Here is a 72,089-nt window from a genome sequence, read left to right as displayed (position 1 = left end):
TTGCCACCACTGTTAGAATGAAATAGAAAAAAATGGAATGATACTTTGAAAGAGGATGCTGTAGGAAGGGTGCAAAAGTCTTGAAACAAGATATAGTGCTATACTAAAATCACAATATTTTGTGGTGCCTGTATACCTGTTTTTTTTTCCCTCAAATATATTTGTGTGGGTTGCAACTTTACCAACTGTGTACTAAAGCATACTCTGTGCTAGGGATGTGAATCGGGCTTCGGATGATTGAAAATATCGTCGATATTTTCAAAATCGTCAGAAATTGGGGGCTCCCCCAAAACGATAGGAAACCCCATGATATTGTTCAAGGGGGTTCTCTTATCGTTTTGGGGGAGGGCGGGAAAAACAGCACACAAAAATAACCCCTAAACCCACCCGACCCTTTAAAACTAATCCCTTAGCTTCCCCCACCCTCCTGACCCCCCAAAAAACTTTTTACAGGTACCTGGTGGTCCAGTGGGGGTCCCGGGAGCGATCTCCTGCTCCCGGGCCGTCGGCTGCCACTAATCAAAATGGCGCCGATGGCCCTTTGCCCTTACCATGTGACAGGGTATCCGTGCCATTGGCCGGCCCCTGTCACATGGTAGGAGCACTGGATGGCCCGCGCCATTTTTAAAGATTGCGCCGGCCATCCAGTGCTTCCTCCATGTGACAGGGGCCGGCCAATGGCACGGATACCCTGTCACATGATAAGGGCAAAGGCCATCGGCGCCATTTTTATTAGTGGCAGCCGACGGCCCGAGAGTGGGAGATCACTCCCGGGACCCCCACTGGACCACCAGGTACCTGTAAAATGTTTTTGGGGTGGTCGGGAGGGTGAGGGAAGCTAAGGGATTAGTTTTAAAGGGTCAGGGTGGGTTTTTTGTTTATTGGCTTGGGCGCAGCTGATAAACAAAACCGCGATTGGGCCGGACAAAAAAAAAAACACGATTTGAATCCGAACCGATTCCGGTTCCGATTCACATCTCTACTCTGTGCTACTCAAAGCCATATAAAATGGCTTTGTAAGAAGTGCACAACTGTCCTTCATTTCTATATGCAGTGTGATATAAAATTATACCACTAGCATCCCTAGCATATAGGTCAATGTGTAAGAAAGTCCGAGGGGCCAAAATGATTGAGAAGGCAGTGAGCTGCCTTTTGATTTGGTTTGCTACTGTCAGAAGTTAACTTCTGGTCAAGTTATGGATATAAGGGATTACCTTTCCTGTGAAGATTTAGCTGACTATTTGGCGGACAGGGTTGCCAAAATTTGTGTTAATGACCAAGTATGGTGTATGAGTGGAGCAGTTGTACCTATAGGATGAATGTTGAAGAGAAATGGCCTGTTTTTAGAACAGTTTCATTAAGGGAAATGACTAGTATAACTATCAATTGCTTTACAGATGCAGTGATGCACAAACTTTACCTGCATCTCAGAGAGGTGTAGTAAAATGTTTGCACTAACATCCATAGGTCAAATATATGCATACTTTACCATCTGCCTCAAATGCATAGCATTATCACCATCCATTAGTATGTGTGATAAACACCATATTAACTGCCAATGTTAATATACTTTAGTATGTTTCCCCCCTAGCATAGGGTTTTGTGATTGCCTTATGATGAATGTGTTGCCCTAACTTTGACTAATGTGAAGTTATTTAATTAATACATCATAATAACTATACTGTATACTTTCAATCTCTTATCTAAAAATCATTACAATTTTGTTGATCCCTGACTGCTCATAATTACATTGTGTATTTACATAATATAATATGAAACTGCATGACAAACAAGCCATTGGAACTTTCTTCTTTCACTAACAGCAATGATTAAAGAATCATTCTTAGTGACAGAAATGAATCACTGATAGAGCGATGCATTTTTGTTTTCTAAAATTGTTGATTTATTCAAATGAGCATATATAAATAGCATTGTAAAATCAACACAGCATGCTCAAAAATCTTTATAAAATTAACTGCATTGTAGGCTTGTTTTAAAATCATTTTAGATGCATATAAATCACTTGTATTAACTCAAAATGCATCAAAGACCATGCATTGCTGTTACTGAATATCAGTACATTTTTATAAAATCAATTATCCTGTGTGCCATATTCCCTTATATTTTTCTTCTTGTTTTAATACTAATCACCAATAAAAGGATATTAAATATAATCTGGAAGGGTAATTTTCAAAGGATATAAAATATAATCTGGAAGGGTAATTTTCAAAGCTTTTTATGCGAGTAATTTAAAAAATGTCCCATAGGGGATAATTTTCAAACCATTTACAAGTGTGTAGCTTTAAAACATGGGTTTATATACATGAAAATATTACAAAACTTAATATTGCCCAAATTATTATTCGCATAATAGAGAGGCATTCTGGAGGATGGAACTGGGCAGAGTATGGATTTATGTGTATACTTTTCATTTTATAAATATACATTTAAATTAACTTGCACAAGTTATACCCTGCAAAGTACAGATGTAATTTTGTGCAGGTTAGTTTATGCACGAGGCTTCTGATAATTTTAAAAGTGGATTTATGCACATAAATACACTTTGAAAACTGGTGTAACTTATTCATTTCTAAAATATTTAAGTTGCATAGGTCATTATAAAATTACCTTCCCTAAGAAGAGTTCTGAAATTAGATGTATTAATCTAGTAGAATGGATACAAACCACTTGCAAATACCTTGTAAATACCTATAACCTACTTTACCAAAACTTATTTCTTACTTCTTTTACCAATGGACTCTTTCTTATTTTAGGCCTTTGTTATGCCACTGTGCTCTTATCCAACACTGGTGTATTGCTTTCCTGCTGCACATTATTACTGAAAGTGATGTGATTGGATACAGTAAAATATGAAATCATAGCTATAGGAAATTTTATGCACAATGTATCCACAATCATTTTAGCCTTCATCATCCAGCATTGTAAGAAGTGTAATTTATTTGGCCTTTACAGTGGTGGTTGTCATATTGTTTTCCTTGTGGAAGTCATTCAAGATCTACAATTAAGGCAAAACCCAAAATAAGATCTACCATGACAACTCAACCAAATCAATCCAGATGGATATTTTTTACAGCTATTTTTACAGCCATAGTGATGTAAAATAAACAAAAATACTTTTCTTATATTTTCAGATAATTATTATTATAGTATAGCTTACAATTTGATACAAAAATCAATGTATGGTCTGGATACATATGCCTTTTATAGTTTCTTTTATTGGTAATTAGTCTTTGATAATTTCATCTCATAACATCCTATATAAGCCAATGATGACTACCCTAGAGCCTGAGAGGTCCATATTCATTGGCATGGCAAGTAGCAAGTTATCTGGGTAACTTTTGCAGTTATTCAGCAGAAAACAATTTCTGCTGAATATATCTAGCTAGGTTTAAAATTATGCAGGTACATTTATCCCGATAAATGTAGACCTACTCTTTACCACAATCAGATTTACCTGGCTAAACTGAATATTGACACTACCCCGGCTTAGTTTAAGCCCTACACCCAGAATACCTCTATATTGGCTCTTTATTTTCTGGGTAATATGTAATTGAGTAATGACTTACCCGGTTAAAACGTATTTGCTGCAAGGGGTAGGAAATTTAAAATCTTGGGGGGAATCCTCAGTTTACCCCTGGAATAGACTTAGAGGTTTTCCATAAATGGGAACAAAAAGGTTTAGTTACCATAAACTAGGTCATCATAAGTCCGGTGGCAGGTATGCACACTTTTCAAGATTTACAGAATAGATACCAATTACCTAGCAAAGATTTTTATGCCTACTTACAACTTCAAAAGAAAATTATTCCTTACCTGCTAATTTTCGTTCCTGTAGTACCATGGATCAGTCCAGACGGTGGGTTATGTCCCCCGTCCAGCAGATGGAGTCAGAACAGAGCTCGAGGGCTCCGCCTCCTATACCAGCTCACCCTCTGCTGGAGCTCAGTATCGTGAATAACAAAGCCCAAAAGAGCAATAACAAAACAATTTGGATCAAAACCCTGATGAAAATCAACATCAATAACAATAAAAACAGGCATGACCTAACAAAAAGAGGTCGCCAACGTCAACTTGTGAGGAGCTGTACAACTCTGAGAGAGAAGAAAGAAGAGACAGGAGATAACAATGAATCCGAGCAGGTCACAAGATCCCAGCGTGGTGGGCGTCTGGACTGATCCATGGTACTACAGGAACGAAAATTAGCAGGTAAGGAATAATTTTCTTTTCCCTGTACGTACCAGGATCAGTCCAGACGGTGGGATGTACCAAAGCTTCCCTACTATGGGTGGGCCCTTGAGAGCCCTGCTCGGAGAACTTGATCGCCAAAGTGTCCAGGAGCCGAGGGCGCCAGGTGTAGGCGATAATGCTTAGCGAAGGTATGCAGCGACTTCCATGTCGCCGCCTGGCAAATTTCCTGTGGGGAGACGGCATGAGACTCCGCCCAAGACGCTGCTTGAGCACGTGTAGAATGAGCTCGGACGCCCCTGGGCGGATCCCGACCGGCCCCGATATAAGACGACGAGATGGCATCCTTGATCCAGCGGGAGATGGTCGTCTTTGAAGCCGAGGAGCCCTTCTTAGGTCCCGACCAGAGCACAAACAAATGATCGGAAACCCGAAAGGCATTGGTAACCTCCAGGTAGTGGAGTAAGACTCGCTTGACGTCCAAGTTACGAAGAGACCTCGACTCCTCTGGAGAGAACGCCGGGAGTTCCACCATCTGATTCACGTGAAACGAAGAGACCACCTTCGGGAGGAAGGAAGGTACTGTACGCAGCGAGATCCCCGCCTCCGAAATGCGAAGGTAGGGTTCCCTGTAGGAAAGAGCCTGCAGCTCCGAGATTCGACGGGCAGAGCATATTGCCACGAGAAAGACCATAGTGAGGTCTTTAAGAGAAGACTCCTGCAGAGGTTCGAAAGGAGCGCCCGCTAGGGCCCGGAGAACCAGGTTAAGACTCCACGACGGACAAGGGTCCCTGACCGCCGGCCGTAGATGTTTGGCCCCCTTCAGGAATCGGGCGATATCCGCCTGGAGAGGAAGGGTGACCGGTGTCTGAACCAGAACATTCAGGGCCGCTACCTGCACACGGAGGGAATTGTATGCAAGACCCTTATCCAGCCCATCCTGCAAAAATTGAAGGATCAGAGGTACCGACGCCTCCGTGGGTCGGGCCCCATGATCGGTACACCAGGCCTTGAAGACCTTCCACACTCGCACATAAGCAACAGAGGTAGAAGGTTTGCGGGCCCGGAGCATCGTAGAGATTACCGCCTCCAGGTAGCCTCGTCGGCGGAGGCGGCGCCGTTCAAAAGCCAAGCCGCAAGACAAAAGAGTGCCGCCTGCTCGAAAAATACCGGTCCCTGCTGCAGGAGCCAAGGAAGATGACTCAGGCGTAACGGTCCGTCCACTGTCATGTGAAGCAGGTCTGCAAACCAAGGACGACGCGGCCACTCCGGAGCTACCAGAATCACGGGACCGCTGTGAGTTTCTATCCTGCGGAGGATTTTGCCCACTAAGGGCCAGGGAGGAAAAACATAGAGTAGCTGATCTGCCGGCCACGGCAGCGCTAGAGCATCCACCCCCTCCGCGCCGCGCTCCCTTCTGCGACTGAAGAAGCGTGGGGCCTTGGCGTTGAGGGCGGTCGCCATCAAGTCCAGTCGCGGCGTTCCCCAACGGCGAACCAGGAGCGTCATCGCCTCGTCGGAAAGGGACCATTCGCCGGGGTCCAACCGCTGACGACTTAGGTAATCCGCTTGCACGTTGTCCACGCCGGCGATGTGGGAGGCCGCGAGCCGAACCAGATGAAGTTCCGCCCATTCCATCAGGAGCGTAGTTTCGGCGGAGACCTGTTCGCTCCTCGTCCCGCCTTGACGATTGATGTACGCCACCGTGGTGGCGTTGTCCGAAAGAACCCGTACCTCTCGGTTCCGAATCAGGGGGAGGAAACGTCGAAGTGCGAGGCGTACTGCTCTGGTCTCCAGACGATTGATCGGCCACCTCGCCTCCTCTGGGGACCACGTCCCCTGTGTGGTGCTTCGTTCGCAGACAGCGCCCCACCCCACGAGGCTGGCGTCGGTGGTCACGATCACCCAAGAGGGAACATCAAGGGAGACGCCTCGGGCCAGGTGAGCCGGGACCAGCCACCACTCGAGACTGTCTCGAGCTGACTGAGGGAGGGGTAGAACCACCTGATACTCCTGTGACACTGGTTTCCATCGCGACAGCAGGGACGCCTGCAGTGGACGTAGGTGAGCAAACGCCCAGGGCACCATGTCGATGGTGGACCCCATCACTCCCAGAAGCTGTAGATAATTCCAAGCGGTGGGTTCCGACAAAGTCGCGAACTGACGGACGTGCTCCCTCAAGGAGAGTGCCTTGTCCGCATGCAGGAAGACCATGCCTTGCTGAGTGTCGAAGGTCGCCCCCAGAAAATCCAAGCGTTGGGATGGGACGAGGGAACTCTTGGGGAGATTCACAACCCAGCCCAGAGAGCGAAGCATCTCCAAGACTCTGGTCACCGAGGCCTGTCCATGTGAGAAGGACTTCGCCCGCACCAGCCAGTCGTCCAGGTAGGGGTGCACTAAGATCCCCTCCCGCCGGAGGGCCGCTGCAACCACCACCATGATCTTGGTGAAGGTCCGCGGAGCCGTTGCGAGCCCGAAGGGTAGGGCCTGAAACTGAAAGTGCTGACCGAGGATCTTGAAACGTAGGTAGCGTCTGTGGTCCGGACGTATCGGGATGTGCAGATATGCTTCCGTCAGATCCAGGGAAGCCAAAAACTCCCCCTGGTGTACCGCAGCAATCACTGAACGCAGCGTCTCCATGCGGAATCGATTGACCCGCAGAGAGCGGTTCACTTCCTTCAGATCCAGTATGGGCCGGAACGAGCCGTCCTTTTTGGGAACCACGAAGTAGATGGAATAGTGGCCCGAGCCCACCTCGGCGAAAGGAACGGGAACAATAGCCTCTATGGCTTGCAGACGGTCTAGTGTCTGTTGAACCGCCATCCGTTTGAGGTCGGAGCCGCACGGAGAGAAGAGAAATCTGTCCCGAGGAAGACGGACAAATTCCAAGGCGTAACCGTATTGGATGGTGTCCAGGACCCACTGATCTGAAGTAATCTTCACCCACTCCTTGACGAAATCCGTGAGTCGGCCCCCGATGGGCGGACAGGAGGAGTGGGTCGGTCTGGCATCATTGGGTAGATTTGCCGGGGGGGTTCCCCTGGCCCGAGCCCTCTCTCGCGGGCCTCCGCCCACGAAAGGACCGCGACCACGGTTGGGATCTATTGGGAGCAGTGCGAGGATTGGACTGCCGGTAGGATCTATAGTGTCGCTGTGCTTGAGCTCTGGTTCTGGTGGAGGCAAACGGCCTATAAGGCCTCTGCCGATCTTCGGGTAGACGATGCACTGCATTTTCCCCCAGGGTCTTCATGATCTGATCCAGGTCGTTCCCAAAAAGAAACTTCCCACGAAAGGGAAGGGATCCCAGGCTCGATTTGGAGGAGGCGTCCGCAGACCAATTCCGGAGCCACAGGAGGTGCCGAGCCGCCACCACCGACACCATGGAGCGGGCCAGAACGCGAAAAAGGTCATACAGAGCATCCGCCCCGTAAGCGATGGCAGATTCCAGGCTGTTGGCCTGAGCTGCTTCTTCCGGAGGCAACTGTTGCGACGTCAGGAGTTGCTGGACCCAGAGAAGACTAGCCCTCTGGGTCAAAGAACTGCACATGACAGCTCGCATCCCTAGGGCCGAGACCTCAAACACCCTCTTGAGGAATGTCTCCAATTTGCGGTCTTGTGTGTCCCGTAGGGCCGTCCCGCCCGTCACCGGGATCGTAGTTCGCTTAGTCACCGCTGAGACCGTCGAGTCCACCTTAGGGAAACGAATGAGATCTAAGAAATCCTCTGGCAAAGGATATAATTTTTCCATGGCCCGGGTGACCCTCAATGCCGCCTCAGGGACGTCCCATTCCCCCGTGAGGAGCTGGAGAAAAGACTCATGGACCGGGAAAGCTATAGCCCTAGGCCTGAGGGCGGCCAGGACCGGGTCCCCTTTCTTGGAGCACGTTGAGACTGCCGGAGCCACAGGCGCCGGGGGATCCGGTGGAGGATCCAGATCTAGCTCTTGAAGGGTCTGGTGAAGCAGGTCTTCTAGTTCCTCCTTATGGAAGATCCGCAAGGCTCGTGGGTCGTCGCCCTCCGTTTGCCCTTCCAATTGCGCCGGATCTGGAGGGTCCGAAGGGTCAGGGCCCGAGGAGGGAGCCTCTCCCGCCACTAGAGGCTGGGATGGCAAAGCCGAGGAGCTTGTGGCTGGCCCAGCCGAGGTCAGGGGCCCGGAGGCCGGAAACGAAAGCTTAGGAACTTTGGGAGCAGGAGGCCCCGAGGGGGCTCCCCCCAGCTCTGTCAGGCCCTGCAGGTAAGCCGTGTGCATCTTTAAAATGAAGTCCGGGGAAAAAAAACGGCAGGCTGGCTGAAGTCGCAGCCACAGGGGCCCCTTGCGGTGGTCGGGCCGGTAGAGCTTCCTCGGGGCTTCGGTGCAGGCGGGGGGCGCCCCGAACTGCATCTGTTTCCTCCGGAGCGTGCTCTGAGGAAAACTCCCGCTCCAAAATGGCCGCCGTTCCCGCCATTGGCGAGGACGTGGCCGGCCCGCTCATCCCTGGCTGTGGTGAGGAGGGCGCTGGGCGCGAACCCGAGCCACGCGAACCACCTTCCCCTTCAGGGAGGCAGCGCGGGCAATCTCCCTCCTTCGAAAAACGAGACCCTGCCTCACCGCAGGTCTCGCAGCGGGAAAAGCGCGGCATGAAGAAGCCGCTATGAGAAATCGCCTCGGGGGGGGCCAAAAAGTAAGCGCACCGCGGGGGGGCCGAAAGGCCGACACAACCCGCCTGACAGATCCTTAGGCGCCGGCGGGAAAAACCGCTAGCGGCGCGCCCAGGCCCAAGATAGCGTTCACCGGGCCACAGGACCGTCAAGGACTGCGTGAGAGAGCCGGGTGTACCGGCAAACGCTGACAAGTGAAGAGAAAAACTGCAAGAAAAAAACCACACAGAAAATAACACTTACCCCCAAACGTAGGAAAGTGAAACTGCAGGAGGAGGCAGAACAGAGCAGCACGCCTCCTCAATCACTGACAGAATAAAAACTTTTTTTTTTTTGTCAATTAACTTGATCCAAATTGTTAGCTAGCAAACAAAAGACAGGCAGAACTCAAAGAAAAGTAGAAAGAGACTCAAAAACCTGTCAGACTGGGGAAGCACTGTTTCCCCAACTCACATCTGCTGGAGTCAGAAAGATACTGAGCTCCAGCAGAGGGTGAGCTGGTATAGGAGGCGGAGCCCTCGAGCTCTGTTCTGACTCCATCTGCTGGACGGGGGACATAACCCACCGTCTGGACTGATCCTGGTACGTACAGGGAACATTATATTACAGAACTGGGCCTGATTTCCTTATATGGTCCCCACACCACTAAACTAATTCACATTTTTTCCATCACATACCCGGCCGGGCAAGGTATCTTGTTCCCAATTTGCTAAAATGTTAAGGGATAATACGTCCAGCAGCTCCTACTTGGAAAGTGTGGCAAGATGGGAACAATATCCCCAAATAGCTTTTCAGAACTAGATGTTGTTATGATTCTGCACTTACCTCCGCAGCTCAGAAGCCGTGGACTTTAATCTTCAGTGCGGCTTGGAGCCACGCCTATCAGGACCTTCTTGCGGCAGGGAGTGCTGCTGACGCTCTCTTCAGCTTCACGGCCTGGAGGCCACAGTCCCCAGGCTTTCCTGGCGGTTGGAGCCGCCCTCGGTGCTCCCAGCAGTGGCAGGAGCCGCTGCTGACATCAGGGCCTGTGTAGAGACCCGGCTTCTCCCTGCACTGCTCCTGCAGCATGGTTGCTGGCCATGGCTCTGCATACCTCCTGCTTCCTGTCTCCTAGAGCGTAGGCCGTGCCTCCTTCAGAGATTTAAAGGGCCAGCCTCCTGGCCCCATCTGGACTCCTCCTAGGGCATTTCCTGATCTTCAGCCCTATATAAGGGCCCGGCTTCCAGTCCTTGGTTGGCTTCGCAAGGAGTTAGTTTGTCTCAAGGACTTCTCGTCTTCACTCCTGCTGGTATTTCATGTTCTTCGAGGGATCCCTCATCGTTCTTCATGTTCCTGGTCTCTTCCTGATGTTTTGTGGTTTTCCTGATGTCTCGTGGTCTTCCTGTGATGTTCCAGCTCCTCAAGTCCTCCAGATGTCCATCCCGAGAGTAAATCCGTTTTGTCTGGTTCCTGTTCTCGGACATTGGAGCCTCGGTCAGTGTTGCATTTGTGCCTATTCTCGCCCTCGCTCCACCCTCTCTACCTTTGTGGCGACTCCCTTCGGCTCAGACGGACAGATGCAACCACGGCTTCTCCCCGCCTCTTGGTACCGATATCCCCGGGCTGGCCTAACAGCACGGATCCACCATGTTCCTGATGATGTAAGGGCGCGCGCACGCTCCAGACTTTGTACCAGCAAGGGCGCGAACCTCGGGGGCGTCCCCCCATAGTGACGTCATCCGTTTTCAATTTAAAAGGTCTTTGTTTGCTAACTACTAGTTAGCAAGGAACTCCAACGGGACTTGCTTCGGCAGTCCACGCTACTTGCAACAATGATCCGAGTCAGCAAGGGGAAATCTTTCTCCACTGCTCGGCCTTTTCAAACTTACCAGGAGTACCCACTTCTCGGGGGCTCCGCTCTCTCTTTCAATCTTTCAGATTGTTGGACGGGATCTGGTACTCGCTCGAGGGCCTACGTTCCCGAAGACTCAGAAGACTCCTATTGCCTGGAGGCGATAGCAGACGTGAACATAGTGAGTCCCATTACAGACAGGAATCGGTACTTGCTCCACGAGGGTCCTTGTTCCTAATCTCTAAGACTCCCTTCAGTCTAGGACGTTATCGCAGGTACGGAGATCGTGAGTTACCATTGCAGATTGCAGATAGGAACCGGTACTCGCTCCACGAGGACCTATGTTCCTAATACCTTTCTCAGACTCTCTTCTTCCTCAGAAGATATCGCATACCTATATCTTATGGATTACTAATACAGATTAACAGATAGGAACTGGTACTCGCTCCACGAGGGCCTATGTTCCTATATCTCTCCTAGCCTCTCTTCTATTCCAGAAGCCATCCCATACACAGTTATTGTGAGTTCTATTTCAGAATGCCTATAGGAACCAGTTCTCGCCTGTGGCTCCTGTTCCTGAATACTGAAAACTCTCTGTTGCATAGAAGATATTACAGATATCTACAATTGTGAGTGTATCATCTACTACTGGCTATGCCCAGCATACCCTGTCTACTCACTACCTATAGTCTCTCCTTACAGCTCAGCAACTCAGAGATCGTAGTTCCAGTATCAGAGGGACTTCAGCCCTGCCGGGCACATCAACTCACTACTGCCACCTCTGGTGGTTCTACTTCAAGTCTAATAAAGAACTATCTGTGATTGTCTCAATACTCCAGCCTAGCCGGTGGTCCCTTTCAGGATCTCCACTTGAGGGCGCTGTCAGCTGCCATCGGCCCAGGGATTCACAAATTCTACTTAGTGTTACTCCTTACGCTAATAGAGCGGTATCATCTGCCACTCTGTGGGAGCCAACCCACATTAGACCATTACTCCTCTTTCTGCAGAAGCTGATCCATATCTGATAGCTATCTCCCCGTAAGGATCATACAGGTTGCTGGCTCATATTTCTACAGGAACAAAGCATAACAGTTGCTACTCCTTCCCTCTGGGGAAGCAGAGCAATAACAGATTGCTAAACTCCTCCTCCTACAGGAGCCAAGCCTATCAGATTGCTATCTCCTCCCTTGGGAGGGGCTGATCAATACCAGATTGCTCACTCTGCCCTCCTGGCAGGGTAAGCGCTAGCAGATTGCTAACTCCTTTGCAGATTCCGTAACAGATTGCTAACTCCTCCTTAAATGGGAGTATCCAGAAGCCAGATTATAACAGATTGATAACTCCTCCCTCTCCTGGAGGAGATTTATAACAGATTGCTAACCCCCTAGCAAGATCCGTAACAGTCAGTTGGGTTCCTTCCTGATGCCTCGTCTCTGCTTCTGCTTCCTGGACCCTTGGTTCCCCATGGCTACCTTCTCTGGCCTGTCATGTCATGTCTCGTCACCTCGTGGCATGGGCCAGCCTTCTCATCTCGCAGCACTAGTCTCCAGAGGGTCATCTTCACTTCGAAGCCAAGTCTCATCTTGGTCCCATGTTTCATGCCTTAAGCCAAGTCTCGCCTTGGCCCCCTTCCCTTGCTCGAAGCCAAGTCTCGTCTTGGTCCCTTACCCTGGAATTTGACTCGGCACTTGGATGTTCTGGTGGCTGCATCATCCATGCCTAAGACTCTGATTGAACCTGTGCCATTCCAGCGTGGTCCGTGACCAGCCACAGGCGGCTGTGTAGGCCGCACCTTAGCACAGGCTTCTACTGAATCTTCGCCATGTTCCGGCTTCAACTACCATGTATTCGTCTGGAGTCTGCTCTGCACTCAAGCATGGTCCGCGACCAGTCCATGGGCTGTGGGCTGTGTAGGGTGCGCTGCGTTGCAGCCTCAAACCAGTACTTGTTCCTAAAACCTTGATCCTGAGTCTTTGTGCTCAAGTTCTCGTCTGAGTCTTCACATCTCAAGCTTCTCGTCTGAGTCTTCATGCCCCAAGTCTCCTGTCTCAGTCTTCATGTTCCAGAGCCTTTGTCTGCCCTCGTCTCCTGTCTGGCCTGCTGCCATTGCCGTTCCCAGCGGCAGGTCCGAAAGGGCTTGGAGTAGTCAGAGGACCACTCAGAGACCAACCAAGGGTGGTTGGTCTCACTGAGGTGCAGGTCGGCAGGAGACTGGCTTGGTCTTGACCCAGACATGGATTTGTCTCACCAGCTTCGGTGTTTCCCCGGAGCTCCTCTCTGGGTTCACCGAGGTCCAAGGGCACACATCTCCTATTAAGAACATAAGAACATGCCATACTGGGTCAGACCAAGGGTCCATCAAGCCCAGCATCCTGTTTCCAACAGTGGCCAATCCAGGACATAAGAACCTGGTAAGTATCCAAAAACTAAGTCTATTCCATGTTACCGTTGCTAGTAATAGCGGTGGTTATTATCTAAGTCAACTTAATTAATAGCAGGTAATGGACTTCTCCTCCAAGAACTTATCCAATCCTTTTTTAAACACAGCTATACTAACTGCACTAACCACATCCTCTGGCAACAAATTCCAGAGTTTAATTGTGCGTTGAGTGAAACTTTCTCCGATTAGTTTTAAATGTGCCACATGCTAACTTCATGGAGTGCCCCCTAGTCTTTCTTTTATCCGAAAGAGTTAAAAAACGATTCACATCTACCCGTTCTAGACCTCTCATGATTTTAAACACCTCTATCATATCCCCCTCAGCCGTCTCTTCTCCAAGCTGAAAAGTCCTAACCTCTTTAGTCTTTCCTCATAGGGGAGCTGTTCCATCCCCTTTATCATTTTGGTAGCCCTTCTCTGTACCGTCTCCATCGCAATTATATCTTTTTTGAGATGCGGCGACCAGAATTGTACACAATATTCAAGGTGCGGTCTCACCATGGAGCGATACAGAGGTGTTGCAGCAATGAAGACACATCAGGCAGGATTCGTGGTGAAGCGTGTCCCCGGGAAGGTCACCTCCCCTCCTCCTTCCCCGGGGCTCCTTTTATTGTACATAATTCCATAGTATAGCATAGCATGCAGATTTGTCATCACATCATTGGTTCTTTGCAAATACATATATCATTCATTGGATGTTACAGCGTCATACCATAAATGCCCATCCTGGCCTTTTTGCTGACTTCATGTAAGCTGGCAGGCCGGGAGGGGAAAAGGTCATAAACTGGACATTGAAGCAGTTTAAGATGTTATTTATTTATTTATTTATTGGTTTTTATATACCGGAAGTTCCTGTATACAATACATATCACTCCGGTTCACATTTAACAGATATAGCTATCGCCGGGTAGGCGGTTTACATGGAACATATCAAATATAATATAATGAACAGAAGAACTATAATACAGTGTAATATATTATATTAAGAAACAACTAAGATCAACTTAGGTAACAACTTGGAACAAAAAAACTGACTCAATGTGAGCATTACATTATTGTGGTAAGACAAGGCTGGATGTTTGTTCTTCCTGCTTTAGCTCTCTGGGAAAGCTTGAAGGAAGAGCCAAGTCTTGAGTTTCACCTTGAACGTTGTATGGCACGGTTCTAGGCGGAGGTCCGGTGGTAGTGAGTTCCAGAGTGACGGGCCCGCTGTGGATAGAGCGCGTTTCCTCAGGGTAGATTTTGCAGGTTGGGTGATCATTCTGTTCTGGTATGCCCTTCTGGTTGGTTTGTTAGAAGAGTGTAGTTGAAGCTTTCAGCTGGTCCGCCACCACCGCCGGCCCCACGCGCTCCACCACCTGGCTGTCCTCCATCTCGTAGCGGTCATCCAGGTACTTGGCCGTGGCCTCCGAGATGTGCACCTTGCCTGCCACCCCCAGCTGCTCCATGAGGTTGGCCAGGTTGACGTCGTTGGACCAGACGTCGAACTTGAACCTCCGCATGCCCAGGATTCCGCAGAGCACCGTTCCCGTGTGCACCCCCACCCGCATGTTCACCATCTCCTTCTTCTCCTGGCAGAACTGCTCAATGGCGGCGATCATGCCCAAGCCCATCTCGATGCAGCAATAGGCATGGTCACGGCGGGGCTCCGGGCAGCCGGCCACGCAGTAGTAGCAGTCGCCCAGCGTGTATTGATGTAAGATGTATTGAACTAGCTGACTAAGTGCAAGAGGAAGTAGGCAGAGAGCAGTTTCGGTATGCTACAGTTTGAGATCTATTCCTGGTGCAGGCATTTCTGGTGCAAGTGGTTTGTCAGACAGATTTCCTGTCTCAGTTAGTGGCAGGCTGACGTTTACACAATTCTGCTGCCTCCAGTGTAGGCCCGAGAAAAGGGAAGTTAGAATTAACCCCTGACATGCTCTTTCAGCTATCAGGAGCTAAGCTCACAATCCCACATCTCACCCTTTTGTTTTTATTAAGCAGCATAAAGAAAATCTCTGTATCCATGCTTGAGACCCATTCTGGAATTTGCTGTGCTTTGTGTATAAGCTGGAGATAGAGAAGGGGAGATGGGGAGAGAAGGGTTGAGTCGGCGTGGTGTGCCAGCTGCCGCAGGGCTCTTGATTCCCCATATCACCTAGAGCTTATGCAGCTTGGTGTGCCAACTACTGTAGGGCTCATGATTCCCTATTAAGCAGCATACAAGACATCTTTATATCCAGGTGTAAAGTGAGGTTTCAGCATAGACACAAGATTGGGTATGCATTGAATGCAGCAGCACAAGCAAATAAATAAGACAATTAACATGATTACAATAGGAATGATTCGTTTGAGACCACCGGTATCAGGAAGCCAGGACCATAGCCAGTCCCAGGGAGATACCGGTGTTCTCTCTGAGAGCGGTGCTTCTGCAATCATGGTCTCCATCTGCTCTATGGTATGTGTGAGATTTGCTTTATAATTTGATATGTATACACAGCAATGAGATCCAATTAAGGCACATACTCCTCCTTTCGAAGCTAAGACTGTATCTACAGATTAACGGTTCTGTAATGCTACCTCTCTAATCTGAGAAACTTCTGTTGTGAGTAGTTTTAAAGCATGGACTGTCTGATTAAATAGAGCAGTCGTCCAGTTAGCAAGGATGTGTAAATCTCTGTAAGTCATAGCTGTTCCCATTGGGGGAAACAGGCTTCTAGCTACCTGAGTTTCTGTATACTTATCTATGGGACTCTTGATTGCCTCCCTTTTGTTGCGGAGCCTTGCTTTAGGTAAATTTTTGACTGCATAGTATGAGGGGAGGAGGTAGCCTAGAGTGCATCTGCCTCTCCATTTTGGGGGAATGTGCATATATGCTCTACGCCCACATAACATCCAAATGTTCCCTATCTGGTTAGTGGACCAGCTACAGGGCTGTTTGACTTGTTGAACCATTGCGGATACATATTCACACAAGCCAAATTGCCCATCTGAGAATTTTTCTCCTCTTTCACACCTTTTTGTTTCTCCCATTGAGCATCCTAAGATCAGCCAATTGCACATATAGTGGGTAAAGCTATGCAAATATTCTGTGATATTTTGTGAGAATTCTGGGTGTGCTGTTACATTAGAGTACGATCTAATCATGACTTCTTCTAATACAATGGTTCGGCTACAATATGGATATTTCCCCACCTGAAGTCCCTCACCATCCCCGGGATCATATTCCCAACACAATGCAGCAGTCTCTTGAATACGACTACCGATGGGTATTATGGTATTGTCAATTGGAGAGTTAAGGGGATACCTTCCTCTCGGCCAAGGGTAAGTAGTCCATCCTGTAAGATTAAGTGGCACGGCGTGCATCATTAGTCCTCCTCGAGTATGTGTTGGCATGTGTATGCAGATCCAACAGTCTGTTTGATTCAACAGGTGTGATAAGTTTTGCGCATCGATGATGTACATGTTATCTTGCCAGAGTCCTTGTTCGGGCGCGGGTGCCATTGCTGGGGAGATAAAGCAAAACATGAGAATGCAGAACACAAGTGCTAATGAGTTGGCATTCAGGTAAGAAAAGGCAGCTAATAAGTTCTCTGGAGTTTTCTCAAGGCCTTGCTGTTCCAAGAATTGTGCAGATTGGTCAGATAGCGCTTTGATCTGTCCCCAGGTCATCCGGTGCTGCTTTTTGCGGGGAGTCCGGTCTCTGTCCTTCTGAAGGTGGTGGAGGCTCAGGGAGAAGTTTGGGATCGGGTTTTGTGGATCTGGACGCCTTTTCATCTTTCCACGGCTTGACACACCAGCTTGGCACCCAAATTGGGCCTGTGGGAGAAAGCACAGAAGCATGCCTGCGTCCCCACATTAGTAAGGGAGCAGGGCCATGCCAGACAGGATTAGGTAATAGTCTGTACAAAACTGGTGGCTGTGGGTGACTGACCCTAGTCCATAATGATTATCCACGGCTGTGGTCTGATTTGAATTTAATATGTTTAGATGATTCAAAGTAAACAATACTTTGTTCAGCCAGTCCTGTTTAGGGGGGAGTCCAATGGCATTCCCCACTGTTTGTTTGTGTTTATCCAGAGCTGTTTTTAGGGTGTGATTGGCTCTTTCCACAATTGCTTGCCCTGTGGAGTTGAAGGGTATGCCAAATATGTGTTTAATGTTCCATTGTTGGCAAAATTCAGCAAAAGAATGGCTGCTGTAAGCAGGGCCATTATCGGTTTTCAGAACAGAGGGTAATCCCATTATGGAAAATGTTTTTATACAGTGATTAATAACATGCTTGGTAGCTTCCCCTTTCTGGGGTGTGGCCCAGAGAAAATGTGAAAAAGTATCAATGGTTACATGTAGAAATTTCCAGGGGGGAAATGAGGGGTATTGGGTAACATCCATCTGCCAGATTTCATTAGCACGTAAGCCTCGTGGGTTCACGCCCATGGAAGGGGCAGAGGTGACTTGTGAACACTGGGGGCATTGCTGCACAATGGCTCGGGTTTGTTCTAGTGGAATATTAAATTGTTTTGCGATGGACTTTGCATTTTGATGAAACATGGTATGGCTATTTCATGGTGTCACAGTAAGTACTGCTTGTTTTGTGGCTGCATCTGCAACAGGATTGCCTTCAGAAATACATCCAGGGAAAGGCTTGTAGCTTCTAATGTGGGCAATGTAGAATTGATGTCTGCGGCTTTGGAGTGCTGACTGCAGCATCAGAAAAAGGGATAGCAGGTTCTCATCTAATGAAGGGGTTGCATATGCTCCAGGAAGAGAAGAAGCAACATTACAAACATACCTGCTATCAGAAATAATGTTTAAATCAGCATTCATAAAACATTGCAACGCGAGAATGACTGCAGCTAGTTCTGCCCTTTGCGCTGACTGCTGGGGTGGCGTAATTTTGGTTACCCAATTTCCCTGCACTTGCCAGGCGACCGCCCCCCACTTTGAGCCACCGTCAGTGAAGACAGTCTGCGCTTGTGGTAAGGGAGCGGGTGATAGGCCTGGATAAACGGAGAGTGGAACCTGATTGAATGCAAGGATATGGGGGTCTGCTGGAATGTGGTAGGAAATTTTTCCCACATATTCTGTGAGCGCAGCTTGCAATGCTGCAGATTGACTTAGCATCCGTTCCCAGTCTCTTAAAGGTAAAGGGACAATTATATTGGTCACATCAAGTCCTAGTAAAACTCTGCTACGTTCTCGTCCCTTAAAGATTAATTCTGCATGCATAAGCAGTAGCGTGCTAAGTGTATGCGAAGGGGTATGTGGCAAGTAGAGCCATTCAATGATTAATGTTTTATTTCCTGTCTGCTTCTCGACTAACTGTGTTAAAATTTCTGTAGGCTGTTTTTCGGTTGGAATCAGAATTAAAGTGAGAGGAATGTTTTCAGTGCATCTGTCTACCCATATCAATTTTAATGCTTCATTGACCTGTTGAAAAATCTTTTTCTGCTGTGGTGTTAACGTAATCAATTCTGCTGGACTTGTTCTGTTCCTTAAAGCGTCAAATAAAGGGCTTAGCAAATAAGTGGGCAGACCTATATAAGGGCGTAACCAATTGATTGATCCCAGCAATTGCTGTAATTGTACATATGTAAAGGCATCGTTCACTTTTAGCTGTGGAATTTGAGGGCTGGAGTAAGTCTGTAGCATCTTATGACCTAAATATAGAAATCGTTCATGTTTTTGCACCTTTTCAGGGGCAATTTTCAACCCAGATTTGGCTAGTTCTGAGGATAGATGGGGTAGCCAGTCATCTGGGATTAGAGCTGCGGCTACCAATATAGCATCCATATAATGATAAAGTAATGCTTGTGGGTAACGCTTTCGAAACCCTTGCAATGCTTTGTTTACAAAGTATTGGCATAATGTGGGACTGTTCAACATTCCTTGTGGTAAAACAGTCCATTGATAACGTTTAATCGGTCTCTGATTATTTAAAACAGGGACTGTAAAGGCAAAGAATTGTTTGTCCTTTTCACAAAGTGGTATAGTGAAAAAGCAGTCTTTCAGATCTGCTATTAAAATTTGATAATCTCTAGGAATCATGTTTGGATTTGGAGTGCCGCACTGAAGCGGACCCATAGGTTGCAGAATAGCATTGACGGCTCGGAGATCGTGGAGAAGTCTCCACTTCCCTGATTTCTTTTTAATTACAAAAACAGGTGTATTAAACGGACTAACAGTGGTCTCAATATGACCAGCAGCTAATTGATCATGTACCAATTCATTGAGGGCCTGAAGCTTATCGTTAGGCAGGGGCCACTGCTCTACCCAGATGGGTGTGGTGGATTTCCAAGTTAATGGAAGAGCAGTGGGTTTACTGTGAAACATGCTTAATCTTCTAGTACTATTTGGGCTTGAAACTGACTCATCAAATCTCGTCCCCACAGGTTAATATGGATGGGAAGGATTACTGGTTTTAAGTTTGCTGTGCCTGAGCCGGAGGGATTTGTTACTGTTAGCCAGCGAGCACTGCGGCGGGCCAGCTGTCTTCCTCCCACCCCCCACACCGAGGGGGAGTCTACTGTTGGCCAGTCGGTGGGCCAGTTATCTGTGGTTATGAATGACACATCGGCTCCTGAAACTAAAATGCCTTCAAAGGGCTTACCATCTAGCAAGTAGGTTCTCCTTGGTTTCTCTTTTCTGATTGCCTGTGTCACTGCTAAAATGCTAGGATGCAGTGCTGGGGCTCGGGTAGATCTGTAGCCGCTGGAGCCTCTGGCAGTCTGCTGTCCTCCTACAGGCAAGACACAGGGGACCATGACTAGCTGTGCCCGGAAGTCCCCTTTGCGCAATGTGAGGGAGGATTTGGTTTCGAATTGGATCATAATAGTACCTTCATAATCAGAATCTACAACCCCTGGAATGACATAGATCCCTGCCTTGCCTGCAGTGGACCAGGGTAGAATCAGCCTGACAGTTTGTTCGGGCAGAGGGCCTGTGAGCTGAGAGGGCATCAGAGTGACCTGCCCTGGGAATGCTACAAATTTTGTGTCTTGGTTAATAAGATCTATGCCGGCACTGCCAATGATTTCCGCTGTGGTTGATTGCGCCCGGATCTTAGGGGCTGCGACAATTGGGCTGGGGCTTGTCGCTGGTCCGGAATCTAGTTTCCCTGAGTGGTACTTCGGCACTGATTTGCCCAGTGGAACCCTTTCTTACATTTTGGGCACACAGTTTTTGGTCGTGACCTAGAGTCCCCTGCAGAATTGGTTCCTTTATACGCCCTGCCACCTGGGGCTCGACAATGCTGTTTAAAATGGCCGGGTTTCTTACAGTTAAAACACGTGCCTTTGGGTTTGTGAAATTGACCTTTCTGTAGGGCAACAGCGAGGGCATCCATCTGAAAGGCGTGGGTGCCCACATCTGCACAAGCCTTGAGCATTTCTGCTAGGTTATAATCAGGTCTGCTAACTATGGACTGCAAAACTTTACGGCAGTCGGCATTTGCATTTTCAAAAGCTAAATTTAGTAGGAGCTCTACGCTCGCTTCTGGATTATCTACCTGTCGCCTAATGGCTTCCTGTAAGCGATCAACAAATTGTGTGTAGGGCTCTGTCGCTGTTTGTCGGGTCATTATAAATGACTTTGTGACCTTTCCAGATTCGGGGACCTTTCTAAAGGCTTTATTTACGCAGCAGACAATCGCTGGATAGGCGACCGCTGGTATGCCAATTGCTTGTTGTTCCATGGTGGCAAATTGATCTGATCCAAATAGCTGCTCTGGTAAGTAGACGCCACCCGAAGTGGCTCCTGCTATCAATGCTTCCCTTTGGTATTCAGATTCCCATACTACATACTGGGCTGGGGTGAGGAGCATACGGAACAGGTCTTTCCAATCTTGGGGAACTAATTTATAGCCATTAGACATTGCCTCAAGCAGCCCTCTGGTGTAAGAGGAATGGAACCCTGTCTCCTTGATGCTTGTGCGGAGTTCCCTGAGAACACTATAGGGAAGGGCGGACCAATTCATTTCTCTCCCGCCCATATCATTGATCCTTTCTGTGATGGGAAAGGCTTGAAGTCCTTCTAACAGTTCTTCCCCTGTAAGGTTTCCGTTTTGTTGTTTCTGGTGAAAACCCATTTGAACTGCACCGCGCGGGCCAGGTTGTGGCTCGATTATGCTTAGGGGCTGTTTTTCTGAATAAGGCTGGGAGGTCTGAATGGGCTGTGTCATGGCTTCTGGCATGGGAAGCTGAGGATACAGCGAAGTTGCTGTTCCTGAGGGATTTTGCGGATATGGTGGGGATGAGTGTGTGTAGTAGGTGTGCTGATGGGCAGTCTGTCTGCTTCTTTACTGTCTGTTTCTAAGGACGCATGAACTGGAGATGGTGCCTTGAGATTTTTAGTCTTATGTGTTCTAGAGCCTCTGTGCATTTTTGCCAGAGCAACAATTGCCTTATGGGAGCACGTGGGGACGTATGCAGGCTATTGCCCATCTTAATCCAATCTTCTACATTCAGAGTTCCAGATTCTGGGTACCAAGAACAACGGCAAGCTATTTCTCCTATCAATCTTTCCACATCCCCTGATTTGACTTATGTTATTTCTTCCTTGGTGACAAAATAATGATTCTTTACTATTTTTTTCAGTTCTTCCGCATGAAACTTCTGCTGAACTGAAAATTTACCTCCCATACTCTCGAATGTTTGGGAGCAGACTCACTGAGAGAGAAAAAAAAAAAAACTTTAAAAAAATACTTACGCTTGCAGGAGCAGGTCTGCTGAGTACGGTGCGCAACTAGGCTTTTTGTCCAGCCGAATGAGCAGGGAGCTTGTCACGTCTCGGATCACGTTTTGGTCACCAGATGTTGCAGCAATGAAGACACATCAGGCAGGATTCGTGGTGAAGCGTGTCCCCGGGAAGGTCACCTCCCCTCCTCCTTCCCCGGGGCTCCTTTTATTGTACATAATTCCATAGTATAGCATAGCATGCAGATTTGTCATCACATCATTGGTTCTTTGCAAATACATATATCATTCATTGGATGTTACAGTATCATACCATAAATGTCCTTCCTGGCCTTTTTGCTGACTTCGTGTAAGCTGGCAGGCCGGGAGGGGAAAAGGTCATAAACTGGACATTGAAGCAGTTTAAGATGTGTTGAACTAGCTGACTAAGTGCAAGAGGACGTAGGCAGAGAGCAGTTTCGGTTTGCTACAGTTTGAGATCTATTCCTGGTGCAGGCATGTCTGGTGCAAGTGGTTTGTCAGACAGATTTCCTGTCTCAGTTAGTGGCAGGCTGAAGTTTACACAATTCTGCTGCCTCCAGTGTAGGCCCGAGAAAAGGGAAGTTAGAATTAACCCCTGACATGCTCTTTCAGGTATCAGGAGCTAAGCTCACACTCCCACACAGAGGCATTATGACATTTTCCATTTTATTCACCATTCCCTTTCTAATAATTCCCAACATTCTGCTTGCTTTTTTGACTGCTGCAGCACACTGAAGCGATGATTTCAATGTTTTATCCACTATGACGCCTAAATCTCTTTCTTGGGAAGTAGCACCTAATATGGAATCTAACATTGTGTAACTATAGCATGGGTTATTTTTCCCTATATACATCACCTTGCACTTGTCCACATTAAATTTCATCTGCCATTTAGATGCCCAATTTTCCAGCCTCACAAGGTCTTCCTGCAATTTATCACAATCTGTTTGTGATTTAACTACTCTGAACAATTTTGTATCATCTGTAAATTTGATTACCTCACTCATCGTATTTCTTTCCAGATCATTTATAAATATATTGAAAAGTAAGGGTCCCAGTACAGATCCCTGAGGCACTCCACTGCCCACTCCCTTCCACTGAGAAAATTGTCCATTTAATCCTACTCTCTGTTTCCTGTCTTTTAGCCAGTTTGTAATCCACGAAAGGACATCGCCACCTATCCCATGACTTTTTACTTTTCCTAGAAGCCTCTCATGAGGAACTTTGTCAAACGCCTTCTGAAAATTCAAGTACACTACATCTACCGGTTCACTTTTATCCAGATGTTTATTAACTCCTTCAAAAAAGTGAAGCAGATTTGTGAGGCAAGACTTGCCTTGGGTAAAGCCATGCTGACTTTGTTCCATTAAACCATGTCTTTCTATATGTTCTGTGATTTTGATGTTTACAACACTTTCCACTATTTTTCCTGGCACTGATGTCAGGCTAACTGGTCTGTAGTTTCCCGGATCGCCCCTGGAGCCCTTTTTAAATATGGGGGTTACATTAACTATCCTCCAGTCTTCAGGTACAATGGATGATTTTAATGAAAGGTTACAAATTTTTACTAATAGGTCTGAAATTTCATTTTTTAGTTCCTTCAGAACCCTGGGGTATATACCATCCGGTCCAGGTGATTTACTACTCTTCAGTTTGTCAATCAGGTTTACCACATCTTCTAGGTTCACCGTGATGTCGTTCAGTCCATCTGAATCATTACCCATGAAAACCACCTCCAGTACGGGTACCTCCCCAACATCCTCTTCAGTAAACACCGAAGAAAAGAAATCATTTAATCATTTATTTTCATGCAGCAGCTGCTCATGGCATCTCTTGCTCCATCTAGCCAAAACCTGCATGCACATAAAAGAAGGCAAGGCCTCCCAAGGCCACCCTTTCTGTAACAGATGTTAAATGATATTTAGGGAATATATACAATATCTCTGTTAATTCCACCTTCAGGGAGCTGTTATTTAAATTAATCTGGCAAATCTATTATATACCTACTACTGCTTTCCAGATGAAGATCTGTCAATCTGCTATTTGTGTAAAATGCAAGCTTTCTAAAGGGCACTATCTTCTGTGTTTTTGGTACTGTCCATAGTTATCTACCTTCTGGTCCAAAATTACTTCTTTATGCTCTGCTACTTGGATTTTCAGAAGGCGTTTGACAAAGTTCCTCATGAGAGGCTTCTAGCAAAAGTAAAAAGTCATGGGATAGGTGGCGATGTCCTTTCGTGGATTACAAACTGGCTAAAAGACAGGAAACAGAGAGTAGGATTAAATGGACAATTTTCTCAGTGGAAGGGAGTGGGCAGTGGAGTGCCTCAGGGATCTATACTGGGACCCTTACTTTTCAATATATTTATAAATGATCTGGAAAGAAATACGACGAGTGAGGTAATCAAATTTGCAGATGATACAAAATTGTTCAGAGTAGTTAAATCACAAGCAGATTGTGATAAATTGCAGGAAGAACTTGTGAGGCTGGAAAATTGGGCATCTAAATGGCAGATGAAATTTAATGTGGACAAGTGCAAGGTGATGCATATAGGGAAAAATAACCCATGCTATAATAACACAATGTTAGGTTTCATATTAGGTGCTACAACACAAGAAAGAGATCTAGGCGTCTTAGTGGAAAACACATTGAAATCCTCGGTTCAGAGTACTGTGGCAGTCAAAAAAGCAAACAGAATGTTGGGAATTATTAGAAAGGGAATGGTGAATAAAACGGAAAATGTCGTAATGCCTCTGTATCGCTCCATGGTGAGACCACACCTTGAATACTGTGTACAATTCTGGTCGCCAAATCTCAAAAAAGATATAATTGTGATGGAAAAGATACAGAGAAGGGCTACCAAAATGATAAGGGGAATGGAACAACTCCCCTATGAGGAAAGACTAAAGAGGTTAGGACTTTTCAGCTTGGAGAAGAGACGACTGAGGGGGGATATGATAGAGGTGTTTAAAATCATGAGAGGTCTAGAATGGGTAGATGTGAATCGGTTATTTACTCTTTCGGATAATAGAAAGACATGGGGGCACTCCATGAAGTTAGCGTGTGGCACATTTTAAACCTTTCGGAGAAAGTTCTTTTTCACTCAACGCACAATTAAACTCTGGAATTTGTTGGGTTGTAGCACCTAATATGGAACCCAACATTGTGTAATTATAGCATGGGTTATTTTTCCCTATATGCATCACCTTGCACTTATCCACATTAAATTTCATCTGCCATTTGGATGCCCAATTTTCCAGTCTCACAAGGTCTTCCTGCAATTTATCACAATCTGCTTGTGATTTAACTACTCTGAACAATTTTGTGTCATCTGCAGATTTGATTATCTCACTCGTCGTATTTCTTTCCAGATCATTTATAAATATATTGAAAAGTAAGGGTCCCAATACAGATCCCTGAGGCACTCGACTGCCCACTCCCTTCCACTGAGAAAATTGTCCATTTAATCCTACTCTCTGTTTCCTGTCTTTTAGCCAGTTTGCAATCCACGAAAGGACATCGCCACCTATCCCATGACTTTTTACTTTTCCTAGAAGCCTCTCATGAGGAACTTTATCAAACGCCTTCTGAAAATCCAAGTATACTACATCTACCGGTTCACCTTTATCCATGTGTTTATTAACTCCTTCAAAAAAGTGAAGCAGATTTGTGAGGCAAGACTTGCCTTGGGTAAAGCCATGCTGACTTTGTTCCATTAAACCATGTCTTTCTATATGTTCTGTGATTTTGATGTTTAGAACACTTTCCACTATTTTTCCTGGCACTGAAGTCAGGCTAACCGGTCTGTAGTTTCCCGGATCGCCCCTGGAGCCCTTTTAAAATATTGGGGTTACATTTGCTATCCTCCAGTCTTCAGGTACAATGGATGATTTTAATGATAGGTTACAAATTTTTACTAATAGGTCTGAAATTTCATTTTTTAGTTCCTTCAGAACTCTGGGGTGTATACCATCCGGTCCAGGTGATTTACTGCTCTTCAGTTTGTCAATCAGGCCTACCACATCTTCTAGGTTCACCTTGATTTGATTCAGTCCATCTGAATCATTACCCATGAAAACCTTCTCCATTACGGGTACCTCCCCAACATCCTCTTCAGTAAACACCGAAGCAAAGAAATCATTTAATCTTTCCGCAATGGCCTTATCTTCTCTAAGTTCCCCTTTAACCCCTCGATCTTCTAACGGTCCAACTGACTCCCTCACAGGCTTTCTGCTTCGGATATATTTAAAAAAGTTTTTACTGTGAGTTTTTGCCTCTACAGCCAACTTCTTTTCAAATTCTCTCTTAGCCTGTCTTATCAATGTCTTACATTTAACTTGCCAACATTTATGCTTTATCCTATTTTCTTCTGTTGGATCCTTCTTCCAATTTTTGAATGAAGATCTTTTGGCTAAAATAGCTTCTTTCACCTCCCCTTTTAACCATGCCGGTAATCGTTTTGCCTTCTTTCCACCTTTCTTAATGTATGGAATACATCTAGACTGTGTATCTAGAATGGTATTTTTTAACAATGACCACGCCTCTTGGACATTTTTTACTTTTGTAGCTGCTCCTTTCAGTTTTTTTTCTAACAAATTTTCTCATTTTATCAAAGTTTCCCTTTAGAACGTTTAGCACGAGAGCCTTGGATTTGCACACTGTTCCTCTTCCAGTCATTAAATCAAATTTGATCATATTATGATCACTATTGCTAAGCGGCCCCACCACCATTACCTCTCTCACCAAGTCCTGTGCTCCAATGAGAATTAGATCTAAAATTGCTCTCTCTCTCGTCGGTTCCTGAACCAATTGCTCCATAAAGCTATCATTTATTCCATCCAGGAACGTTATCTCTCTAGCGTATCCCGATGATACATTTACCCAGTCAATATTGGGGTAATTGAAGTCTCCCATTATTACTGCACTACCAATTTGGTTAGCTTCCCTAATTTTTCTTAGCATTTCACTGTCCATCTCACCATCTTGACCAGGTAGATGGTAGTATACCCCTATCACTATAGTCTTCCCCGACACACAAGGGATTTCTACCCATAAAGATTCAATTTTGTATTTAGTCTCATGCAGGATGTTTATCCTGTTGGACTCTATGCCATCCCGGACATAAAGCACCACACCTCCTCCCGGGTGCTCCTCTCTGTCAGTGCGATATAATTTGTAATAGTAGAGCAACTCTCTTTATATCTTTTATGTCTGAGAGAGATAAAGAGTACTTGTTAGAGAAATTTTTTAAGAATAAAGATCTGCAATTTTGTGGCCAAAAAATATATATATTCCCAGACGTCTCACGACATACACAGGTCCGTATGAGACAGTTTTTGGCATTAAAAAGTAAGTCCCTTGAAATTGATAGAACGTTTTATTTGAGATATCCATCTAAATGCCTTATAAATTTCTAAGGTAAAAAATTTAGTTTCAATGAGCCACTACGTCTTGAAAATTTCTTAAAAGACAAGTTATGTCTAAATAGTAACCAAGATACAATTCTAGAAGAAGCCTTTGAAATTAAGAAAGATAATGTCCTCTCACATTTTGATTAGTTATAGTTAAAAAAGACCCCCTCATTATTAATATCTAACTTGAAACATTTTGGTTTATTATATTGACTTTTTATGTATATTTGTTATGTTTTCAAGTTAGGATTGCCTATTGATTTGTGATGAAACATGTTTTATGTAGAAATTTGGAAAATGAGTAATAAAGAGATAATTGAAAAAAAAAAAAAAACAACGACTGGACCGCGGGAAAAATAATTTCCCGATAGTCCACGAATCCGAAACCGGAACCGATTCCGGTTCCGATTCACATCTCTATACCATATAGATAATTTCAATGTCTGGCTGGTGTATGGAAAATGTCTGGCTGGTGTATGGAAAATGGTTTTGGATACATTGGAGGCTGGGGTCGTATATGGAGCTATAAAAGATTATATGGTAAGGATGGCCTATATTTGTCTGTGGCAGGAAAGAGGATGCTAAGTGAAAAACTCAGATCATACATTATCAGGCATTTAAACTAGGAAGTGGGGGTGGCAGGAGGTGGCCAGTGAAATGGAATGTCACCCCCAAGCAATACAGGAAGTAGAAAGGCAAAGTAACAAAATCAATCAGTTAAAAAAAAAAAACAGAAAAGGTGACTAGGAAGAGCAGCTGGAAAGCTATGACCACAAATGCTCATAGTTTAAGCAATAAAATCCCAGACCTGCAGGCCCTAATTGTAGAGGCAGAATTGGACATTGTTGCTGTTATGGAGACATGGTTAACCGAGTCTCATGATTGGGATGCGGCCATTCCAGGCTATAACTTGTTAAGGAAGGACAGAGAGGACAGAAAAGAGGGAGGAATAGCTCTTTATGTCAAAAACAATATCCAAACAACTGAATTGCAAGGGATGTGGTGTAAAGAAGAAGCATTATGGACCATCCTAAAAAGAGAAAATGATGCTTCCATTTTTATTGGTGTGATCTTCAGGCCTCCACCTCAAATGGATGAACTGGATAGAGACCTGATTGAGGACATCCAAAAGTTGGGAAAGTGCACTTTCTGGGTGAAGGTCAGAAGATTTGAGCCAGGTAACTGATGTAGTTGGCAATGATGACTTCCAGGCAGAAGAGAGTATCGAGTAAGTCTGGGAACGAGGGCCCTCGAGGAGTGTCACCTGAGAAACAAAGGAGAGAGCGAGGGCCCCGAGGAGCAGGTACCTCTAGTAAGTCCGAGGAGGTAGAGAAGCTTAGGTAGAGTAACCCGCTAACTCGAGGAGGCAGAGTAGTTTGGAAAGTCGAAGCGAGTCCATAGACAATCCCTTGCTAACTCAATCTGTTAGCAAATTCCGAGACCTTATATATTCATCGCAGGTGACATCATCTTCGGGGGACGCCCCTGAAGTTCGCGCCATCGCCGGTACTTCAGTCGGGGCCATGCCACGCGCGTGCCCCTAGGCCTCCAGGAAACATGGCAGTTTGCAGCGTCTAGCCGGTCCAGGGACGCCGGAGGACTTCGGCAGAACGCTGCGGCAGCCAATCTTCCCGCGGACGAAGAGGGAGGCGCCAAAGAGGTAAGGAGGGCGGAGAGAGGGCGTCGGGAATTGACGGACACAACAATTGGCCAAGTTACCTATCGTCTGAAGCTACCACCTGGGCCCCACATCCATAATGCCTTCCACGTTTCTCTCCTGAAACCACTCATACTCAGTGAATTTTCTTACAAGACTCAAGATCTACCTGTCATCAATGCAGAAGATGACGTAGAATACAAAGTCGAAGAAGTTCTGGATGTTTGTAAAAGAGGCAAGATTTAACAAAGTCTCAAAATTAGCAGACTTCTGAGTCACCGGTGTAGAGGTCATGGCAAAGTTCTCTCTATTTCCGACACTCAGTTCTCCCAAGTTTTGATGTAAATCACTGGTTCCTCTTGATTCTTGTTCTCTCATAGCACTACTGGCTTTAACCAAAGCCCATTGTGAGGATTCCTCTGCATTTGCCATTTCTGGCGTAAGTTTGCTGATGTCTCCCGGGTGGGACTTTTTTTTGGAGAACCGGGACTAAGGGTGACAACTAAAGTCAAGGGAGGAGCAACTGCTGTGGTGGGGGGAGATGAACAGCTTAGGGCTCTTACAGCTTGTGCAATTACTGAGACATCAGATAATATTACCTTAGAAGGCATATGGTCAGTATTAAAATCTATTGACAGTTCAATAAAAATTCTATCCCAAGTCACATTAGACACTAAACATCAGGCTATGACTAACAATCAGCTAATTACTAGTTTTAATACTAGAACAGAATTACTTGCAATTAAAATTACCTCTATTGAAAAAAAACAAGTAAAGCTGATTGAATCAGAGGTAATTACCTCTAAAAGTCTTGAGGCAGTAGAAAACTCACTAAGGGCACACAATCTAAGAATTATCAATTTTCCTGTTGTAAAATGTATACCTCCATTAAATTTGTTTAGAACATACATGCAGAAAGTGTTAAAAATTTCTGAAACAGCACTACCAGTAGTGGTTAAAGCTTACCACTTACATCAAGCTGGTCAAGTACAGAAGCAGAATATTTCTTTAAATATATCAGACATATTAGAGCAATCCTAGAAGTAGCTCAAAGGAAACCAATGCTTATTTCCTTCGCCTTTTTGTCTGAGAGAAATCATATACTTAGATTATTCTTTAGAAATAGACAGGTAAAATTTTATGGGTTTTCAATTTGGATAAACCCAGATGTAGTAAAATGTACTCAGCAACATCATAAAGAATTTTTGCTATTGAGAGGTGACGTAATTAAGATAGGTGCCTGTTTTATATTAAAGTATCCATGCAAGGCCTGTATATTTTACAAGAATAATAATTATATATTTCAGGAACCTGTACAGCTAAAAGAGTTCTTGGCAATACACCCCCGCCCCCCCCAATGACTGCGGCTAGACGCTGCAAACCGCCATGTTTCCTGGAGGCCTAGGGGCGCGCGCGCGGCCCTGACTGAAGTACCGGCGATGGCGCGAACCTCGGGGGCGTCCCCTGAAGATGACGTCACCCGTGACGGATATATAAGGTCTTAGAATTTGCTAACACATCGAGTTAGCAAGGGTTACTCTACCTAAGCTACTCTGCCTCCTCAGACTTACTAGGGTACCCGCTCCTCGGGGGCCTCGCTCTCTCCTTTGTTTTTTAGGTGACAGTCTGGAACCGGTACTCGCTCCTCGAGGGCCCTCGTTCCCAGACTTACTTGGTACTCTCTTCTGCCTGAAAGTCAACACTGCCAACTACATCAGTGAGTTACCAGTGCTCTCTCAGAGCTTTCCCTGGAACCAGGTACTCGCTCCTTAAGGGCCTATACATTCCAGCTCCTGGGCTTCTATGAGACATTGAGTGAGTGTTACCATCTGGTTCAATACATGAACTCTGCATACCCTGCCTACTACTATATTTCAGTTTCTCTACAGCTCAGCCTCCAGGGATCGCTGTTCCAGTATCTGAGGGACTACAACCCAGCCGGGCATTCCAGCTCACTACTGCCACCTCTGGTGGTTCAGTATACTGTCTAATAAAAGAACTAGTGTGTGTCTGTCTCCATACTCTGAGCCTGACCGGTGGTCCCTCTTGGGATCTTCTCCCTGGGGCGTGGTCATCTGCCACCGGTCCAAGGATCCACCCACAACTCTCCTAAATAACAACAGATTGCTAATCCCATGCAGACTGTTAACTCTGAACTGAACAGAAAGAAGGGAGAAGTTTTGCTCATTGGAGATTTTAATCTTCTGGATGTGGATTGGAGCATCCCTTCTGCAGAATCTACAAAAAGTAGAGAGATAGTGGATGCCCTTCAAGGAACTCTGCTCAAACAAATAGTAATGGAACCCATGAGGGAAGGTGTCATCCTCAATCTAGTGCTCACTAATGGGGATAATGTCTCTGATGTTTGGATAGGGGCTAACTTGAGTAGTAGTGATCATCAAACTGTATGGTTCAATATTGCAAATAGGATACAGAGAAGTCACACCAAAATCCAAGTTTTGAATTTCACAAATATGGACTTTGTCAAAATGGGGATGTACCTGGAGGAAGAACTGGAAGACTGGGAGTACATGGGTGAGGTGGAAAAAAGTGGGCCAAATTAAAAGGAGATATTACAAAGGCAACAAATCTATATGTTAGGAAAGTAAAGAAGGGTAAGAGGAAAAAGAAACCAATATGGTTTTCTAAGGAGCTGGCTGAAAAAATTAAGGCAAAAATAACGAGCATTTGAAAAGTATAAAGGATCTCAAAAAAAGGAACAAAAGGAAGAATATCTGTTAAAAATGAGGGAGATGAAGAAAGAAATCAGAAAAGCAAAAAATTAAGAAGAAAGAATTGCCAAAGAGGTAAAGAGAGGAGACAAAACATTTTTCAGATATATCAGAAAAAGAAGGGAGGTCCTAAGTGGTAGAGTGAAACTGAAAGGTGACAAGGAGCACTGTGTGGAGAGAGGTGAAGAAATAGTGGAAATATTAAACAAATACAAAGAAGATCCTGGAGAAGGATCGTTGTTGGTTGACAAGACTCTGGATGGAGATGGAATACATGAAACTCCGTTTACAGACGAGAATGTATGGGGAAGAGCTAGGAAAACTGAAAGTGGGCAAAGCCATGATGCCTGATAAGGTTCATCCCAGGATACTGAGGGAGCTCAGAGATGTGCTGACAGGTCCACTGCATGACCTGTTCAATAGATATCTGAAAATGGGAGTGGTGCCGAGTGATTGAAGAACAGTAGTGTTCCCGCTTCACAAGAGTGAGAGTAGAGAGGAGATTGGAAACTATAGGCCAGTAAGCCTCACCTCAGTGGTGGTAAAATTAATGAATACTCTGCAGAAGGAAGATTAGTGAACTATCTACAGTGAGGAGGATTGCTGGACCCGAGGCAGCATGGATTCACCGGAGAAGGTCCTGTCAGACAAATCTGATTCATTTTTTTGACTGGGTGACTAAAGAATTGGATCGAGGAAGAGTGCTCTGTGTGATCTACTTGGATTTCAGAAAAGATTTTGCTACAGTACTGCATAGGAGGCTTGTGATTAACATGAGAAGCTTAGGAGAAAGCACCAAGGTGGTGAGATGGATTAAAAACTGGCTGATGGATAGAAAACATTGTGTAATGGTAATTAGATCCTACTCTGAAGAGAAAACAGTATTAAGCAGAGTGTCACAAGGATCAGTGTTGGGACCTGTTCTGTTCAATATCTTTGTGAGCGAAATTGCAGAAGGGATAGAAGGTAAAGTTTGTCTATTTGTAGATGATACTAAGATCTGCAACAGAATGGATGCACCAGAAGGAGTAAAGAGAATGAGACGTGATTTAAGGAAGCTTGAACAGTGGTCAAAGACATGGCAGCTGGGATTCAATGCCAAGAAGAGCAGAGTCATGCATCTGGGGTTTGGTAATCCGAAAGAGCTGTATGTAATGGAAGGTGAAGGGCTGTTGTACACGGAGCAAGAGAGGGATCTGAAGACGGCGAAGCAATGTGTCATGATGATAGCTAAAGCCAGAAGATTATTGGGCTGCATAGAGAGAGGAATAACCAGTAAGAAAAAGGAAGTGATAATCTCTTGTACTGGTCCTTGGTGAGGCCTCACCTGGAGTACTGTGTTCAGTTCTGGAGACCGTATCTCAAAAGGGATAGAGAAGGATAGAGGCAGACCAGAGAAGGGCAACAAAAATGGTGGGGGGTTCTCCATCAAATGACTTATGAGGGGAGATTGAAGGATCTAAATATTTATATCCTGGAGGAGATAAGGTACAGGGAAATACGATACAGACCTTCAGATACCTGAAAGCTTTTAATGATGCACAATTGACAAACCTCTTCCGTTGGAAAGAAATCAGTAGAACCAGGGGTCACGTAATGAAATTCCAGGGAGGACAACTCAGAACCAATGTCAGGAAATATTTCTTCACGGAAAGGGTGGTGGATGCCTGGAATGCCCTTCTGGAGGAAGTCGTAAAGACAAAAACAGTGAAAGATTTCAAAAGGGCATGGGATAAACACTGTGGATCCCTAAAGGCTAAAGGATGGAAATGAAGAAAAGAGTGCATGGGGATAACTTGCTGGTGTCGCTATTACTACCCTTAACCAATAAGTCTTCATATTGTTGATGCAACTCCATTTTTGCTCTCTGCTATAACGGCAGGGGGAAAAGAGGAAAAGGGGAATTAGATTCAGAGAGCAATCAACAAGGACATTGAATTTTACGGTCTGGGAAAACAAGATTGGGGGTAACTTGCTGATGCTGCTGTTACTACCCTTAACCAATAAGCCTGATGCTTTTGATGCAACCCCAACATTGTTCTGCTTCAACAGCAAGAGGTAACGTGGAATTGGATTCAATGAGCAACCAACAAGGGCCCTGACTTTGACAGTCTGGGAAACTAAGTATGGGAGTGACCTGTATGGCGCGGCAGATGTTACCATAAGCTTGCTAGGCAGACTGGATGGACCATTTTGTCTATGTTTCTATTAAACTATCCCTATCTATATGTTCAGCAATTTTGCCTGGCACAGATGTCAGACTCATGGGCTGTAGTTTCCTAGACGACCTATTGATCCCTTTTTAAAAATTAGAATGGAGATTCAGGTAAACTCACATTTTTAGCTTTTTTTTTTTGTCTAGCATGCTTTATTTTACTCCTGCTCGATTTGCATGCCATCAGCTTGCTGCAACCCATGGATTGTCCAAAATTTGTGAACCCGTGGAACCAGTTCACAATGGGGTAGATTTTAAAAAAGCGCGCCTTCGCGTACTTTTGTTGGTGCATCAGGCGCAAACAAAAGTACGCTGGATTTTAGTAGATACGTGCGTAGCCGCGCGTATCCGCTAAAATCCTGGATCGGCGCGCGCAAGGCTGCCGATTTCGTGTAGCCGGCGCGCGCCGAGCCGCGCAGCCTGCCGCCGTTCCCTCCGAGGCCGCTCCGAAATCGGAGCGGCCTCGGAGGGAAACTCGCTTTCACCCTCCCCTCACCTTCCCCTCCCTTCCTCTATCTAACCCACCCCCCCGGCCCTATCTAGACCCCCCCCTACCTTTGTCGGGGGATTTACGCCTCCCGGAGGGAGAAGTAAATCCCCGCGCGCCAGCGGGCCGCTAGCGCGCCGAGACACGACCTGGGGGCGGTTCCGGAGGGCGCGGCCACGCCCCCGGACCGCCCCGGGCCGAAACCACGCCCCCGGGCCCGCCCCCAAAACGCCGTGTCCCGCCCCCAAAACGCCGCACCGATCCGACACGCCCCGACATGCCCCCTCGAAAAACCCCGGGACTTACGCGAGTCCCGGGGCTCTGCGCGCGCCAGTAGGCCTATGGAACATAGGCGCACCGGCGCGCAAGGCCCTGCTCGCGTAAATCCGGGCGGTTTTACGCGAGCAGGGCTTTTAAAATCCGCCCCAATGGGTTCAGACAGCCATAACAATGAAGAATTGGCATTTCCAGTACTCTTTCCCTTAGAAGATCCAGACCTATACCATGAAGACTCTAAGACTCCTAACTCCTGGAGGCAACGCCAGTCACAGCCAGCAAGGACAGCTCTCTGATAGCCACAGAAACTGATCTATATATAAGGAGGTAGCTGACTAGCTTATTCCAGACCTGACCCCTAGAAGTGTCTGGAAGGTGCTGTTAGTAAATAAAGGCCACGGCTGTAGTGACCTTGAGTTGTGCTGGCAAGGCATGGATTTTCTGAATGGAAGGGCACAGATCCTGATCTAACTGCTGGTATAGGAATAATATGATTTCCTTGTTGAATCTGAACCTGAGCAACACTTGCTCCTCAGACAGATCCAAAAACTGTGACCTAGACTCTCTCTAAGGGGTACCTCCTCCTCCTGTTCCTTCTCTGTTCTCTTTCCCTCCCAAAATGTAATCCCTGAGTATCAACAAGTTTATACTACTCATTTTGTTCATCCCTTGACTACCACACACACACACACACACAATTAGGCCCAGTCAGCACCAGTCACACACACACATACACACACACACACACACACACACAAACTCACAGTTAGGCCCAGTCAGGCCCACTCACTAGATACATACACACTCTCTGGGAAATCCAGTGACATCCACTGAAAGACCCCCCCCCCCCCAAGACAATAGAACCAAACCTTGGATCAGGCAAAAGGACAGCCCTAAAGCAAATTAACATGACACATCAAATAAACTTATGGGCAAGAACAATGATTTTCTTTTAGCACCCTACACATTCTCCCTCTACTCCTAGCAAGCTGACCTCTCTACTCACCATGAAAATGCAGCACACCAATCAGCAGGTCCAAAAAACAATGAGAATTTGAATTTGGCACTTAACAGCAGGTGTACATGCATACATTCATTATAAAATAGCAAAGTACATGCAACTATCTAAACTATGCCCTGACGCTCCAAACACACCCATTTTGTACTCATTTTCCCACATGATCACGTGAGTTCATGCATATTCTGCAAGAATGTGAACATTTTTGTGCACATATACATTAAACATACATGCACACAAGGAGTTTCTACAAGTGAAACAGTCTTTGAAAATTTATTCCATAGAGGGTAATATTCAAAACCATTTATGCACATAAAATACAGTTTTAAACATGTAAATGGCTGTTCTAAAACTGATCTGAGCTCAGTGCACATAAAAATGGGAGCCTAACTTTCAAACCTAACCATTGGTAGAGCTTTTACGCACCCAAGTGGATGTGCAGAGAATTATGCTAGTATTTTATAAACTATGCAGAGAGAGCTGCACAGTTTATAAAATACCATATAGCTCTGCTCCAAATGTGCATGCAGATGTTTCTTTATGTATGAATGTTTCCAATGCAAGAAACACACACTTTATCTATTTTAGAAACATATGCGAGTATATTCTAGGTGTGTAAGAAAATATAACATTTCCATAATAACCCCAATTTATACATTCAAGCAGGTAATTTACAAAGTATGCGCACATACAATTTTGAAAATACATGCACACATACTTGAAATCACCAGTTAGTCAATATCTCCACCAGTTCACCCAATCTGTCTCCAGTTCCTTAAAAACCTACTTATTTCATAAAGCATTCAACATTTCTCCTTCAAACTGAACATAAAGTTCCCTCACCTAGTCCTCCCTGTCTAATGCCTAGCCCAATGCCATTTTACATACCCCACTCTCCCTAATAACCATCTAAGTTTAATGCGAGATGTGGCACTTTTGTAAAGCACTTATAAAGAGCTTTCGTTTTTGTTGTATACTAGACTAGCTGATTTTTGTCTATTTTAATTTTAATGTTTTTTAACTAAACTATTTACGTTTTAAACTGTAAACCATTTTGATTGCATTTTTATTTGTAAAAGCGGTACACAAACACTTTTAGATAAATAAATAAATCTTGACTACGTACAGACTGATCTTGGAACTGACCCTTGCTTTGGCTGACCACCCTCGGACGGATACCCTGGCTTTGACCCCTGCGCTATACTCGGATACTCTATTTGCTCCTGTGACCACCAGACCAGCCTGCTCAGACACTGCCAGCAGCCTACATCAGTCTAGACAAGTAGGCGCTGCCTATCTCACCCGGAGGACCTTCATCTCCTGCTGTATTCCAGAAGTCTCCGGTGATCTTGGTTCAGATCTAGTCCCTCCATTCTTCACCAGCCGTGCACCTTTGCTCGTGGTGGGCACACCTCTCCACTACCTCTCCGGGAGACCTTCTGAGGCCCACCTAAGTCCAGGCAGTCTGGGTACCCAAGGGCTCAACTTACGGAAACCCTGGATTTCTATTGGCGAAGCTCCAGGTAGCCTCTGTCTCCTTGTGTGCTCTGCCTCCTGGTGGCAGGCGCTCGCTGAGTCCGACCAGAGGGCCGTACCAATCCTGCACCAGGCCAAGAGTCTACTTCCAGCTCAATAGCAGGCCAACAATCTGACACATATAAAGAGCATGCTGATAGATTATATGATCCACATGAGAAAGGGACACTCACCCTGCAGGCCAACAATCTGTCACATTTCAAAAAGCATGTGGACAAAGGAGATCTGTCAACTAGAGCAGTGGTCCCCAACCTTTTTTGCACCAGGGACCGGCTTCAAGCAAGACCATTTTTCCATGGCCCGGCAGGGCGGGGCAGGGGCGGGGCTTTGGTCATATGAGGGCGGGGTTATGGAGGGGGTTGGATTTTAGTGCACACTTATCATTTAATTATGACATTTATAATGTGAATGTGACTCAACTCACCATAGGTTCTCATATGCATGGCACACTGATCCATGATCGTCATGGGGCTAGATGTAAAAGTACAGTTTGTATCCACGGGAACCCCCGGACCCACAATAATGGATGTAAAGCAGAATTATGACATTCCCCATACAACTCACCCTACAAAAAAGATATTCTGGTTTTGATGACATCTCAGTAACAGTAACTCAAACTCCTTCTACTTCCAGGCTCAGTAGCCCTACTTATGAAAAGACAGCAGTTTACCACCAATGCATGTCCTCTTGAGAAAAAACAACAAATAAGACCGACATAAACGCTTACATGCTAGCAAAATATTTCATCTCGGTAACAGACACAGAACCGACCTAACATACTCCCAGGATCTGTAGTAATGCACATAAACTAATCTGCACTCAGTTACACCTGTATTATGGAATACACTCAAACAGGTGCAACCCTGTCTATGAAAAGGCAACACTACAAATATTAAATCAGGCCCTAAAAACCAATACACATCTTATTAGGAAAACAGAACTAGCAAGCAGCTATAGATCCCCACACAGAAATAATTGTAAAACTATACTAATAAGCAGAATAAATGTTTCAAAACAGCTATGAACAGAATAACATCCAACAATTAAAAACTCATAAAAACTATTAAACATTCTCCAAACACCAATAAAATATTTCAAAAAAGCAGACATCACACAATTAAAATGGCAGTCAAGAAAAATAAACTTAAAAAGCCACTTTTACTTACCCCCTCCAGCAGCTGTCCTACTCCCCTTCCCTGCAGGCCGTGGCACACACCAGAAGCAGCAGTAGAAGCTAAGCTCTATACTTATGGTCCTCTTCCTTAGTGCCCTTGACTCACACACACACCATTACCAGTCATGCCCCCATGACCAGTTTCTGTCTCTCACACACCAATCATCTCCCAAACAGTCTTTGACAAACACACCAGACACCTTCCTGAACAGTTTCTCTCATGCCATACACACACACACAGGCTTCCCACTCCCGTGTTCTACTTACATATATGGGCTTCTCACTCTCATAATCACTTTCTCTGTCTCTCTCTCACACACAACTCACCAGTCTCTCACTCCCATGTTCTCTTTCAGATATACAGGCTTCTCCCTCCCATGATGTGTCTCACACACACCCAGGTTTCTCACTCCCATGCTCACTCTTCACATGCACAGGCTTCTCATTCCCATAATCACTTTCTCTCTGTTACACACACACACCAGTCTCTCTCATTTCCATGCTCACTCTCCACGTGTACAGGCTTCTCATTCCCTGAATCACATTCTCTCACATTCACACACACCAGTCTTTTTCTCTCACACACACACCGTCACCTTACCAAGCAGTCTCTCTCTCTCATGCATGCACACTCACCCATGTTTCTCACTCCCACAACACCAGGCTTCTTACGCTCATGCTTTCCCACATACCCAGACTTCTCACTTCCATGCTTTTTCTCTCTCACACACACACATCAGTCACCTCCCTGACTAATGTCTCACACTCTCACATACACATCAGTCATCTCCCTGAGCAATCACTTTCATTGTCTCTCACATACACACACACACACACACACACACATCAGCTCTCTGACCAGTCAATCACACACATGCTGGCTGCCTGCTTCTCTCTCCCTCTCTCACTCACTCACTTCCTCTCCCCCCCCCCAGCACAAACGGTAGCTGCACCACCTCCTCCTCCAGCCCCCGCAGGCCAAGAAAGAAGAATCCCATCGGCCGCGGGAGGCTCACGATGCTGTCTCCTTTACCTATTATCAGCTGCTTCGATTGCTCAGGAGCCGATGCTGCTGCTGCTGCCGCCGCTGCTATTTTGTCATGCAGCACGGCTCTTTCTCCTTCCCGCGCACCGCGATTCACTTCCTGTTCCGGGTCAGAGGAACGGGGGGGGGGGGGGGCGGGAAGAAGAAAAGGCCCAGCCGCGGATGCCACAGCTTTTTTTTTTTTTTTTGCACCGCTGCCGTTCCCGCTGGGCTTGAACGTGCTGATAGCCCAGCGGCAACGGCAGCAGGGAAAGAAGAGCAGCGGGAGAGACTGGGAGCGGCGCCGCGGACCGGCAAAAAACTCCCACGGCCCGGTCCCGGTCCGTGGACCGGTGGTTGGGGACCCCTGAACTAGAGCACCAGAGGCTGAAGCAGAAGAGGGATATAGCAGAGGAAGTACACCATTATTGGACAGGTCAGACAGTAGTGCAAGTCAGAGCAGCATTCTGTCATTAACACCTAGCACTCCCTCCTCCTGTACAATGGAAAGAATCTCACTTCTGTCCCAGGCGATCACGAAAGCAGCTGGGAAGAAAGACATGCATCCGACACAAGCAAGGGAAATGGCAGCTCAGGTCTCTGACATGCTATCTCGCAGATACTTTCAAGGTCATGGATACACATGTGCTGGCCTATTGGTCACACAAGTCCAGTGACTAGCCAAATCTAGCAAGAGTGGCTCAGCATTATCTTTCTTACCCACCAACGTGTGCCCAGCGAAAGACTGTTTTCCATGGCAGGGGAAATCGTGAACTCTAATCACTCAAGGCAGTCACCACACTTGATGGAAAAGCTAGTGTTCCTGAAAATGTATCTGTCTTTGCTTGGGTTTCCAGATTTGCCATGCAAGTGGCAAGACAAATGGAAACAATTTTTAAGGTCTTGTAGCTGCTCTGCCAGTCTGTCTGCTGTGCCTCAAATATCAATACCACAATAAAAGATCCCAAAAGTGAAATGTGGCATTCAAAAAAGTAACAAAACATTCACTAGAACAACTATAGACACATCCTAATTGTTTAGAAAATAAAATTTTGACAATGCTTGATTGACATTCATAGTGACACCTTAGAACTGCATCAATTTGTTTAGATGACTGATATTCAAAACAATGTCGGACATATAATCATTGATCAAACTGGTGCCTGGGAAAATTTCTCTTTTTTTTTGTTTTTTGAACATGCAGGCAAAAAGCACTCATAAAAAAATATCCTCACTTATCTGGAAAGACTTTTGAAGTATATAATCAACAGAATGGAGTAGACACAGCTGAGCACACACTGACTCTGTAATGTTTCTGTTGCGCTCGGGGGTGGACCCTTGTCCTGTGGCAGTGGAGATCCACCTCCTGGTAGGGACCAGGAGGCAACTGCCCCCAGGGGGCGGAGCACGGATGGAGACAGAGGTTAGGAAGAGCTTCACCACTGGAAGCCCGAGGTCCCCCCAGAAGGAGCCTGTAGGGACCCGGGCCACTTGGACTTAGGTGGGCCTCCCAGGGTCTCCTGGGAGAGTGGAAGTCCAGCGTGCCCACCGACAGGAGGGGAGCACAATCAGGTTTGAGACTGGAGGTTTGGTGGAACAAGGAGGACCAGAATAACATAGGTGATAACAAGGCTAGGAAAAGAGCCAGAATCTAGAGATGAGGTCAAACAGGCAGAGGTCAAAGTCCAGGAGTCAGTCCGAAGAATGCTCAACAAAGCAGAGGTCACAGAAGTCACAGGCAGGCTGAGGTCAAGAGGCAGGCAGCAGGCAGGTGAGTCAAGGAACAGACTGGAGGCAGGCGGCAGGCAGGCAGGTCGAGGAACAGACTGGAGACAGGAGGCAGGCAGGCAGGCAGAAGGGTAGAATAGCAAGCCGAGGTCAGTACCAGAGAGTCAGTCCGGAGGTACTACCTGGGAGACGAACAGAGAAACTGTTACGAATTCAGGAGGTGGACCCCTGTTCCGAGGTAGAGTTGGTGCTACCCAAACGGACAGAGAATCCGTTAGGTCCCTACCGTCGGAGGGCAAGGCTTGATGAGATGAATGTTGAAAGAAGACTTCACCCTGGAAGCTCGTGATCCCCCCAGGAGGAGCCTGTAGGGACCCGGCCGCTGGGACATAAGGAACTCCTTGAAGACTAATGAAGGTCTGGACGCAAGCGCCTCCTGCAGGTCGTGGATTCCAGACGGCTGGCGCCTCCAGCTGGTTGTAGATAGTCCGGGAGTAGAAGTCGAAGGAGAATCCAAAACCGGTCCAAGGTTCGAAGTCCAGAGAGCGGTCCAAAGCCAGTCCAGGAACAGACGGGAGAGAGGTCCGAAGCCAGTCTAGGAGCAACACAGGAGAAGGGTCCAAAGCCAATCCGAAGTCAACACCAGGAACTCACCACAGCCGGTCCGAAGGTCAGGAGCCAAAGGATCAATCCAAAGATGAGGAGAAGCAGAAGTGGGACGAAGAACCAAGCGAGTTCAGGAACACAGAAATTAGAATCAAGCACGAGCCTCAATACCTTAAATACCTAAACATAAGGGAGGAGTCTCAGGAAGGAGCCACAACTCTTCCTGTTGTGGCCCCTTTAAATCCTATCTTCAGCAGCGCGGCTCTAAGGCAGCCAGGAAGGGGGAGGAGTCATGCAGCCTAGTAGAGCTCTGCGGCCGGCCTAGTAGCAGCCAGGGCCGCGGGGAGAACGCCGGAGGAGGCCTCCTGCTCCTGCAGGAGCCTCCCGACCAACCCGACGCCATGGGTGAGTATTTGGTCTGGGCCGCGGACCGCCGCAGCCGGCGGCCATGACAGTCGGCCCCGGTCGCGGCTTGCCGCAGCAGCGGCCATAACGCAAACAGGAACAGAGGGACGCTGGAACTAGGAAGCAGGGACAAGGCAGGAACAGAACTGGAACACAAGGATCCTGGAATAAGACTTGGAACAAGACAGGATCAAGTACAAGTGCGGAGGCATCTAGCATAAGCCGACCCGATTGCCAAGGCAAGGAAGTGCAGGCAGGAACTTCCTTATAAAGGAGAATCAATCAGGGCGCACCACAAAGCTAAGACATGCCCTTGGCCCTACAAGAAGCTGGGCGGTACGTGCACGCACGCATAGGGGCGTGGCCAACAACGCTGAGCTCCGGCATGAGGCCTGGTGCACAGTGGAAGGCCTGGGGACTGCCGCCGCGGAACGCCAGGGCCTGGAAGTGCTAGCCGCTGCCGCTAGGGAGGCCGACGCGGGACCTGCCAAGGAACCATGAAGGTGAGCAGGCCCGTGCGTGGGACGGGCGTGGATGGGGCGCATAACCGTACCCCCCCTTCTAGGCCTCCCCCTACGTGGCCGTGGCTTGTCAGGATGAGCCCTATGAAAGGCTTTCAGGAGCTCCTTATCAAGGATATTATGGGAAGGTTCCCGTGAATTCTCCTCGGCCCCATAACCCGCCCAGGCTAAGAGATATTCCCATTTTCCTTGACATCGCCGAACATCGAGGACCTCTCTTACCTGGAGGGAGGAGTCAAGTTCAGCAGAGACCCATAGAGGAGAGGGTACTTTGCGTGAAGGCCAGGAGAGGACCAACGGCTTCAACAAGGACACATGGATCGTGTTATGGATGCTCATGGCACGGGGTAATTGGAGTTGGTAAGATACCGCTCCCATTTTTTGGATTACAGGAAATGGTCCTTTGTACTTTGGAGCCAAGCGATGAGAGGGAAGTCTCAGTCGTATGTGTCGAGAGCTTAGCCACACCTTTTGGCTGAGATGGAAGAGTGGAGCAGGATGTCTATGGATATCAGAGTTACGCTTGGAGCATTCAGCAGCTTGAGAAAGGCGCTCTTTTACTCGGTTCCATACCTGACGAATGGTGTGAGTCATTGATTAAGCTGCTGGAGACGGAACTGTCAAGGGAACAGGAAGAGGCAGGAGGGGCTGCCATCTGAATACCACAGAAAATGGGGAAACATTGGTGGCTGCAGCAACATGCTTATTGTGTGACAGCTCAGCCCAAGGAAGATCAAACCAATTATCTTGCTGTTCATTTACATAGGCACGGAAGAACGTCTTCAGGGTCCGACTGGTCCTTTCAGCTTGGCCATTGGCCTGTGGATGATAGGCTGAAGTGTAGCTTAAGGAGATGTTGAACTTCTTACATAGGGAACGCCATACTTGGCAGCAAACTGTGGTCCCTGATCGGAGATGATCTCCTTGGGAAGTTCATGGAGGCGAAAAATGTTCTTCAAGAACAGCTTCGCCAGTTCCGAGGCTGAAGGGAGGCCTGGCAGAGGAATAAAGTGACCCATCTTCGAAAAACGGTCGATGATGACCCAAATCACCGTGTTGTTCTGGGAAGGAGGTAGATCCGTAATAAAGTCCGTTGAGATGCTTGCCCATGGTTCGGTAGGTGCCGGCAGTGGTTGAAGTAAGCCCCAGGGCTTTCCAGTTGGCGGTTTCTGCTGGGCACAGATAGGACATGAGTCCACATAGTTTAGGGAGTCTTGCACCATATTGGGCCACCAATAGTGTCTTCGCAACATCTCTAAGGTTCTAGCATGGCCTGGATGGCCTGCCAACTTGGAGTCATGAGCCCATTTCAGAACTCATTCACGTAATCTCCTAGGAACGACAATTATTCCAGTAGGAACTGTAGTAGTCACAGCAAGGGAAATGCAGGCAGGATCAATAATGAAGCTAAGAACTTCAGGGACATCTTCAGGTTCAAATGATCTGGATAGCACATCAGTGCGAAGGTTCTTGGAACCAGGATGGAAACAAAGCGTGAAGTTGAATCGTTTGAAGAAGAGTGCCCATCGGGCTTGACGAGGGTTCAGGAGTTGAGCCTCTTTCAGACGCTCAAGGTTCTTATGGTCAGTGAAGATAGTAAACTTGTGTTGTGCCCCTTCCAACCAGGGGCGCCACTCTTGGAGTGCCAACTTGACTGCGAGGAGTTCACGGTCACCAATGGTGTAATGCTGTTCCGTGGGAGAGAACTTGTGTGAATAGAAAGAGCAGGGAATCAGTTTGCCCTTGGGGGAAAATTGGCTCAAGACGGCTCCTGCGCTGATTGCTGAAGCGTTGACCTCTACGACGATGGGATGTGTGGGGTCCGGGTGATGCAAAGAAGGGCCGCAGCAGAATGCTTCCTTGATAGTCTGGAAGGTGGCAAGTGCCTTAGGTGTCCACACTCGGGTATTGGCTCCTTTCCTAGTCATAGCAGCAAGTGGGGCAACTAGGGAAGAGTAATTAGCACTAAAGCTCCGGTAATAATTGGTAAAGCCAAGAAAACGCTGCAGGGCTCGGAGACCTACTAGCTGGGGCCAGTTGCGGATCCCCTGGACTTTCTCAGGATCCATGGAAAATCCTCAGTCAGAAATTATGTACCCTAGGAAGGGTAAGCGATTATGCTCAAACAGGCATTTTTCCAGCTTGGTGTACAAGTGGTTCTCTCGTAGATGTTGTAATACGATTCTAACGTGATCTCTTTGAGATTCCAGGTCTTTAGAAAAGATCAAGATGTCGTCAAGGTATACGACCACAAAGGAGTACAGAAGATCTCGGAAGACTTCATTCATAAGGCGTTGAAAGACCGCTGGGCATTACATAGCACAAAGGTCATCACGGTGTATTCGTAGTGACCGTCCCTTGTGTTAAATGCAGTTTTACATATATCATCAGGTTGGATACGTACCAAATTGTATGCACCCCTCAAATCAAGCTTGGAAAAGATTTGTGCCCTTCAAGGCGATCGAACAGTTCACTAATGAGGGGCAATGGGTATCGGTCCTTGCGGGTTATGGCGTTGAACCCCCTGTAATCAATACAGGGGCGTAGGTTGCCATCCTTCTTCTTGACGAAGAAGAACCCCGCACCAGAAGGGGAGTCAGATGGATGAAACCTTTCTCTAGGTTCTTCTTAATATACTCCGACATAGCCTGAGTCTCAGGTTGAAACAATGGGTAAGTTCTGCCTTTGGGAGGCATAGTGCCCGGCAGGAGTTTGAAAGGACAGTTAAACTTGAGTAACAGAGGCAAGGTATCCGCTTTCTGCTTCGAGAAGACATCATTGAAGTCAGAATACTGCGGAGGCAGACCAGGTAAGGTAACAGACTTCAGGACAGGAACTACTGGAGATACGGAATGCAAGCAAGTCTTCTGGCATTTGGAGCCCCACTGTACCAACTGCAGGGTTTGTCAGTCAAACTGGGGTTTGTGAGCCTGGAGCCAGGGCAGGCCCAGAATAATCGGGTGCGTTGATCGCTTCAGGAAGTAGAAAGACATCTCTTCCTCGTGGAGAGTGCCCACAGTAAGATAGACAGCCACTGTCCGGTGGGTAATGAGTCCTGGAAGGTGATCCCCCTGAATGGAGGCAATGCGAAGACTCACCTCCAGTGGCTGGAGAGGGATGTTCAAGAGCTTGATGATATTGTCCATAATGAAGCTGCCACAGGCCCCGGTATCAACAAGAGCGATGGCAGCGAAGGTGTGGGCCTTGATGCCCAGGGAGACAGGAAGCAAAGGTTGAGGGCCTGTAACAGTTGCACCCAAGCTCAGGACCCCCGCCGGGCTCAGTTTCCCGGTCGCACAGGGCAGGACTGCAGACGATGTCCAGAAGTGCCACAGTAAAGGCAAAGCCCCTCCTTCCGCTGACGTAGCTGTTCGGTTGGAAATAAGCGTCCACGATTCACCTCCATGGATTCCACCACGGAGGAAGGTGGTGATGCAGAGTTCTTCACCGGAGAATTGGAGGTGCTTGTGGGACGTGCTACAGGAGAGCGTGGAGCCTTTACTTCTAGGCGTCTTTGCCAGAGACGATGATCAATCTTCCCGGCAAGGAAGATCAGGTCCTCTAGAGACGTGGGAGTCTCACAGACAGAGAGCTCATCTTTGAGAGCATAGGAGAGTCCATCTAGGAAGATGGCTTGCAGACAATCTTCTTGCCACCCAAGCTCTGTGGCCAGAGTCCTAAACTCCACCGTATACTCGGAGAGGGACCTTGCCCCTTGATGGAGGTGGAGTAAGGCATGGCTAGCAACAGCCTGGTGGCCTGGGTCTCCAAAGGTCTGCTTGAAGAGAGCAATGAATTCAGATAACTTGGAAAGGATGGGATCAGAACATTCCCATAAGGGAGAGCCCCTCGCAAGAGCCTTCCCTTCCAAACGAGACAGAATGAAGGTCACCTTGGTGATTTCCTTCAAAAATAACAAGGGTTGTAGTGCAAACTGCATAAAGCACTGACTAAGGAAGCCACGACAGGAGCGTGGGTCCCCATTATATCGAGGAGGTGCAGGGAGTGCCTAAGATGCTTTAGGAAGCATGGTGGCCGAGAGGCCCACAGGATTGGCCAATGCTGTATCTTGTAATTGGGAACGAAGTTCTTCCACTGAAGAGGCTAACATTTCCAAAGCTTGATAATGCTGTTTCACTGAAGCAGCCAAATCCAGTAGGGCCCTGGAAGCAGGAGACTCCGCCTAGTCCATGGCCTTGGCAACCTGTTGCGCTCGGGGGTGGACCTTTGTCCTGTGGCAGTGGAGATCCACCTCCTGGTAGGAACCAGGAGGCAACTGCCCCCAGGGGGTGGAGCACGGACAGAGACAGAGGCTAGGAAGAGCTTCACCACTGGAAGCCCGAGGTCCCCCCGGGAGGAGCCCCTAGGGACCCGGGCCACTTGGACTTAGGTGGGTCTCGCAGGGTCTCCTGGGAGAGTGGAAGTCAGGCGTGCCCACCAACAGGAGGGGAGTGCGGTCAAGTTCAAGACCGGAGGTCTGGTGGAACAAGGAGGACCAGAATAGTGTAGGTGATAACAAGGCTAGGAACAGAGCCAGGATCTAGAGACAAGGTCAAACAGGCAGAAGTCAAAGTCCAGGAGTCAGTCCGAAGAATGGTCAACAAAGCAGAAGTTAGGTACCGGAGGTCAGACGAAGTCACAGACAGGCTGAGGTCAAGAGGCAGGTAGCAGGCAGGCGAGTCAAGGAACAGACTGGAGTCAGGAGGCAGGCAGGCAGGTCGATGAACAGACTGGAGGCAGGAGGCAGGCAGGCAGGTCGAGGAACAGACTGGAGTCAGGAAGCAGGCGGCAGGCAAGCAGGTCAAGGAACAGACTGGAGTCAGGAGGCAGGTGGCAGGCACCAGGTCGAGGAACAAACTGGCGTCAGGAAACAGGCAGGCAGGCAGATAGGCAGATGGGTAGAGTAGCAAGCCGAGGTCAGTACCAGAGAGTCAGTCCGGAGGTACTACCTGGGAGACAAACAGTAACAGAGGGACGCTGAAACTAGGAAGCAGGAACAAGACAGGAACAAAACTGAACACAAGGATCCTGGAACGAGACTTGGAACAAGACAGGAGCAAGTACAAGTGCGGAGGCAATCTAGCATAAGCCGACCCAATTGCCAAGGCAAGGAAGTGCAGGCAGGAACTTCCTTATAACGGAGAATCAATCAAGGCGTGCCGTGGAGCTAAGACCCGCCCTTGGCCCTATAAGAGGCCGGGCGGTCTGCGCGCGCGCGCATAGGGGCGTAGCCAACAACACCGAGCTCCGGTGTGTGGCCTGGTGCGCAGTGAAAGGCCCGGCGACCACCACCATGGGCCTTCCGCTAGGGAGGCCGCCCCGGGACCTGCCGAGGAACCATGAAGGTGAGCAGGCCCATGTGCGGGATGGGCACGGACAGGGCGCATAACAGTTTTGAGACCATCGATCTATACTTCAGGAGATCTGTGATGGTCTGTCAATGTCCTCCATTCGTAAAGTGTGTCAAAGTTTCTAAATAATAAGATAAAAAATTTTTAGATGCAATTTTTAGCAGAGAACATATTTCTCAATACGTCTTTTATCATAATTCTATAAGCTCATGTAGATGCTGTTTATAAAACCGCAATCTTAAACAACATAGGCTAAGAAACATTTGTCCTGATAAAAGATAAAGAAGGACCTGGAAAATAATACAGCATGAGGCAAATGCATAAAAAACTATAGAGATTACAACGCTTGACACTGATATTTCCAGCCTTTTGTTGGGGCCTGGCAAAAAAAACGCTCTGACAGCCTGCTGTCATGCTCTGGCAGTCAGCTGACACACTGAGATACCGGAACTACAGCCATTTTAAATATATTAGCACACAAAAATAGAGCTGTCAATCATACTAGATGTTATGAATAGTTATAAAGTATACCAATTGATACGATCATTTAGACCAGACGATGCAACTGAGTTTAGAACAAATATCCAAGAGTGTTCTCACTTGTTAAGAATTGAATGAAGATTGCCACCCCACTTGGATAAATGTACTTGTTCTAGCACTGTCCATTGCAAATCCATAGAAATGTGATTATGTGCAATACAATGCTGAACCAATGGGGCAGATACATCCTTGTTGGTCAGGTGGCTTTGATGCTTCATCACTGATACCATCTGCCCACTTTGCCCATTTACCATCACTAGAGCCAATATGCACTGACACTTTCTGCCTGCCTTACTCTTTTTACCGTCACTGGGGCCAATATGCACTGACACTTTCTGCCTGCCTTACTCTTTTTACCGTCACTGGGGCCAATATGCACTGACACTTTCTGCCTGCCTTACTCTTTTTACTGTCACTGGGGCCAGTATGCACTGACACTTACTGCCTGCCTTACTCTTTTTACCGTCACTGGGGCCAATATGCACTGACACTTTCTGCCTGCCTTACTCTTTTTACTGTCACTGGGGCCAGTATGCACTGACACTTACTGCCTGCCTTACTCTTTTTACCGTCACTGGGGCCAATATGCACTGACACTTTCTGCCTGCCTTGCCCTGTTTACCATTACACTGGGGCTAACATGCACTGACACCTTCTGCCTATCTTTCCCTTTTTACCATCACTCTGGGACCAACATGCACTGACACCTTCTGCCCGCCTTGCCCTTTTTACCATCACTCTGGAACCAACATGCACTGACACTTTCTGCCTGCCTTGCCTTGTTTACCATCATATTGGAGCCAATATGCATTGATCTTCTGCCTGCTTTGCCCTTTGTATTGTCACTAGGGCCAAAATGCACTGACACAATCTGCTTACCATACCCTGTCTACCGTCACAAGCTTGTTGAGGGTGGCCACCTTCATAGCCCAGTAAAAGCAGCTGTCCTTGAACATGGTGCAGTAGAGCAAGCTGGTCTGAAATTTCATAACAATATCTTCCAGATTGAGGGCATGGAAGTAGGAGGAGGCTATAGCTTCTATAATACTGTGGGAGGGTGGCATGTACTCTTTGATTTGCACACAAAACTCAGACAGTTGAATGACAAACTCCATTATGTCTATGTCATGTGTAATCAATTCTGACACCTATGGCACTGAGTAAAAGGCAAAGCAGTAGGAGTGGAAATAAAAACATTGCAAGGTACCAGAAGAAGGGCATAGGAGAAGGAGCATAAGTGTAGAGCATAAGTGTAGAGCAAGGCAGCAAGAAGAATGGCATAAATACCCCAAGGCACACAAAATGGGGCAAATTGATACCAACAATGACATAAACACCCTAAGGCACCATGAGAGATACAGTGTGTAAAGCACTGAATTAGCATGGAAAAACCAACAGTCAGTAAATACCATAAGGAAATTTAAAAATAATTTTAAAGACAGCAGGAGCAGAGGCAAAATGTGCCAGGTGAGACTCAGGCCAATAAGACCACTGGTATTAAAACCTCAGACCATAGGTGCAGAGCAAGGCAGCAAGATCATAAGAACATAAGTTTGGTCATGCTGGGTCAGAACAAGGGTTCATCAAGCCCAGCATCCTGTTTCTAACAGTAGGCAATCCAAGTCACAAATACCTGGCAGGATTCTTAAGTTCAATGGATTCTATGCTGCTTATTCCAGGGACAAGCAGTGGATTTCCCCAAGTCCACAATAATAATGGTTTATTGACTTTTTCTCCCGGAACTTGTCAAACCTTTTTTAAACCCAAATACACTAAAAGCTTTTTACATATCCTCCAGCAACATATTGCACAGTTTAATTATGCGTTGAATAAAAACAGTATTTTCTCTCATTTGTCTTAAACGTATCACCTAGTAACGTAACTGTATGTCCTCTAGTCTTTGTACTGTTTGAAAGAAAAAACAACCAATTCGCATTTACGTGTTCCACTCCACTCATTATTTTGTAAGCCTTTATCATATCTCTCCTCAGTTGTCTCTTCTCCAAGCTGAAGAGCCCCAACCTCTTTAGCCTTTCCTCACAGGGAAGCCTTTCAATCCTCTTTATCATTTTGGTTGTATTTCTCTGTATCTTTTCTAATTCCACTATATCATTTTTGAGATGCGGTGAGCAGAACTGCACACAGTATTCAAGGTACGGTCAAACCGTGGAGTGATACAGAGACATTATGACATTCTCAGTTTTATTCTCCATTCCTTTCCTAATAATTCCTAAAATTTTATTTGATTTCTTGGCTGCCATCATACTAGGCAGAGGATTTCAACATACTATCATGATGACGCCTAGATCTTTTTCCTGGGTCTTGATTGCCAATGTGGAACCTTGCATCATACAACTATAATTTGGGTTCTTCTTCCCTATGTGCATCACTTTGCATTTTTCCACATTAAATGCCATCTGGATGACCAGTCTTGCAATTTCTCACAATTATCTTATGATTTAAAAACTTTGAATAATTTTGTATCATTAGCAAATTTGACCATCTCAATTGTTATTCACATATTTAGGTCATTTACAAATATATTAAACAGTAGTGGTCCCAGCAAAGATCCCTGGGACATTCCGCTAGTCACATTTCTCCAATGAGAAAATTGACCATTTAGCCCTATTCTCTGCTTTCTATCATTTAACCAGTTCTCAGTCCACAATAGAACATTGCCTCCTCCTTCCTGGAGAAAAAACAAGATGGCGCCCTGAGAGGGTGTATCTCCGTTTGCTCCGGATCTAAGATTTTGTTTAAAAGCTTTTCAGTGATATTTCTTACCTAAAATCCTCATAAGAGAAAAGGCAAAGTCCGAGTCTTTCCACCCACCACAATCGAGGGCGTCTAACTCCGCTGGAGAGCAGGCGAGAGGAGAGCCTTACACTCCTGGGGAACTTTCACTGAGCCCTCCGGACCCCAGAACGCCAGTGAGAACTTTGCCCATAACAGCCGACAGAGGAGTGGAGACGCATACCGATGACATCTTCGGACGGAATCTACTGGGTGGCCCAGATGCCGACCGAGCGGTTGGAGAGGCAGGAGGTACTCCAAAACCCCGGGCATCTGAAGTGCTGAGAGAAGGAGGAGAGACGGTAACAGACACTCCCAGAACAATGGGAGAGTTTGGTGAAGTCGCCGGTCTCAGGGTAAGAACCCTCTCCCAGCAATTTACTAAACCGGCGATTATAACACTTGACAATATCTGGGAACTCATGGTGAGGATGTCTTCAAAATAAGATAACCAAACCCTAAAGCTGGATGATATTGCCGCTAAAGTCGGGGTATTGGAACGGGACACATATCAAAGATTTGATGAACAGGATAATTCTTTAAAGAAAATCAATGATGACATAAAAAGCCTCCAAAATGCGAATGCCACAATGATTTCAGAAAGAATTTCATCTTAAGAAGACTAGAATCAATTGAAAATTATATGAGGCATTTAAATCTAAGACTTCTGAATTTCCCATTGTATTGGGGGAAATACCTTTGTTATCCTTTAAGAAGTATGCAATGGAGGTTTTAAAGATTCCTCAGGAAGAGATACCAGCTATTAAGAAACTTTTTTTCTGCCTAAAAGAAGAAGCACTCCTTCAGTATTTCCAGCTCAAGGTTCATATTTTCAAAATCTGACTGATTACTTAGAAAATTTTAATGTAGAAATTATGGATCGTGCAGTGCTTTTTGTTTCCTTTCTGACGAAACAGCTGTCTCTTTGATTATGAAGAATTATTTTAAAAATATAAATGAGTTATACTGTGGAGGTCTTGTTCGAGTATACCCAGACCTAGCTAAGTCTATGCAGCAGCATAGAAAAGAAATCTTACAGATGAGACCTGAGACCATAGCATTAGAGGGTAGCTTTAAATTACGCTAACCCTGTAAATGCATTATCCAATTAGCCAGAAATACCTATGTTTTCTTCTTACCGGATCAGTTAAGGGTTTTCTTAGCTGGCAGGAGACCTCCCGATGAGAATAAAGGGGTTGATATTAATTAAGGGGGTGGTTAAGGGCACCTGCATATGTAAAGGTTTCTAGTAATATACTCCTCTTAAAGTTTCTTTTCTCTCCAGATTTCCTATGTAATAAGAACATTTTTGAAATAGGAATATATGGATTTGTGTGTTAAATTGGGCTTGTTTGCCTTAAGATTTTTGATTTCTGTATCTCTGCAATTTCCAATACAAATGTTTATTTGTATATTGTTTTAAAAGACGATAAAAAAAAACAAAAAACATTGCCTCCTATCCTATGACTTTTTAATTACCTCTAGAGTCTCTCATGAAGTTCTTTGTGAAATGCTTTCTGGATGTCCAGATACACTATATCAACTGGCTTAAATTCATCTACATGTTTATTCACAACTTCATAAATATATAGCAGATTAGTGAAGCAAGATTTCCCTTGGCCAAACCCATGTTGGGCTTGTCCCATTAAACTATGACTATCTATATGTTCAGCAATTTTGTTCTTTATAATAATTTCAATAATTTGTCCCAGAACTGATGTCATGCTTATCAGTCTGCAGTTTCCTGGATCACAGGAAAACTGGCATTTTATTGGCCACCGTGTACGATAGCTGATTTAAATGATAAGAACATAAGAACATGCCATACTGGGTCAGACCAAGGGTCCATCAAGCCCAGCATCCTGTTTCTAACAGTGGCCAATCCAGGCCATAAGAACCTGGCAAGTACCCAAAAACTAAGTCTATTCCAAGTTACCGTTGCTAGTAATAGCAGTGGCTATTTATTTATTTGTTTTTTTATACTGGTGTTCGAACTGGAATATCAAATCGGTTTACAGTGTAAAGGTTTTTAGGAGGACGGGTGCTACTTATTATACATTGAGACTTTATAATACATTGAACACATTTTTTTTATTAATAGCAGGTAATGGACTTCTCCTCCAAGAACTTATCCAATCCTTTTTTAAACACAGCTATACTAACTGCAGTAACCAAATCCTCTGGCAACAAATTCCAGAGTTTAATTGTGCGTTGAGTGAAAAAGAACTTTCTTCGATTAGTTTTAAATGTCCCACATGCTAACTTCATGGAGTGCCCCCTAGTCTTTCTATTATCCGAAAGAGTAAATAACCAATTCACATCTACCCGTTCCAGACCTCTCATGATTTTAAACACCTCTATCATATCCCCCCTCAGCCATCTCTTCTCCAAGCTGAAAAGTCCTAACCTCTTTAGTCTTTCCTCATAGGGGAGCTGTTCCATTCCCCTTATCATTTTGGTAGCGCTTTTCTGTACCTTCTCCATCGCAATTATATCTTTTTTGAGATGCGGTGACCAGAATTGTATACAGTATTCAAGGTGCGGTCTCACCATGGTGCGATACAGAGACATGATGACATTTTCCATTTTATTCACCATTTCCTTTCTAATAATTCCCAAGATTCTGTTTGCTTTCTTGACTGCCGCAGCACACTGAACTGATTTCAATGTGTTATCCACTATGAAGCCTAGATCTCTTTCTTGGGTAGTAGCACCTAAAATGGAACCTAACATCGTGTAACTATAACATGGGTTATTTTTCCCTATATGCATCACCTTGCACTTATCCACATTAAATTTCATCTTCCATTTCGATGCCCAATTTTCCAGTCTCACAAGGTCTTCCTGCAATTTATCACAATCTGCTTGTGATTTAACTACTCTGAACAATTTTGTATCATCTGTAAATTTGATTACCTCACTTGTCGTATTTCTTTCCAGATCATTTATAAATCTATTGAAAAGTAAGGGTCCCAATACAGATCCCTGAGGCACTCCACTCAAACTCTCTTCCATTGAGAAAATTGTCCATTTAATCCTACTCTCTGTTTCCTGTCTTTTAGCCAGTTTGTAATCCACGAAAGGACATCGCCACCTATCCCATGACTTTTTACTTTTTCTAGAAGCCTCTCATGAGGAACTTTGTCAAACGCCTTCTAAAAATCCAAGTACACTACATCTACCGGTTCACCTTTATCTACATGTTTATTAACTCCTTCAAAAAAGTGAAGCAGATTTGTGAGGCAAGACTTGCCTTGGGTAAAGCCATGCTGACTTTATTCCATTAAACCATGTCTTTCTATATGTTCTGTGATTTTGATGTTTAGAACACTTTCCACTGTTTTTCCTGGCACTGAAGTCAGGCTAACCGGTCTTAGTTTCCCAGATCGCCCCTGGAGCCCTTTTTAAATATTGGGGTTACATTAGCTATCCTCCAGTCTTCAGGTACAATGGATGATTTTAATGATAGGTTACAAATTTTTACTAATAGGTCTGAAATTTCATTTTTTGGTTCCTTCACAACTCTGGGGTGTACCATCCAGTCCAGGTGATTTACTACTCTTCAGTTTGTCAATCAGGTCTACCACATCTTCTAGGTTCACCGTGATTTGGTTCAGTCCATCTGAATCATTACCCATGAAAACCTTCTCCAGTACGGGTACCTCCCCATCATTCTCTTCAGTAAACACTGACGCAAAGAAATCATTTAATCTTTCCACGATGGCCTTATCTTCTCTAAGTGCCCCTTTAACCCCTTGATCATCTAACTGTCCAACTGTTATGAACACTGCCCGCGGGTTCCCCCGCAAGCAGGTTCGTCTTACCTTGCTGCGTTCCCGACGAGGCACGGAGCCGCCGAAGTCGGGCCTTCCTACGCGGCCGGAGCCGCGGACTTTGCTATCCTTTGCGGCCCAGAAGCCGCCCTTATGCTCTGCCTTCACCACGGTTGGAGCCGTGGACTTCTCTGCTCCTCTTCGCGGCATGGAGCCGCCACCGTCGTCATCAACATCTTCGCGGCCAGAGGCTGCAAGCCCCAGCCTGGATTGGTGGCTGGAGCCGCCCCCGGGGCCTCCTGCAGCGGCTGGAGCCGCTGCCGTCATCGGGGCCTGTCTCCAGGCCCAGCCCTGCTTCCTCGGCACTGACGTCAGTGCAGGACCGCTGTCCACGGTCCTGCACAGCTTCCTTCCTGACTCTAGGTGCGTGGCCGCACCTCTCTGCTGAATTTAAAGGGCCCACGGCCGGATATGCCCTGGGCCCCACCTAGTGACTACTTCCTGTTCTAGCCCTATAAAAGGGCTGTTCCTACATTTCCTTGTGGCCTTGCATCGGAGTTACTTCAGACCTGGAGGCTCCTGCCTGCCAGAGTTCCGTCAGGTCATCTGTCTTCTTCGTGGAGCTTCTTATCTCGTCTTGTCATCTTGTCATGCCATGTCTTCATTGCCTGAGGTCCCCGTCCAGGTGTCCTGGTAGCTTATCTCCTGACGTCTCGCTTCCTGGTGTTCTAGCCCTCCTTGGTGTTCGTTCTATAACCGAAGCCTTCTCTTATGCGGGCCGTGGATCTCTGGGTGACGGGTGGCCGTCATGGGAGATGCCGGCAGTGGACTGGTGTCCTGTGCTCCTGAGCCATCTTATCCTGCCAGCCTTTGTGGTGCTTCGGATGACATCTGGCTCCGTCGTCGAAGTTCTGCCTCTGCTGGATTCTTCCCTGCGCTTGTCCTGCTCTCCGTGTGGTCCGTGACCAGCCTCTTTGGGCTGGGTAGGGCGTGCAGTGGGACAGGGTGGTCCGCGACCAGCCCATTGGGTCCGCCCGTGAAGGTGGGCTGAGTAGGGTGCCCTGAGAGACAGTGCCAATGTCTACCTGCCCAGCTTCTCATGTCGTCTGGACGCTGTCAAGTTCCTCGTCTCGTTTCTGATGCCGTTGCATCAGCCTTGGTGTCATGTTTCAATAGCCCTGGTGTCACGTCTTCAACAGCTCTGGTGTCATGTCTTCAATAGCCTTGGTGTCAATTCTTCGCTTCTACCCTCGTCTGTGATGCTGTCGCATCAACCTTGGTGTCATGTCTTCGTGTCAAAGCCTCCATCTGCCCTCATCCTCAGGCCGGCCTGCTGCTCCATGCCGATCCAAGCGGCAGGCCCGAAAGGGCTCGGAATGGTCGGAGGACCTTTCACCTACCAACATCATCATGTTGTTGGCGCTGGGAGCTTGCAGGCCTGGCAGAGGGTAAGACCGTGTCTCTGCCATCCTGGGACACGTCGCCAACCCTCGGTTCAGTCCTGGATCATTCTGGGGTCGGGCTGAGGCCCAAGGGCACATGAAATCATCCTTACACAACAGAATGCAGGGCCTTTCGAGGCCGCCTACACAACGGAATGCAAGGCCATGTGTCCGGTAACGTGTTCCGGCGATGGATCCGCCTTGTTCCTGAGTCTTGTCTGTGTTCCTGGACTGGTTTTGCGACCAAAAACGTTTTTCAGGACTTTGTGTATACGACCTGCTGGAGGCGCCAGCTGTCTGGATTTTTATGACCCGCAGGAGGCGCCTGCATCCAGACGTTTTTGTCCTGTTTGCCAATTTGGGGGTTTTACGACCTGCAGGAGGTGCCTGCACCCCACCTGGTTTTGCTGGTTTTGTTTGCCCGCCCTGGGTTCACTCCCCCAGGTCTTCTTGGTGTTTCTTGTGGTTTTTGTATTGTTTATGCTATTGGTTCTTTGTTTGTTGTTCGTTTGTCTTGTTCTCTGTCTGTTGTTCGTTTGTACTGTCTTCCGTTTGTTCTTCCTGTGTTCCCGTGTTTTCCGCTCCCTCGCTTTCCGCTCCCTCGCTTTCCGCTCCCTCGCTCTCCGCTCCCTTGCTCTCTGTTCCTTTGCTCTCTGTTCCCTTGCTCCCTCTTTTGTGTTTTTTGTGTGTCGGTCGCGCGGTCACTGTTCGCGTGGTCACTGTTCGCGCAGTCTCTGCTCGCTCGGTCACTGCTCGCGCGGTCTCGTGTTCCCTCGGTCTCTTGACGTTGTGTTCTGGTGTTTCTGATGTTTCTTGCCTGGTTCTCTCAGTCCCTGGATTTACCAGATTCCGTTTTTTGGACCCTTGAATACCTCCATTCGGTATGGACTGATACCTTCTCCCCTCAAGTTATTGACAGGAGGTTTGAGGAGGGGGTCTTTGAGGAGGGGGTACTGTTATGAACACTGCCCGCAGGTTCCCCCGCGAGCAGGCTCATCTTACCTTGCTGCCTTCCCGATGTGGCACGGAGCTGCCGAAATCGGGCCTTCCTACACGGCTGGAGCCGCGGACTTTGCTATCCTTTGCGGCCCAGAGGCCACCCTTATGCTCTGCCTTCACCGGGGCCGGAGCTGCGAACGTCTCTGCTCCTCTTCGCGGCATGGAGCCGCCGCCGCCGTTATCAACATCTTTGCAGCCGGAGGCCGCAAGCCCCGGCCTGGATTGGCGTCATCGGGGCCTGTTTCCAGGCCCAGCACTGACGTCAGTGCAGGACCACTGTCCACGGTTCTGCACAGTTTCCTTCCTGCCTCTAGGTGCGCGGCCGCGCCTCTCTGCTGAATTTAAAGGACCTACAGCCGGATATGCCCTGTGCCCCACCTAGTGACTATTTCATGTTCTAGCCCTATAAAAGACTTATCCTACATTTCCTCATAGCCTTGCATCGGAGTTTCTTCAGTCCTGGAGGCTCCTGCCTGCCAGAGCTCCGTCAGGTCACCTGTCTTCTTCATGGAGCTCCTCGTCTCGTCTTGTCGTCTCTTCATGCCATGTCTTCATTGCCTGAGGTCCCCGTCCAGGTGTCCTGGTGTCTCATCTCCTGATGTCTCGCTTCCTGGTGTTCTAGCCCTCCTTGGTGTTCGTTCTTGCTCCGGAGCCTTCTGTTCTGCCGGCCGTGGATCTCCGGGTGACGGGTGGCCGTCATGGGAGATGGGGCAGTGGACTGGTGTCCTGTGCTCCTGAGCCGTCTTGTCCTGCCAGCCTTTGTGGTGCTTCGGATGACATCTGGCTCCATCATTGAAGTTCTGCCTCAGCTGGATTCTTCCCTGCGCTTGTCCCACTCTCCGAGTGGTCTGTGACCAGCCTCTTCGGGCTGTGTAGGGTGCGCAGTGGGACAGGGTGGTCCGTGACCAGCCCATTGGGTCCGCCCGTGAAGGTGGGCTGAGTAGGGCGCCCTGAGAGACAGTGCCAATGTCTACCTGCCCAGCATCTCGTCTCGTCTGGACGTTGTCAAATTCCTCGTCTCGTTTCTGATGCCATTGCATCAGACTTGGTGTCATGTCTTCAATAGCCCTGGTGTCATGTCTTCAACAGGCTTGGTGTCATGTCTTCGTTTCTACCCTCGTCTGTGATGCTGTCGCATCAACCTTGGTGTCCTGTCTTTGTGTCAAGGCCTCCGTCTACCCTCATCCTCAGGCCGGCCTGCTGCTCCATGTCGATCCAAGCTGCAGGTCCGAAAGGGCTCAGAACAGTCAGAGGACCGTTCACCTACCAACATCTTCTTGTTGTTGGCACTGGGAGCTTGCTGGCTTGGCAGAGGGTAAGACCGTGTCTCTGCCATCCTGGGATAGGTCGCCAACCCTCGGTTCGGTCCTGGATTCGTCTGGGGTCGGGCTGAGGCCCAAGGGCACACTAAAACCACCCGCTATGTAACGGAATGCAAGGCCTTTTTAGGCCGCCACACAATACCAACTGACTCCCTCACAGGCTTTCTGCTTCGGATATATTTTTTAAAGTTTTTACTGTGAGTTTTTGCCTCTACAGCCAACTTCTTTTCAAATTCAGATTAATAATAATAGGTCTGCAATTTAATTTTTCAGTTCTTTTGGTGCTCTGAGATGTGAACCATTCAGTCCAGCTGATTTGCTACTGTTTAATTTGTCAATTTTATTTATTTATTTATAACTTTTTTATACCGATATTCGTGGGGATATCATATTGGTTTACAGTGTATCAGTAGATGGGAAATACATTGAACAGATAGAGGGGAAGGGACAACAATAGGAACAGAGAATAGCACCAAAAAAGTAACAGTAAATTTGTCCTATTACACCTTCCAGGTTTACCAAGATTTGTTTAATTTCCTCTGAATCATCACTTTTAGATATCACTTCTGGCATGGGTATCTGCCTTACATCTTCCTCAGTAAAAACTGAAGCAAAGAAATTGTTTAATCTCTCTGTTATGACCTTTTCCTCTGTTAGTGCAACTTTTATCCCTCAATCATGTAATGGGCCAACTGATTCCCTCTCGTGCTTTTTGCTTTTAATGTACCTGAAAAAGTTTTCATTATGAATTTTTGCTTCTTCAGCAAGCTTCTTTTTAAGATCTGTCTTAGCCTTCTTTATCAATTCTTTACATCTAACTTGCCATTGCTTATGCTGTTTCCTTCATTTGGATCCCATTTCTATTTTTTTTAAATGGTCTTTTTTGCTATGATAGCCTCTCTCATTTCAACTTTAAACCATGCCAGTAGTCATTTGGCCTAGCTTCCATCTTTTTTAATGCATGGAATACATCTGGTCTGGGCTTCCAAGATGGTATTCTTGAACAGCATCCATGCCTGATGTAAAGTCTTAACATTTGCAGTTACTCCTTTCAGTTTTTTCCTAACCATTTTTTCCATTTTTACATAATTTCCCTTTTGAAAATTAAATCCTATTGCAGTAATTTCCTTAATGTCCTCCCTCCATTTATCAAGTCGAATTTGAACATGTGGTCATGTTGCCAAGTGGTCCCAATATTATTACATCTTGCACCAAATCATGTGTTCCACTAAGGATTAGATTTAAAATAACTCCCCCTCTTGTCGGTTCTTGTACTAGCTGCTCTATAAAGCAGTCATTTATTTCATCTAGAAATTTTACTTCTTTGGCATGTCCTGATATAACATTTACCAGGTCAATGCCAGGGTAATTGAAATCACCCATTATTACTGTGTTGCTAATTTTGTTAGCTTCCCTAATTTTTGTTAATATTTCATTGTCTGTTCATGTCGATGGTAGTACATCCCCACTGCTATTTTATTCACTTAACATGGAATTTCAATCCATAAGGATACCACACTATATTTTGGTTCTTGCAGAACTTTTATCCTCTTGAACATATAGCACCACCCTTCCCCCAAGTTGAACCATCCTATCATTGCGATATATTTTGTATCCTGATGTCACAGTGTCCTATTGGTCCTTTCACCCTTATTTTACAGACTTCTAGTAAATGTTTTCTTTGCATTTGTTACATCTGGCCAGCCACGGGAAGGGCACAACCGGCTACACTCACCCCAATACCTCCTTAGATGTGCAATGCTTTTTGGCGGAGTGGCTGGGTATTTAAACCCAGCATTGACTCCTTCACTTTGCCTCAGCAATAGGTTCCCTTGCTTAGCACAGTTTGTGTTGCTCCAGTCCCAACCTTGCCTTGCTCATACAGCCTTACCTTGCCCAGACTTGCCTTGTTTCAAACAGCCTTTACTTTTTTTTATTTGTTTTCCACATTTTTTCAGCACCTCACTTCAAAAGGGCCTCCCAGTGAGCAGGCTCACTGACTCACCCACTCTGTGCTGCTGTCTTCGCCGACGCGGCAGGACGCTGCCGTCGGCCTGCCCTCGCAGCCCGGAGGCCGCCTGTGCTTCCTCTGTCTTCCGCGGCCGGAGCCGCGGCCTTCTTCGGGGCCTGGGACCGCCCCCATCGCTGCTTCTTCTTCGCGGCGTCCAGGCCGAAGCCTCGGGCTGGAGTAGCGGCAGGAGCCGCCCCCGGGGCCTCCAGCAGCGGCTGGAGCCGCTGCCGACGTTGGAGCCTGCGCCCAGGCTCAGCCCTGCCTCTGTTCACGCTCTGCGGCAATGACGATGGTGCAGGCCGCTGTCCGCGGTCCTGCACAGCTCCTGCTCTTCTCCTAGGCGCGCAGCCGCGTCTTTCTTCAATATTTAAAGGGCCAGACACACGAAGTGTCTGGGCCCCACCTTGATGACTGTTTCCTGCTCAGCTCTATAAAGGGCTGCTCTGTCTGTTGTTCCTGGCCTTGCATCGTCGTGGAGTCTTCGCTCTGGAGGCCCCGGCCTGCCAGAGTCCATGTAAGGTCTTCCAGTCTTCTAGGAGCTCCTTGTTTCGTTCAGCTGTTCCATGTCCAAGTCTTCGTGCCTGAGGTCCATGTCCACGTGTCTTCGTGATCTTCTTCGTCCTGGTGTTCCTGCCTTCTGTGATGTTCTTTCCTATGCCACGCCTTGTCAACGCTCTCGAGCCTTCTGGTCCTGTAGGCCGGGGGTCCCTCAGATGCAGTACTCCTGAGTGGACTAGCCTGCCGGTGGACGGTTGTCCTGTGGTCCTGAGCCGTCATGTCCCGGTCTGCATTTTCTTATGTTCTTATGTTCTTAAATAATTTGTCTATTTGATTTTTTTCATGCTATATCTGGGATTTTTGATTAATTAGTATTATAGAATATGTTCCCAGTTTCGATGGCAGATACAGATTGGAAAGACATGTTTAGTTATTCCACTATGTAGCTCACATAGCTCAAGAAGTTTCACTATTTTTAGATTCAGCGACATCAGCTCCCACTTCAGACTTATTAGGAGATCTCACAAAGTTACATAAAAGATGTGCTAGAGCGGAGTTACATGAAGTCACATTGATAGAATATGTTAAACAACACGTCATACCTAAAGGTCTGCATATTAACAAAGGACCACTCATGTTTACCGATCGTCCTGACTTCCTTTCCAAATGGGCGGCAATATTAAATAAGTGCTAGTTGGACCTAATATTACTCATTATAGAGTATACTAACACCGTTACTGAAGAAATCAAAGCCGAAATAGTTGTCACAGAAGACGAATATAAACAGAATACCGCAATAGATACAGTTAGGACATCGCTGGAAGAACTACATCAATCCATAGATAAATTTTAGACGGACATTAAGCATAATTGGATTAAAAGAGCATTGCTGTACCAAAATATGTGTTTCTGAAAAATTCCCACAGACGCACAGTGCAGTGCCTTGATGAACACTACAACTGAAACTGCTTATGTGCACACAACAAAATTTTAACTCCAAAAGAGGCCTACTGGGGATTTGGATTAAAAGAGCACTGCTGTATCAATAAATGTGAGTCTGGAAAACTGCCCACAGACGCACAGGGCAGTGCCTTGATGTACAGTACAATCGAGACTGCTCTGTGTGCACAAAAAAATGAAACAGCAGAGAAAAGACTTGACTGGAAGCCTGAGCAAGAACAATTCCAAGTGATGCTGCTTCTTGTTTGAAAATACCAACTCACAGTATCTCCCACCCACAGCACCCAAACCCTGCCTGTGCCTGCACCAACCTACCCCAGGGCTGTAAGATCAGCAGCAAAATTCCATTGCTGGCAGCTTGTCTCAGTGGGAGAGTGTTGTGTTCGTTGATCTCAGACGGCTTCAATTTCTGTGCCTCACCTTTCTCTCTGCTCTCCCCGCTAGCCTTGGGAAGATGGCTACCGCCACGTCTGCATGCTACTCTCTCTGGCGTCCCCGGAACAGCAATGGCAAGGCAATCCGCCATGTTTCTCCTGAGGGCCTCCTAGGGTGTGCGTGCATACGCCACCCAAGTCTTTATCCACGTCATGGCGGAAACCTCGTGGGCAGCCCCTTCAAGTGACGTCACGCCATCCGGGTATTTAGCCTGCCCTTAATTTGCTAACAATTCGAGTTAGCAAGGATTGGACTTGTCCGGTCTAAGCTACTCTGCCTCTTCCTTGCTGCTGCTGGAAGCTCTCTCTGCCCTTCGGGGTATTTCTCTAACCTGGGTACCCGCTCCTCGGGGGCCCTTTGCTTTCTTTCAGGTGGCTATTGGGGATCAGGTACTCGCTCCTCGAGGGTCTGTTGTCCCTGTCTCGGTGCCTGTATTCAACTACTTCTGCCTGCTGGGATTTCCATCTATACAGCTACCAACAGACAGGCCGATTCAATAAAGTCCGTGAGACAGCGGGCGATTGCCCGCTCTCCTGGCGCGCTCACAGGCCACTTGCCTGTGCGTGCAAGACAGTATTCAAATGAGGCCCGGCGGTAGAAACGGGCAAAAGGAGGCGCTAGGGACACTAGCGTCCCTAGCGCCTTCTTTTTGACAGGAGCTGCGGCTGTCAGTGGGTTTGACAGCCGACGCTCAATTTTGCCGGCGTCGGTTCTCGAGCCCGCTGACAGTCACGGGCTTGGAAACCGGATGCCAGCAAAATTGAGCATCCAGTTTTTGACCCGACAGCTGCCGGCCTACTTCAAATTTTTTTTCTTTTTTTTTCAACTTTTTTTACTGTTTGGGACCTCCGACTTAATATCGCCATGATATTAAGTCGGAGGGTGCTCAGAAAAGCAGTTTTTACTGCTTTTCTGTGCACTTTCTTGGTGCCGGAAGAAATTAGCGCCTACCTTTGGGTAGGCGCTAATTTCTGAAAGTAAAATGTGCGGCTTGGCTGCACATTTTACTTTCTGAATCATGAGCGAATACCTAATAGGGCCATCAACATGCATTTGCATGTTGAGGGCGCTATTAGGTTCGGCGGGTTGGACGCGCGTTTTCCGGCCCTTACTGAATAAGGGGTAAGGGAAAACGTACGTCCAATGGTGGGTTAATAGTGCACTTGAATATGGAGACAGACACAGAATTCTTTTATTAGACAGGTAGTAGAACCACCAGAGGTGGCAGTAGTGAGCTGCTAAGCCCGGCAGGGCTGAAGTCCCTCAGGTACTGGAACCACAATCCCAGGGTAGCTGAGTTGTAGAGAAACTATAGATAGTGAGTAGATAGGTATACTGTGTTCATAGCTAGAACTGGATGACAGATCTCACATAAGGTCTTTAGAAAGCTCAGTAGCTGGAAAGGGTTAGGCCCTCGAGGAGCGAGTACCTGGTTCCAGGGAAAGCTCTGAGAGAGTGATGGTAACTCACAATTGTCTGTATCTGTGATAGCTTCCAGGCAGTAGAGAATCTTCAGAGTGTGCAGGAACATGGGCCCTCGAGGAGCGAGTAGCGGTTTCTATCGGCAATCTGAAGTAGAGAAAAGAGAGCGAGGCCCCCGAGGAGCGGGTACCCCTGGTAAGTCCGAGGAGGCAAAGTAGCTTAGGTAGCGAAACCCTTTGCAAACTCGATCCATTAGCAATTTCTGAGACTTTTTATATTGGAAGTGGATGACGTCAGTTCAGGGAGATACCTCCAAGGTTTGCGCCCTTGCTGGTACATTATTCGGAGAGTGTGCGCAACCGCGTCCTACGTCATCAGGAACATGGCGGATCCACAGCATCATGCCGCTCCGGGGATGACGGAAGATGGCAAGAAGACGCCACAGCAGCAAACCGTCCATCAAGTCCGGAGGGAGCCGCCACAGTAGTAAGGAGGGCGGAGTGAGGGCGTCGAGCAGCGACGGCGCAACAGTACCCCCCTTCAAAGGGTGATCTCCTCTTTGGATACCAGGCTTAGGTTTCAAAGGATGCGCGAGGTGAAACTGATGAAGCATCTCTTTATCCAAGATATTGGTCTGAGGCTCCCAAGTGATCAATTCGGGGCCGAAGCCTTCCCAAATCAGAAGGTATTCAAAATTCTTGCCTCTGTTACGAACATTCAGAATCCCTTTGATCTTGATTTCTATTTCATCTTCTGCAAGGATGACAGATGGTTCTTGAGATTCGGAAGAATCTTTCAGAGTATTATTGATGATATCAGCAGCAATGGGTAGAGCTGCTGTGGACGTCACTGAGGAATTCAGTGGAAGTGGTGATGTTGAAGAATGTCCAAAATCCACTTCTTAAGATGTATCAGCAGCATCGGGTAGCTACTATAGATGCCACTGAGACTCCAACGGAAGTGGCGATGTTGGGGTACTTCCAACCCCACTTCTAAAGGTAACTCTCCAGTAAATGATGCTGGATGAGAGATGGTAGATTTTAGCAGCAAAAGCTAACTGCTATGGACGCCACTGAGACTTCAACGAAAGTGGCAATGTAAGGGTACTTCCAACCCCACTTCTAAAGGTAACTTCTTCAGTAATATAACTGGAAGTAGTGTTGAATTCAGCAGCAATAACTCGGCTGCTATGACTTCACTGAACCTTCAATGAAAGTGGCGAAGTTGGGGTCCATCCAACCCATTTCTTGATAACTCTTCCGTAGTTGAAGTTGGAAGAGAGATGGTGGCAACACCAGGCATCACATAGGCTGGTAGCAAGAGATATCTTCTTCGGAACTAATAATGCTATAGAGCTTCAGACACGTCTTCCAAAAATGCTTCCTCGGTAACTTGAGGAGGAAAACACTCATCCTTCTAGTGGCACTGAAAACTTAGACCCAGGGCACCAATGTGAGAAATCCAGGGAAGTCCAGTCAAAGAGAGGTTGGTGCATCAGCAGCCAGGGAAACCCCAGGAAGATACGGTGCACAGCCTTTTCCAATACAAAGAAAGAGATGATTCTGTAAGGAGCGTGACAGATACCTCTAAGTTATAGTCCGTGAAACGGTAAGATGTTATATCTTCTTTGGATCTACAATGTGCTGTAGTACATCCAGCATATCCTCCAAGTGAACAAGCGTGCTAATGCGTTGCCCTGGTGTTCCGATCTCCAGATCGGTGTGTGAAGCAGAGATACACAAGTTCTTGTGATCCGTGAAGACAATAAAGATGTAGAGCGCCATCTGACCATGGCGAACATAGCAACTGCTACGTATTTCAGCAGCCAGGAGTAGAACGGCTGTGGACGTCATTAAGATCCTCAAGAGAAGTGGCGATATAAGGAACGTCGAAAGTCCACTTCAAGTTATGATGCAATATGGGATCTTCAAATTTGATGAAGGGACTCCTCAGGTCTCCCACAAGACGACTGAGAATTAAGTTGCCTTCTGCCCCTGAGTCCAACAGGGCAGGGGTTCGAACCGCAGCTGGTTCAGAGGTCACAGAGACTGAACGAGAGAGCGGAGGAGAAAATACAGTATGGCCCAAGAACAGTCTCCCGCGGGACTTAGACCCGTCCATTTCCCGAACGAATGGGGCATGTAGAAACATCATGGCCAGGCTGCCACAGTACATGCATAGGCCGTGCTTCTTCCGAAATCTTCTCTCCTTTGAGGTCAAGTGACCATGACCAAGTTGCATCGGTTCGTCTTTATTAACAGCAGGAACTGCTGGACTCTTCCGAGGTGCAGGGGCACTAGCCTGTTTCAACCCGATTAACAGCCTAGGCCAGAGTTCCTTCACCTTGTCTCAGAGCCAACAATCAATCCGAGTAGCTAAGGCTATCAATTCTTCCAGCTAGTCAGGTGTCTGGCGAGCAGCCAGCTCATCTTTCAAGCGGGTATCCAGGCCTCTACAGAAGAGAGTCTTGAGACATCTGGGGTCCCAGCGAAGTTCCGCTGCAAGAGTCTTGAATTCTATGGCAAAGTCAGCCAATGATCTGTTGCCTTGCTTCAAGTCCACTAAAGCAAACCCGACAATAGAAATGCGAGTAGGGTCATCAAAAACGGATTTAAACAAGTCTATAAATCCTTCTATGTCCTGCAATATAGGGTCCTTGCGTTCCCACAGGGTAAATGCCCACGACAAGGCTTTCCCATCCAAGTACGACAGGATATAGGTAGTCTTAGAGAGGTCCGTGGGAAATATTGAAGGCTGTAAAATGAAATGCATGCTGCACTGGTTCAAAAAGCCCAGAGTCTTCTGGAGTTCTCCCGAGAAGCGAATACGAGCAGCCAATGGAACAGCAATCTTTATAGTTATCTCCTGTAACTGACCTTCTTGTATAGAAGCTGTGCCTTGTATCTTCTGTGTGTGAAGCTGATGGAATGCTGCAGTAAGTTTCTCCAAGGTTTCTTGCTGTTCTGAGATGCGTTGAGCCAGGCCCGGTATAGCCTGCAAAGCAGAGAGGTGTGCTGGGTCCATAAGGTTACTGACATCTCATACCTTAAGCTGGATTCCCAGAAGTACTGCTTCTCCAAATAAGCTGGATCCACTGGAGTTAGCAATCTGTTGTAGATCTGATGCCGGATGGGCGGAGACATCAGATAGGAGTTAGCAATCTGTTAAGGATCTGCTAGGGAGTTAGCAATCTCTTATGCTTCGACTCCTGAGAGGGGAGGAGTTAGCATTCTTGTTATATGCGAGCTTCTTTGGAGGGAGGAGCTAGCACTCTGTTATGGTTAAACTCCTATGAAGAGGAGGAGTTAGCAATCTTGTTAGGAAAGCTCTGTGTTAGAGCTAGGAGTAGCAATCTGTTTTGTACAAGCTCCAGAAGGAGGTGGAGTTAGCAAGCTGTATGAATCTGTTGCTGAAGACTCCTGGTAGGAAAGGAGTAGCCATCTGTTACCAGCGGAGTGCTTGGAGAGGACACTCAGCTGTAGAGGAATGTAGATAGGTGAATCCTTGGGCCGATGGCAGATGACTGTGCCCCCAGGAGGATATCATAAGAGGGACCACCGGCTAGGCTTGAGTATGGAGACAGACACAGAATTATTTTATTAGACAGGTAGTAGAACCACCAGAGGTGGCAGTAGTGAGCTGCTCCGCCCGGCAGGGCTGAAGTCCCTCAGGTACTGGAACCACAATCCCAGGGTAGCTGAGCTGTAGAGAAACTATAGATAGTGAGTAGATAGGTATACTGTGTTCATAGCCAGAACTGGATGACAGATCTCACATAAGGTCTTTAGAAAGCTCAGTAGCTGGAAAGGGTTAGGCCCTCGAGGAGCGAGTACCTGGTTCCGGGGAAAGCTCTGAGAGAGTGATGGTAACTCACAATTGTCTGTATCTGTGATAGCTTCCAGGCAGTAGAGAATCTTCAGAGTGTGCAGGAAAATGGGCCCTCGAGGAGCGAGTAGCGGTTTCTATCGGCAATCTGAAATAGAGAAAAGAGAGCGAGGCCCCCGAGGAGCGGGTACCCCTGGTAAGTCCGAGGAGGCAGAGTAGCTTAGGTAGTGAAACCCTTTGCTAACTCGATCCGTTTGCAATTTCTGAGACCTTTTATATTGGAAGTGGCTGATGTCAGTTTAGGGGGACGCCCCCAAGGTTTGCGCCCTTGCTGGTACATCATTCGGAGAGCACACGCGCGCGTCCTACGTCATCAGGAGCATTGTGGATCCAGAGCGTTGTGCCGCTCCGGGGATGCCGGAGGAAGACGGCAAGAAGATGCCGCGGCAGCACACCGTCCATCAAGTCCGGAGGGAGTCGCCACAGTGGTAAGGAGGGCGGAGTGAGGGCGTCGAGCAGCGATGGATACAACAGTTTCAGACTATACGTAAGTGTCCCCAGATGGAGGATGGGAAAGGTTCCGACAAAGCGTGGAGCAAATCGAACTGATGGATGCTTGAGTCTTAGATGTTTGGTAGACAGCCAGACCTTGTCACCAGGCTGGAATTCAGGAGCCTTGCTGTGGTGAGCGTCATAGCCTTTCTTTGCTTGTTGTCCTGCTTTTTGGAGCATCTCTTTAGTCTTTCTCCAGAGTGATTGAATGTCATTGGCAGTGGATTGAGCAGGGCATCACCAGGTATTCAAAGTGCCCATCCCGGGTATTAAAAGCAGTCCATTCATCACCAGAGCGGATGCGAACGAGGTTATAGGCTCCTTTGAGATCAAGCTTGGAGAATATCTTGGCTCTCTGTGTTATGGTTAATGGTGTTTGGGTTGATCCTTGGACACTGTGGCAGCTGACCACGCCCACGGGGGGCAGTTCTGTGAGGGACCATGGTGTCAGGCTAGACTCTGGACACACAAACACAGATTTAAATCTTTTATTAAACAGTTTGAATGAGCACTAGAGGTGGCGGTAGTGAATAATGGTGTAGAGCCCGGCTGGGCGCATCTCACACAGAACGCTGGAACAGCGGATCCTCTGCAAGGCAGTGCTGTAGTGGAAAGAGACTGAGAGTTATGAGCACACAATAAGAATAACATTCAGTGTCCCAATGTAGAAATAGGAGAAGCTCAAAGGCAGAAAGAGCAGGCCCTCGAGGAGTGAGTACCTGATTCCTTAGAGCAGAGAGACTCAGTAGCATTGTACTCACTAGCAGTAACAGAGATTCCACTAGATGTGAGGTCTGACACCGGAACAGAGAGCAGGCCCTCGAGGAGCGAGTACCTGATTCCAGTGAAGCAGTACTGTGGAAAGAGATGGTTTCTGTACTCACTGATGGTAACTGCCTTGCTCCTTGTCCCTTCAGATTGATCTTCTCTTTCTGACCCTGCCTGCCTGACTCTTCTTGACCTCTGCCTGCCCTGACCTCCAGCCTGTTCCACCGTTTTCGCTTGTTTGCTGCCTGTCCTGACCTCTGGTCTGTTCCTGGTTCTGCTTGTCTGCCGCCTGCCTCAACTTCTGCTTGTCCGACGCTGCTTCAGCTTCTCCCCCTGGTTCCATGCCTTGAGAGACTTCCGCCTAAGTCCTGCCAGCTCCAGTACCCAAGGGCTCAACCTGCGGGGAATGAGGACTGGTATAGGTGAAGCTCCAGTTGGGTCTTCTCTGCCCATACTGCCTCCCGACGACAAGGACCAACAGGGGTCCACTCCTGGTGATAGCGGCAACCTCGTCTTAGCTCAAGGATCCACATTTCCAACATTCTCCTTTAGTATTAGTTAGTTAAGATTGTAGAAATGGAGAAATATGATATTAGAGAGAGAAATTACAACTTTGACTCCATTATTATGTACAAGGTCAGCACGTAGCTTGTTGGAAAGATAACAGACACAGCACTGCTTATAGAAATTACAGGCTTCTGGGCTACATCCTCCTTTACTATAAGCAGCCTGAAACACCTCACAGCCTACAGTCCTCCCTCCTCCCTTTCCTTTGCTTAATTTGAAGTCTACAAGCTTCAAGGACACACATACAAAATGGAGATAGGAAAATTAGTTCTTACCTGTTAATTTTCATTCCTGTAGTACCACGAATCAGTCCAGACTGTGGGTTGAGCCTCCTTTCCAGCAGGTGGAGACAGACTAAAACTGAAAGGATATCCTATATGAGGACAGAGCCTATCCTGTAACCCTTCAGTATAACGAATGTCAAAGCAGAAAATAACAAAACCAGAGTAGGATCAAGCAAGTAACCATAAAGCTCAATGGAGCAGATGTAGAACAATGTAATAGATATGGTATGACTAACCGCTCTTGCATATACTTGGAGCTGGGCAACCAAGGCTTCTGGTGTATTTGCTCAGTATTCATGCACAAAAAAGATGTGTGGAAATCTACAAATCTACGAATCTGCAAGAGAAACAAGCTTCGAGAGGACAGAAAAAAAGACAAACAGGGAAGGGTGTCTGGACTGATCCGTGGTACTACAGGAACGAAAATTAACAGGTAAGAACTAATTTTCCTTTCCCTGTACGTACCTGGATCAGTCCACACTGTGGGATGTACTAAAGCTTCCCTAAACCGGGTGGGACCGAGACAGTCTCGCTCGAAGCACTTGTAGCCCAAAAGAACCAAGAAGTGGAGCTAGCACATCCAGACGGTAGTGTTGAGCAAAAGTATGCAAGGATGTCCAAGTGGCGGCACTGCAAATCTCCTGCGGAGAGACCGATTAACTGTCCGCCCAGGAAGCAGTTTGAGAACGCAGTGAATGAGCCGTAAGGCCCTCGGGAACCGCCCGTCCTCGACAAAGAGAGGCCGAGGAGATCGCTTCCTTCAACCACCACGTGATAGTGGTCTTAGAAGCCGGCATACCCCGAATGGGCCCACTCCAGAGGACAAAAGATGAACCAAGACCCGAAAGCCATGGATATCCTGGAGATAGCGAAGTAGAACTCGTATAGTATCAAGTTTACGGAAATCGTCCCCAGTCGCAGGGGAAAATGCAGGGAGTTCTGCCGACAGGTTGACATGAAGGTTAGAAGAACCTTCACTAAGAAGGAAGGGCCCGTCACGAAGGATACCCCGGAATCGGAAAATTGCAAAACAAAAGGTTCCCGACAGGACAGCGCGTGGATCACCGAGATCCGTAGAGCAGAAGAGATAGAGACCAGAAAGACAGTCTTAAGCGTAAGAGCTTTCAAGGTAGCGCGACAGAGAGGTTCGAACAGAGCCGCACAGAGGGCCTGAAGGATCAGACTAAAACTCCCCGACGGGCAAGCGGCCGAGAAGGTGGACGTAAGTGCTTGACGCCCTTCAAGCACCAATCACATCCGGGTGGCCTGTTCAGTGATGACATTCTACCCAACCCAGTAGAGAGCCGAGAGGGGAGAAGATCTTCTTGGGGAAGAGAGGACTAACGAGATCGGGGCGGAAAGCGCTGAGATACCTGACTCCGCACAAACAGCTTCAAACACGTTCCAGATACGAGCGTACGCCAGGGAAGTCGACTGTTTCCGGGCCCGCAACAAGGTGAAGATGACCTTCTCCTAATAGCCCTTGCGCCTTAGGCGTCATCTTTCAAAAACCAGGCCGCTAGACAGGAGCGATCGGCCTGGTCGAAAAATACAGGTCCTTGATGAAGGAGCCGAGGAAAATGGCATAGCCGTAGAGGTCCGTCCGGCGGTAGGTTGAGAAAATCCGCGAATCACAGCCTGCGCAGCCACTCTGGTGCTACCAGAGCCACGGGACCCTGGTGCAGTTCCATTCTTCTGAGAACTTTCCCGACCAGGGGCCACGGGGGGGAACACGTACAGAAGGACGTCCGCCGGCCAAGGAGAGCCAAAGCATCTACGCTCTACAAGCCGTGTTCCCTCCAGTGGCGGAAGAACCAATTTGCCTTGGCATTGCAAAGGGTCGCCATGAGGCCCAAGTGGTGGGGGACCACCTGTCGACGATGAGATTCATGGCTGCGTCAGAGAGTTCCCACTCCCCGGAATCGAGCGACTGACGACTGAGAAAATT

The 72,089-nt window shown here is 47.1% G+C and overlaps 1 pseudogene; it reads right to left on the bottom strand.

Annotated features, from left to right (window-relative positions):
- Positions 1–14,310: 14,310 nt before the first annotated feature.
- On the bottom strand, positions 14,311–29,309 carry LOC115089367 (annotated as a pseudogene).
- Between the last annotated feature and the right edge of the window lie 42,780 nt (positions 29,310–72,089).

Source organism: Rhinatrema bivittatum, chromosome 4 (assembly GCF_901001135.1).
Source record: "Rhinatrema bivittatum chromosome 4, aRhiBiv1.1, whole genome shotgun sequence".
In the NCBI taxonomy this organism is placed as follows: domain Eukaryota; kingdom Metazoa; phylum Chordata; class Amphibia; order Gymnophiona; family Rhinatrematidae; genus Rhinatrema; species Rhinatrema bivittatum.
This window is presented reverse-complemented; position numbering and strand designations above follow the sequence as displayed.